Here is a 70,553-nt window from a genome sequence, read left to right on the forward strand (position 1 = left end):
CAGGGTGGGTGCCACTACCGAGAAGGCCCTCTGCCTGGTTCCCTTTAACTTGGCTTCTCACAATGAGAACCGCCAGAAGGCCCTCGGGGCTGGACCTCAGTGTCTGGGCAGAACGATGGGGGTGGAGATGCTAACATCTCCCAGGGTTGTGGTTTTGTGTGCGAGTGTGAGGGAGAATATGCTTCCCCAATTCAATTCTTGGCTGCAGCAGCAATCTTACTTGTTGACTGCCAGTCATCTTCACAGGGTACAGAAGGGTTTGTTTTGTTTTTTGCCTGAGGGACACATTCCCTTTCTGGCTACATGCCAGGGGTGGGCGGGGCCAGAGGCAAAAGTGGGTGGAACAACAAATCTGTTTTGCCTATGTCTGTAGGCTAGCTTCTGCACACATTCAGAGACCCCTCTGTCCTCCACCCACACAACAGGCACGATCAGGTTTTAAGGACACATTCCAGCCTGGCAAATGCACTCAGGGCGCAAGGCCAGGGAATGGGAGACCGCACCTTTGCAATCGTGGGGCATGTTGTTCTAAATGATTTGGCTCAAGGATGCATGAACCGAATGAACACTGGGGCCAACAGCAGCTAAGATCTTGCACTTTATTATTTCATTGTAGTGGAGACAGAAAAAGGGTGGGAGGAGTGTACAAATTTATACAAAACTTGATCTTCCCACTTAACAAAGTCAATTTAAACAATGAAACAAGCCCAACCAGAAAGCAAGGTTCGGGAGCTTGCAGGCCCTTCAGATACCACTAGACTACAATTCCCATCATCCAGGAGCGCTTGCCCTGCTGGCTTGGGGTTGGTGGGAACGAGAGTCCAACAACCAATGGAGGGCCACATGTTTTCCCCACCCCTACTTCAAAAGCCCACATTATGATCTAAACAACAACAACCACCAGGGAACTCGTTAAGCCCACTAGGAAAATAATTTTTCTCTCCTAAAAATATATATGTATACATATAGAAATATGTTCTGTAAGTCAACATGTCACGATGCGAGGAGTTCCAAAGATGTCAGCCATTTACTAACTGCTACGGGACAACACTTTAGGGAGTGAGGGGGCCATGGGGGCTTAGTCTTTGGTGGCCGCGCTCTGCAACCGCTCCTCATTGCTATAAACCTCGGGCTCGTCCCCGGACTCATTGAGGAGGACAGTCCTCACAATGGCCTCCGTAACGGCATATGGGTCGCAGTTGGCAGAGGGGCGGCGGTCCTCAAAGTACCCGCAGCCATCCTGCCCAACTTGGCGGGGGATCCTGATGCTGGCCCCACGGTTGGCAATGCCGGCCGAGAACTCGAAGATGTTGGAGGTCTCATGTTGGCCCGTCAGCCTCCGGGAGTTGTCCTGGCCCCCGCGAGGGTCATACATGCGGATGTGGTACTTGTGGCGTTTGCTCAGCTTGTCTATGGCAGCTTCAATGAACCTGAAGAAGAGAGGCAGAAAAAAAATACGCATTGAGGAACTGCAGGCACACCAAGGAAAAATAAGCAAAAAGTATTGGGGGCGACTGTGATGGCAGGGCAGAGACAGTGCATCTCTGGAGAGCAGGCCAATCACAGACTCAAGCGTCAGATGGAGCACATTAGAAAAGCAAGACAAAGAATATTTACGTTCAGGAAAACTTCTTGAAATTATGGCACAGACGGCATCACACTCTCCTCTGCAAATGTCAAAAATGTGTGTGTGTGTGTGTGTGTGTGTGTGTGTGAGACAGAGAGAGAGAGAGAGAGAGAGAGAGAGAGATTGAGATTTTGTATACAGTGGTACCTCGGGTTACAGATGCTTCAGGTTACAGACTCCGCTAACCCAGAAATAGTACCTCGGGTTAAGAACTTTGCTTCAGGATGAGAAGAGAAATCGTGCGGCGGCGGTGCACCAGCAGCAGGAGGCCCCATTAGCTAAAGTGGTACCTCAGGTTAAGAACAGTTTCAGATTAAGAATGGACCTCCGGAACAAATTAAGTTCTTAACCTGAGGTACCACTGTATATAACTTTAAGATGGGAATATGTTGGTAGATGATTTCTGGAAACCTATTCTGACAGTGACCATAAATTTACAAAAGCAAACCACTGATCACTGTCCAAAATTAGTCCTTCTGAATATTTTTGATTGTACAAATGGTAGATATTGTCAAAAGAATTGATACTATGTATGATCTTGGCAACTTGAATTGTAACTGGAACTCAACAGCAATCTTTTCTTACATTAATTTATGTATTTCCCCTGAAAGGGACAGCACCAAATCTTACACTGGAAGCTTGGTGGTACTCCCTCTGCAATATAGTTTTAATGGGGAAAATTACATACGATTTGAGGAGCAGGAGCCTCCAGACACCTTTTGCACAATTTGGCATTTGCTCATTATATAGGCGCAAGCGGAATCACCACCTCCAAGGCTGTCCTTGCTACAAGCCTGGCAAATACAGAAGCACACCTGACAGTCAAACAGCCAGAGGTGGCTTGTACCGCCTTGCCACCGGAGGCAAAATGGGAAAGCGCCACCTCCTGGGCACTCCCACTATTCCCCCACCACTTCAGCCATACTCCAGAATGCCCCCCACACCTGTTTGCCAAGAGGCCTGGCATTCTGCATGGCGTCGCCACTCATCTTCTCTGCCCAAGGTGAGCGAGAGGATGGCAGAAGTGGAAAGAATGGAGTAGGTGGGCTACAGCAAAAACACCGGGGTAATAATAATAATAATAATAATAATAATAATAATTTATTATTTATACCCCACCCATCTGGCTGGGCTTCCCCAGCCACTCTGGGTGGCTTCCAACAAAATATTAAAATACAGTAATGCATCAAACATTAAAAGCTTCCCTAAAGAGGGCTGCCTTCAGATGTCTTCTAAAAGTCTGGTAGTTGTTGTTCTCTTTGACATCTGGTGGGAGGGCGTTCCACAGGGCGGGTGCCACCACCGAGAAGGCCCTCTGCCTGGTCCCCTGTAACTTGGCTTCTCGCAGTGAGGGAACTGCCAGAAGGCAAACAACTTAAGCAAGCAAATGGAGACAACATTGCTGCAGTGTTTGAGCTCCACCCACAGACCCTCAAATGACCCACTCAAGTGCCCTATAAGGGAAAGTCCACTCACTTGATACCCCCTTTCTGCCTTGTTTCTTTCGTGCTGACATTGGTGTGGCACCCAGCGCCATTCCAGTTGCCGGTTATTGGTTTTGGATCCAAAGTGGCGATGACCCCAAAGTCTTCGCAGACCCGATGCAAAATGTATCTCGCCATCCACAGGTGGTCACCCATCTCAATACCTTCGCAAGGCCCCACCTGGAATTCCCACTGCAGGTGGAAAGAGATGCTGTTAGTGCAAAATGAAACAGGTTCCTAGTCTTCAAGGTTGCCAAACACACTCTACCAGGGCAGAGGTGCCCGTAAAAGAAAAGAGGGCTGGAGCAGGTGGTAGATCAAAGCTTCAGGCTGGGAAGTCAGAGCAATAAGGGAAAGCAATAAGCTGTAGTAAGAGCCAACAACTGGCAGGCCACATTTAGTGGGCATATACAGCTCTTGATCACTCCTCCCACCCTCTGTAAGGGGACCCAGGGAATGCACACTTCCTCATCACAGGGACGCAGGAAACTGTCTTATACTGAATCAAACAACTGGCCCATCTAGTTCAGTCTTGTCTACACTGACCAGCAGCAGCTTCCTTTCTCACCCAGCCCCACCTGGAGATGCTATTGGGGTTGAACCTGGGACTCCTGCATGCAAAACAGATGCTCCATAAGTCCTCTTTCTACATACCTGAGAAGGCATGACTTCAGCATTGGTGCCACAGATCTCCACACCAGCATAAATGCAGGCCCTGTAATGGGTCTCCACTATGTCACGTCCGTACACCTTGTCGGCCCCAACGCCACAATAATAAGGTCCTAGGAAAGAAAAAGCACATGACACATACAATTAGACTGCTGCTTTGTTAGGAGATATGTGCATATCCAACAGGAGGTGCCATCTTAGGAAAGAACTGCATAAGAAACAAAGACAGAGAGACAGGGACAAGGGAATGTCTCCCCTAAGTTGGAAAAACCGCCATTGGGATCTATCTCCTCTTCCTTACACACAGTCTTCACCTGTTAAAATGTTAGGTCCATCCTTTGCTTTTTAAAAAGAAAAAGAAAAAAAGGTGCCAGTACTCAACATGAATTTGTTATAGAAAGTGCTGTATTGAGTACTCTTGAGTACCTCCAGGAAAAAAGCATTGGGTCCCAGCACTTGCCAAGATTTATTTATGACATAGCAAGTAACACCTCCAGACTTTACCTCTGTTTATAGCTGTGGCCCTTTTGATTTTTTGGACTACAACTCCCATCATTCCTGACCATTGGCCAAGCTGGCCAGGACTGGTGGAAGAAAGTGTTTGACAATATATGGAGGGCCAGAGGGGCCCCGCCACTTATCTCTATATAATAAAAACGTAAGGTTCCCCCATTGGAGGATTTGAGGCACTGTGTCGCAATCTGGATTTGCGTGAAGTCAGGGCAGGAGGAGTGGAGCAAAAGCGAAGGCAGACTACAACAGAACAGCAGTGGCAAAAGCATGGGAGAAAGGGAGGTGCACTGAGAAGGGGGAAAGCAGTGACAGAAAAATGTTGAGGGGGCTGGCTGAGGGCAGGCTTAAGTTGGTAGGGTAGTGCCCTACTTGCCCTAACAAAGCAGCCTCCACTGGTTGCCCCAGTTTAGAGACTTGCTTGCAAGGCGCATGGCAAGGGCAGAACACTCTTTGCTGAAAGGGCCTGGCATGCACCTTTCAGTAATCCCTCACATGAAGGAGGATTTCTCAACCAAACCGGTTAGCGAGTGGAAACTTTTGTGCAATGCCAGGTCAGGCAAGCAACGTCAGGGAGGGAAAGGTCAGATGATTTGCAAGATACACAATGCACAGATGGCAACTGCAAGGCAGCATGCATATCTGTTTGTGTGTGTGCGCACACGTATATAGGTGTATTGCTTGCATCAGCAAGACAGTACGTGATCACATGATTATTCTGAGGCCCTTATCTGTGACTCAGCAGCAGGGACCCATCAATTCGTAGCAGAGTTGGGGAACATTTCTTAGACAACGCCCACATTCCCTCTTGAAGGAACCTTGTGGGAGCCACCTGCCAGTGGCAGGAACAGCCAAAAGTGGGTGAAGCAACAAGTGTTAACTGACTCACATCTCTTCCATCATCCATCCTGGCAAGCAGAAAACCAGGGAGAGGCTTGGACAGTGCATCTGGTCCCACAGGGCAGGAACATAGAAATGTGGGAAGCTGCCTCGTACAGGTTAGATCTTTGGTCCATCTAGCTTATTATTGTCTGCAGTGACTGCAAGCGGCTCTCTAGGTTTTGAGTCAGGGACGGTTTCCCACCCCTACCTGTAGATGCCAGGGACTGAACCTGAGACCTTCTGCATGCAAAGCAGGTGAACTACCACCAATGTTTTTCATCTCCGAGTTATATAGGATCTTGACAGGCAACCATCTTGACTTATGGCATAACAAACATCTACCAAAACCTTTAGGGGAAAGGGGACTATTTGTGAATTCTCCTGCTAGCAACAGGCAGAGGTTCAAAGACTGAGCTCCCCTGGCCCCCGTCAGAAAACCCCACCCTTGCTGCAATGGCATTTTATTTTCACCAAGCTTGGCAAAGCTCAGCAACATCTTTTGTCTGTTGCTCTGCCACTTCCTTTCCCCCTCCTCACCATACTAATTAAATTAGGCCAAGAAACACATGAAAGGTTCTTTTTCCTCCTCCCTCCCCATCCCTTTTTACTTTTGTGTCATGCCTTTTAGATTGTTAAGCCTGAAGGCAGGAAGGGTGAAATGAAATTTGGGAGCCTTATTTGACTGAAGAGCAGGATGCTTCAAAAAAACTAATCAAGTAGTCCAAGGGCTTCGGGTGGCGCTGTGGGTTAAACCACAGAGCCTAGGACTTGCTGATCAGAAGGTCGGTGGTTTGAATCCCCGTGAGGGGGTGAGCTCCCGTTGCTCAGTCCCTGCTCCTGCCAACCTAGCAGTTCGAAAGCACGTCAAAGTGCAAGTAGATAAGAGGTACTGCTCCGGCGGGAAGGTAAACAGCGTTTCCGTGCGCTGCTCTGGTTTGCCAGAAGCGGCTTAGTCATGCTGGCCACATGACCCGGAAGCTGTACACCGGCTCCCTTGGCCAATAAAGCGAGATGAGCGCCACAACCTCAGAGTCGGTCATGACTGGACCTAATGGTCAGGGGTCCCTTTACAGGATGCTGCTCATTCTTGCAGTATATATGTAATACAACATTAAAGCCAAAGAATTTTGCGGTATGTCTGATATGGTGCCAGCCAGAAGGCACGTCCTCTCATACCCCTACCTGCATCCATCCATTTCAGCTGAAAGCCTTATTCTTCTTACCTTGTGGGCCTGGAAAACCATTCTTGGGCCAGCCATATGGGTGCCCATCGACACCCAGCAAAGTGTATTCTTGCTCCATCCCAAACCAAGGCTGACTCTCTTTGACCATGTCCATGATTATCTTGCAGCTGCTCCTCAGATTGGTTTCTGCAAGGAAGAAAAGTTATGTCAACACGCCATTTTGCTTCAAGCTCAAGGTTTGCAGGTGTGCAAAGGCTATTATTGGTTGTCCAACTTGGAGGACATGGAACACTGAATAAGACCTCACCTGCCCGCTTCCGGTTGTATTTCAGAACCTCACATAAGACAAGCTTGTTGGGGTCAAGGGTAAAAGGGTCTCTGAATATCTTAACGGGGATCAAGAACATGTCGCTGTTGGAGCCTTCAGACTGGCCTGTGCTGGATCCGTCAAAGTTCCATTCTGGGAGATCTGCAGGAGGGATTGAAATAAAGGTGTTTTAGGTATCACTCCACTGAATCCAGACCTATTAGAGGCTGGCCGGGGGGAAATGCTTGGTGAGAATAAGGGCCATAGCTCAGAGGTAGAGCACCTGCTTTACATGCAGAAGAACCCAGGTTCAATCCCTGGCATCTCCAGGTAGGACAAGGGGAGACACCCTGCTTTTGCCCCAGCTGTGGAAATATCCTGGAGAGTCGCTTCTAGTGAGCAGCAATAATACTCAGCTACGTGAACCCATAGACCAGGCATAGGCAAACTCCGCCCTCCAGTGTTTTCGGACTACAACTCCCATCATTCCTAGCTAACAGGACCAGTGGTCAGGGATGATGGGAGCTTTAGTCCCAAAACATCTGGAGGGCTGAGTTTGCCTATGCCTGCCATAGACAGACCCTGCATTTATTTATTTATTTAACCAACTAGCTAACTAACTAACTAACTAACTAACTAACTAACTTATTAATTAATCAATCAACTCCTTGGAGTGGGGAGTTTATATATACATAAACTAAAACCCCTAAGCAGTTTGCATAGAACAAAAAGAAAATACACTTAAGGGAGTAAAAAAATATTAAAAAACAGAAAAACTATTTTCCAACAGAAAAGCAGAAACATTTATCAAAATATAAATAAAACCAGCAGTTGTTTTTGTTTTTAAACACATTTATGCCTAATAATAAATTTAGATGTCTGGGGAGCCTGACTTAAGCAAGCTGACCAGTTTTTAGTAGGTTCCAAGAACAACACATTAAAAGCACCCTGCATAATAACAAGAGGCAGGGAGTTCCAGAGAGGAGGTGCTGCTGCAGTAAAAGATGCAACACATTGCCAGTGCACAGCAAACAGTATGTGGCATTAGGTGGTATAAAGCAGCTTTTTCGCTTCAGTCCAGACCATCAGCTGGGAAAACTGGACCTGGTCAGCAAGACAGAGCCTTGTCTCCCCTACCTGCTGTGGTCCAAATCTGACGGCACAGAATAAGTCACTTTGCAAGGGGCCTGTAAAGAGCCCTGCCTTGTACTCCGGAGCCCTGAAAAATCAGCTGATCATCTGGTCTTCTAAGCATCATGCTTAGGAAGGGGCTTGAAAAGACCCACACTCTGTGACCTGAAGTTCTGATGATCAGCAGTTCAGTGCCACTTTAGGAGCCCATTTTGGGCCAACTCAGCAGCCTTTCCACACTTCAGGCACCAGAGGGAAGGGCTTCAGCTCAGAGGGAAGGTTGAACATCTGTCTTGCACACAGAAGGCCCCAGGTTCCATTCCTGGGACGTCTAGGAACGCCTGAGAATGTTCTGACGAGCTGCTGCAAATCAGTGTAAAAAAAAACTGAACTACATTAACCAGTGCCTTGATACACTACAAGTAAATCTCATATGTTCTTATGATGTCAGGTGGATGAGACCTGGCCAAATATATGAGGACTGGTAGGCCTCATTAAGTCTGCAGTCTAGAGGTTCCTCACACATGATTGAATGAATGGGTTACTCACCTTGGGGTGACATTTCCCTGTAAAAAAGCCTAACAGACAACTCCCCTTAAGATGCACAAGAGGGCATCAAAAGGAACCCAGCCCTGCTTCTTCCACTCCCTGTAATCAAAGCTGGCAGGTTCATTCATGTACCTGTCGCTAAGCATTTGCATAGGCCAAGTGGCATCCACATTAACTGCAGCCCAGCCTGCAGTTGAGAATCCCCAAAAGGAAGTAAAAAGTCGCTTCCAATTACATTGGCAAACATTTCAGGAAGCAAAAGTAGAAAATAATAATAATAATTAAGCCAGGTGTCTGGGGACCTGCCTGTTTAGAAAGGATTCTGCAAGTTTCTAGCTCCTAACACTAGATTGCTACTTGGGTGAGACTATGCTGGGAGTCGACAGATCCAAAGCTGGACTGTAAACAGGTAGAGAGAACAGAGGAAGCCACACTGCACAAGGTGTTGGAACTTTTAACCACAAGCAGAGCCACCAAAGAGAGCAGGAATAAGGGAACCTCAGGCCCAGAGGTTGAATGTGGCCCTCAAAGCCTTTCTATCTGGCCCTTGGGACTCTCCAAACCACACTTCCTACTGGCTCTGCTTTGCACCATTCCCTGAGTGTTTTTGCCTGGGTGGGATGTGTCCTTGCCCTTTGTTGTGCAGAAACTAGCCTGCACTACAGAGGTGACATGTAACACCCAAAGCTCTGCCCACTTGTGCCCCTGGCTCCTCCTGCCACTTGCATGTGGCCTCCTGGAAGGTTCTCCAGAGGGGAACTGAAAGAAAAGGTTCCTTGCCCCTGCAAGAGAGGATGAGGGCAACCGCCGCCCAGCCTTACCTTCAATGGTCTTTGGTTCCTGGCTCAGTGTTCTGGTTTTACAGCGAAGGCCTTCACCAGTTCCATCGATCCAGATGTATGTGACCAGCACCTTGTCCCCCAAGGGCAGCTTCATGTACTGGTCCCTGACCACCTTGTTCAGCTTGGAACTGTGTGACACAGACATGGTGGCAACCTAGGGAGGAGAGGAAGGAAGACGTTTTAGATTCCCTTCAAACTGTGTGTGAGTTTCAGAGCTCATCTGCTGGGGTAAATGACCAAACCTTCCTTGCGCTGCTAGGTGAACGAAGCGATAATAAGGCTTGCTTATAGTGAACAAGAGGGACGCGGGTGGCACTGTGGGTTAAACCACAGAGCCTAGGGCTTGCCGATCAGAAGGTCGGCGGTCCAAATCCCTGCAACGTGTTGAGCTCCCGTTGCTCGGTCCCAGCTCCTGCCAACCTAGCAGTTTGAAAGCACGCCAGTGCAAGTAGATAAATAGGTACTGCTCCAGTGGGAAGGTAAACGGCGTTTCCAGTGCACTGCTCTGGTTTGCCAGAAGCGGCTTAGTCATGCTGTCCACATGACCTGGAAGCTGTACGCCAGCTCCCTCGGACAATAAAACAAGATGAGCGCTGCAACCCCAGAGTCGGTTTGCCTTATAGTGGACAATACTGAGCTAGATGGACCAACGGTCTGTATGAGGCAGCTCCCTGTATTCCTAGGCAAATGAAAGCACCACCAAACTTGCACAACTGGTCTCTTCCCCTCAACATCTCTTTTCCCAGCCTCACTCCCATTAAGCAATTGGAACCTCAGCAGCTGTTCCTGAAAGAGGTGAAGGAGCTAGAAGCTTTGGAGGAGGAGGTGTTTAGTATGATTGGATTAACCACACCCCAGACATAAGAGTGGGGCTGCAGGGGCTCAGATCAGAGGTGGAATGAATAGGATTGTTATCTCAAACATCTCACAGCTGAGAAGGAGTTATCTGCTGTGAATCAACCCCACACCTACTAGCTAGCCTGCTCTAGGGCAATGCAAGATTGATTTGTGGGCAGGGGGGACAATGAAAGAGATACCAGACAGGTCCATTTTTACAGTGGTTGAAGATTGGGTTAATACAAGCTGGTAACTTTTGGAAGGAGAATTATATAACAGATTCTTCCTGGGAGGGCCCCCCCATCTCTTTCCTCCCCCCCCAAACCCCTTCCCCATTTATTCATGAAATTCCACATAGTGCTAATAAGCAGTAATATCAAAAAGTTTCCACAACTGCATTCTGCATGCACACAGAATTTTAATTTTTAAAATTAAACAATGGAAGTATCCACAGTTTCAGCTGCATGGGGGGGGGGGGGAGAGACCTCTGACCCTCCAGATCTTGGGTGCCAAATCCCGCCAGTGGCCCACCCAGCATGAACAATAGCGAGGGACAACGTGAGTTGTCTTCCAACAACCTATGGAGGGCTACAGGTTCCTTCCATCCCTGGATTGGCACCTGGAGATTGTAAAGAGGGGGGAAGCTGATGCCGGTGCATTAAAATGGATAAAAAGCTTAATCAAAACAAGAAATAAGTCTGCATCCCTGCACTAAAACGCACTGGGGGGAGGTGGCAGCTATGCTTGTTAAAGTATTGGTTTGGCTTCCTAAACAAGTTTTCAGCCTAAAGTTTTTTCTCCTTGAGCGCCAGTAGAGATCCAGCTAGCAAAGTATCAGGGGAGAAACAGGAACTTGCCAACCACACTAAGCTAACACCCAACAAGGAAGTGGGAAAACAAACACTGGAATTTGTAGGCCAGTTCAATGCTGGAGGAAGCAGCAGAGCTCACCTTAAGGTGACACTAGGCAAATATCTTTCTTTTTTTAAATCTATTTTTTTTGGGGGTTTTCAAAAATTTATAGACATACAACTTACAAAAAGACAAATCACATACATTTCTAATACTGCACACACGTCTGGCTTCCCTCCCCTCCCCTTTGTGATTTCTTTTTAGTTTTACTTTTTATACTTTTTCCATGTTAAAGGTAAACATGGAGGTAAACCGTTAGGTCCAGTCATGGCCGACTCTGGGGTTGCGGCGCTCATCTCACTTTATTGCCCGAGGGAGCCGTCATACAGCTTCCGGGTCATGTGGCCAGCGTGACTAAGCAGCTTCTGGCGAACCAGAGCAGTGCACGGAAACGCCGTTTACCTTCCCGCCATAGCGGTACCTATTTATCTACTTGCACTGTGAGGTGCTTTCGAATTGCTAGGTTGGCAGGAGCAGGGACCGAGCAACGGGAGCTCACCCCGTTGTGGGGATTCGAACCGCCGACCTTCTGAACAGCAAACCTTAGGCTCTGTGGTTTAGACCACAGCGCTACCCGCGTCCCTATTTTCCACATTACTCCATCTTTAAATTATTCTTTAGTTTCTCTTAGTAATAAGTTTAACTTGTTTTACATTAACCCTGTTAATGAACTTATTTGCATTCACAAATTTTTCCAATATTCCACAATTCCCCCCCCCCAATCTTTAATAACTCCCCCCCTTCTTGGTTTCTTATTACACCTGTTACCCTTGCCATTTCAGCACAATCCATTACAGTGGTGCCTCGCAAGACGAAATTAATCCGTTCCGCGAGTGTCTTCGTCTAGCGGTTTTTTTCGTCTTGCGAAGCAACCCTATTAGCGGCTTAGCGCTATTAGCGGTTTAGCGGCTATTAAAGGCTTATCGGCTTAGCAGATTAGCTGCTAAAAGGCTATTAGCGGCTTAGAAAAAAGGGGGGGGGGAGCGAAAAAAAATCTCAAGACTCGCAATACATTTTTGTCTTGCGAAGCAAGCCCATAGGGAAATTTGTCCTGCGAAGCAACTCAAAAACGGAAAACCCTTTCGTCTAGCGGGTTTTCCGTCTTGCGAGGCATTCGTCTTGCGGGGCACCACTGTAATTTAATTAGCCACTCTTCCTTGGTTGCTACATCTTCTTTTCACCTCTGGGCAAAATATATATCTTAGGGCCAAGTGAACTCATGTTCCAAAACAGGCAAAGAACATATTGAGACTTAACAGAATGATTCTTCAGTTTACATGTTAAGACAACGGAGGAGGTGTAAGATGAAGATTTTTTTTTTTATGGGGCATGGCAAAAAATTCATGCCCATTGTATTCTCTCCCTGCCCCCTCCTCCATCCATTAAACAGAAATGATGGGGACTTTTAAGGCTGAAAATTTGAATGGGGAAGCTGTGCCTCCCCCCTCCCCCCCGTTGGGCTCCAACTCCCGCCTCCACCAGCCAAAATGGCAAATGGTCAGGGGTGAAGAGAACTATCATCCAACTACATCCAAGATGCCATAATCCTGATGTAAATAATTTAGGACTCTTGTTACCTTAAAAACCAACTGCACCCCCACAGACTAAACCAGTGCCTTAAGGTCAGCCTTTGAGGCTTTCTGCCCTTTGCACAATCATTCCAGGGCCTTGAGGCAGATAAGGCAGTACAGTGGTGCCTCAGGTTAAGTACTTAATTCGTTCCGGAGGTCCGTACTTAACCTGAAACTGTTCTTAACCTGAAGCACCACTTTAGCTAATGGGGCCTCCTGCTGCTGCCACGCCGCCGGAGCACAATTTCTGTTCTCATCCTGAAGCAAAGTTCTTAACCTGAGGTAATATTTCTGGGTTAGTGGAGTCTGTAACCTGAAGTGTATGTAACCTGACGCATATGTAACCCCAGGTACCACTGCACAGTGGTACCTCAGGTTACAGACGCTTCAGGTTACAGACTCCACTAACCCAGAAATAATACTTTGGATTAAGAACTTTACCTCAGGATGAGAACAGAAATCGTGCAGCGGTGGCGCAGTGGCAGCAGGAGGCCCCATTAGCTAAAGTGGTACCTCAGGTTAAGAACAGTTTCAGATTAAGAACGGACCTCCAGAACAAATTAAGTTCTTAACCTGAGGTACCACTGTAGTGGAGGCTCTCTCTCTGGGCTTCTTCCAAAACTCCAAGCAACAAAGCCATTTCCCTTCTAGTGTTCTAGCATTCTGAGAAAATGTAAGAAAAGTAATATAATTCAGGGGCTACAGGTCTCTTTTCCTTGAGGGGTCCCTTGCTTCACCTGTGCAGCGGAAAACAGCAAGACTTCTTTGCACTCCTTATGTGCCTCTGTGTAGCAGCTGCTGGAAGTCACAAGTGGGGGGGGGGTTGCTGTTGGCTTGGGGCCTAATTGCAGGCTTCCTATTGGGGCATCTGAGAACAAGAAGCTGGACTAGAGGGGCCTTTTGTTCAACCCAGCAGTCAGGCTCTTCTTGATGATTAGCTATTTCAATTTATCTATCATTCACCCTGTTCTTGGGCAGCTTATACAAAGTTTTCAAAATATTTGTAATTTACCGTATTTATGGCCATGTTTTAAAGTTGTTGGCTTTGGGGTGTGTGTGTGAGAGAGGCCTTCCTTTGCAACTCTATAAAACGGGGATTGCTGGATTGTTTTTGTTTCAATTTTTATTATGTAGAGTATTTTGTGCTTTTTATATTGCAAATTAATGTTGTCAGCTGTCCCGAAATCTACAGATATAGGACTGTGTACAAAGCTAAATAAAGAAATCATAACTAAATAATAGTAACAAAAGATTCTACACTTTAAAAATTAGCAGAGATGGAGTGGTATTTAAGTTTGTTGCGTCCATTCATTTCAACAAGTCAATTCTGAATTAAGATTGACATTTTATACAATCCACAATATCATTTTCATGATGACGGTAGAATTGCTTACCACTCTCTCCAGGGAAATCAGGGGTTGATTAATTTTTACATATTTTCAAAACGGTATTTAAAGAGTAATTTATCTTTTGTATTCAATGGTTATTCATCCAGCTTTTCTCTTTCCTGGCACTTAAAACCTATTCCCAGAGGCATTCAAATAGGCTAACAGTTTGTGTTGATGACGTGGTGGAATTTAGTTTGTATATTTTTTTAAAACACTCATTTAAGTGATGATTTTATTCAAACATTGTTCTACAGTAAGTTTTAAATATGCGTCAAATACAGATTCTAGTGCAACAGAACACCTTGGCGGAAGACAGAGTGCACAGAAATGCTGTTTACCTTCCCGCCGGAGCGCTACCTATTTATCTACTTGCACTTTTTGGTGTGCTTTCGAACTGCTAGGTTGGCAGGAGCAGGGACCGGCAAGCCCCAGAGGCTCAGTGGTTTAGACCACAGTGCCACCCACGTCCCAGGTAATATTTTAAAGAAACTACAAATAAATTTCTAATAACTTTTTTTAATCAACATCCAGCCTGATAAAAGAGTCTTACTGAATTCAAAATCTCACTCACTGCTGTTATGATAAATTACATTAATTCATAGCTTTTCACAAGATGCCTGAGTGACTTACAAAACGTGCCCCTCCAACCTCTCACTACCAAGGAAATATAACAAGCAAATAGAAAAGCAACCTACCCAAGGGACAATGACACAAAACCCCACACATAACACTGAGTAAAATAATATAGGTTTTACCACCACCCTCCCCCCCTTTCTCCAACCTTATACTGCATATAACACTAATGTCTCTCCACAAATGTAATTGATCTGTAGCAAACAACTTGAAAAATGAGACAATCCATGTACAGTACTTTTGTAAACTACTAAGATCTTTTTTTAATTTTAATTTTTTTAAAAGCATGCCCCCTCATGAAACCCGCTAAAGGGCCAATACAACCACTAATAACACCAGTAAATGTAAATACGTTAAATATGTTTTGAGTTTTTCACGGTCAGCTTCCTTTTGAAAAAGGCCCCAAGGCTGGTCAATCACCAGCCGGCAGCGCCACGAAGCTGCAGAAAATGCCGGCGCGATTTTCGCCTAAATTCCCGAGAACTACAACTTCAAGCCCGAGAAGAACTTGGCTGGACACAAAAGCAAAAAGTCTTGTTGAACGGCAACCCCCTGGGTGCTTTTACGCGGGGGCGCCCCAAGCGATTTCAGTGGGGGCTACTCGGAAGAAAGCGACTTGACGCCCCCTAAACCGCGCCAAGAGCCCTCGTGGATCAGAAGTTGGGCGAAAACCGTGCATTTCCCCCCTAGGAAGTGGGTCGAGCCTGGTGCGAGAGCGCGCGCGCGCGCAACCTCGACTCAGAGATGGGTAGGCGAGAAATAGAAGAAGCCCCTCTAAAAAGGAGAACCCCGATCTCATCTCCTTTTCACCCCGATTAACCTCTCCATCCGGCGGAACGCGGCTCTGGGGCTGCGGCGCCCGCGAGGCTTTACTCGGAAACAATATACGGATTCACTTCGGGACTTGACTTCCGAGTCGCGGCGCTTTTCGCCCGCTTTCGGAAGGGGGTCGCGGGGAACGCGGCGGGAGCGCACGGGGACGCCTGCCCGATGGCGGCGTACGTACTTACCTCCAGCTGTGGGGGCGTCTCTGGCGCGCTCGGATGGTTTCAGAAGCGCGATCCCAACCCACAAGCTTCGCGGAGCAGCTGCACCTTTGCCGGCTCCTGCCGGCCTTTCTTATAGCCGCCCCCTGCGGACCAGAGGCCGGAGGCGGAGCGAGGGGCGGGGAAGAGGGCGGGCGCCCCCAAACCAGTGTGGGTGCGGCGCTGGAAATACTGTTTTCATGGGCGAAGGCTATCAGCGGCAAAGACGCAGGTTGGCTACTGCTAGTGTCAGAGCCTTTGTGCGCGCGCCTCAATGCCAGTTGGTGGGAATCGCCAGTGCTTTCTAATTATTATTATTAATATTTATTCGTTGCGGTTATCGCTCGCTTTTCCTCCAAAGGACCTCAAGGTGGCGCACGTGATTTCTCCAATTGTCCCGACAAGCCTGTAAGGCAGTGACTGGCCCCAGTTTACCCTGTGAGCCTCCTTGAGGAGGGGAGTTTGAACCCTGGTCTCTTCCAAGTCCTCAAACAACAGGCAAAGGTATATTTTTGGCCACTGTGAGAACAGGATGCTGGAAGAGTGAAGCCTTTTGCCTGATCCAGCCTGACTCTTCCCCCAAGCTGTAGCCAGTGCTAGTCCTGCACAGAGTAGGCCCACCGACTAACCTAGGTACATTGATTTCAATAGGCTGACTGAGTAAAACTTAGTTGGATACAGCCGTATGTTTTTAAACAAATCCTTAGGACAGTGAGGGGAAAACATATTGTAGGGTTGGAAAAGATTCAGGAAATGGGCAGCCGAAATGAAGAAAGGCTGCAGTGTTTGAGCCCTTTTAGTTTAGAGATAGGGCAAGAAAGAGTTAGACATTATAGGAGTCTGCAAAGTAATCCATGGCAGTGGTTGCTGATTGGTGGTCCGTGGATCCCAGAGGGTCCACATAATCCACCCAGGGGTTCCATTCACGTAACAAAAACTACCATAGAGATAATCAAAATTTTCAAATTTTCAAAACCATGTGTCCATGGTTTGGCTTTTGAAAAACAGAGGGTTCACAGTACTTAGCTAATTGGGAAGCACTGATGTACGGCATGGAGAGAGTAGGTAAAGGTAAAGGGACCCCTGACCATTAGGTCCAGTCGTGACCGACTCTGGGGTTGCGGCGCTCATCTCGCTTTATTGGTCGAGGGAGCTGGCGTACAGCTTCCGGGGTCATGTGGCCAGCATGACTAAACCACTTCTAGCGACCCAGAGCAGCGCATGGAAACGCCGTTTACCTTCCTGCTGGAGCAGTACCTGTTCATCTACTTGCACTGGCGTGCTTTCGAACTGCTAGGTTGGCAGGAGCTGGGACCGAGCAACAGGAGCTCACCCCGTCGTGGGGATTCGAACCGCTGACCTTCGGATCAGCAACTCCTAGGCTCTGTGGTTTAGACCACAGCGCCACTCGCATCCCGAGAGAGGGGATAGAGAAAAGTTTTTATGCCTCTCTCATAATAGTATGTGAACATCCAATGACGCTGAGTGTTGGAAGACTCTTGCCCAAAGAGGAAAAAGTACTTTTTCATGTGGCGGCCACCAAACTTAGGGGGTTGGACATACTCATGGAGGACAAGTCTATATTCTAGCTTCACTGTCAGTAGCATTATACCTCCAAATACCAGTTTCTGGGGGTCACAGGTGGGCAGAGTGCCGTTGAGCTCACTACCAGCTTGCAGGCTTCCAATAGGCACCTGGTTGGCCACCATGATAACAGCATGCCAGACTAGATGGATCATTGGCCTGATCCACTAGGGCTCTTCTTATGTTCTTGTGACAAGAGAACAGAACCAAAATGAATAGAGGTGCTCATCCAAAATGAATATAAAGTACGAATCCTACTCTCCACCCCACCTGCACCCCAGTAAAAGATGAGCACCACAAATGGCATAAATCACCCTGCAGTGTGATCTAAGTTAAATACCAAAGTGGAATATATTAGTCTTGTGTCTAAATACTAACTAAAGTTGGACTCTGGGGAGAGTGTACTGCAGATAGGAAGACCCCACGGAAAAGGCCTCTTCTTCTCTTCCATTGCCACCCTCTGCACCTCCTTCTGAAGATGTATATGGAAAAGGGCCTTAGATGATGATGGCAGGGCCTAGGTAGCTTAATGAAAGAGCAGGTAAATAAGTTTGGCCACCTGACATCAAAGGCAAAAATCTCCCCCTCCCACAAAACACCGTAATGGTATGGAAGCCAATGGGCCATGGGCCAGAATTATCCACTCCACCTGAAAGTAGCTGGTTAGTTGAGGATGTGCTGAGGAGTGTACACACCTGACAAGCAGCATCAGCCAATCCTGACTCCCTGATGTGTGTGTACTTAGAGCAGAAATCATAGAACGGGCAACTTGTGGCCTGATGTCATGCAGCTGGTTGTGGTGAGGAGAATGGGGGAAAGGGGTGGCAGAAAGAGACAGGAGGGGGTGCCCTGGCTATTTCTGTTCTTGGCTCCACCCTGTTCTGTTTCTGGGTCCATGCACTTTGTGCTCTGGTTATGGCCTCCAAAGGAGTCTATAAGGGGAGTTTGGCCCTTATCAGAAAAAAAAGGTTCCCCTCTCCTGACCTATAGGACACACAATTTCGGCTCATTCATACATTATGTTATAAAAACCCAGCAGCTTGGATGTACAGTCTTCTACTGTAGGAACTAGTCCCCAGGGACTGCATTACTCTACTGACCTGATTTCATTGTGTCTGATGAAAGAGGTGGTTCCCTGCTTAACAAGTAAGTCAATCAACCAGGATTTGATCAGCTTCCCTCATGATGGCTGTTGGGTGGCACTAGGGTGCCCAGGTGAGTTTCCTTCTCCAGGTGTGTGGTTCAGATGGAGACAGAGTGGGGGAAACTAGAGGGAGGAGAGCAGGAAAGCCATGATGTCATAAAAGGTTTGCTTCCTGGCTCTGGGGTCTAGAGGCAGCCTGGGAAGTAACAATCTGATCCCTTTAACAGCTGGAGCTGAGACACCAGGAGTAATAATGACCATAATAAATAAAAAGGTCTGGAGAACTAACGGGAGGCATGCTATGTTCTCTGCCACCACTGTCCAGGCCACTTCCTGCTTCCTAGAAACACTGTCATGGTTAGGGGAAGCCAACTTTGCCCCAATCCATTAGCCAGAGATGGAGCAGCTACTCTTGATGCTTGTGTTTCCTCTCCTCTCCTCTCCCCAATCCTTTTTCTTTTTGTATTGTATGTAATAGATCATTGGTCTTCAACTGCTGGTTCAGGATTCATGGCTGGGTTGTGGCCCGATCCAAAATGAGTTACCATTGCAGCACTATCACCGTCAAGAAAAGCGGGCAGGATTAAGAAATGGGATCTCAAATATATATTTGGGTTAAAGATCGACCTCAGGCCTGAAAAAGTTGAAGACAACTGCAATTTATTTACATTTACTTACTTACTTAATTTGTATCCTATCTTTTCCTGCAAGCAGCTCAAAGTGGCACACAGAGTTCCTTTTATCCTAACAACAATCTTGTGAGCAGTGTTAGAAACAGAGATATGAAAGCTAGGAGCTACATGGCACCTTAAACCTAGGGCACGGGCACAACAACAGAATGTCTAGGTGCGCTTTTTTGTAACAAGAACACAAAGCTGAAAATGAATGAACTGTAGCCAAAATATTAAGTTCATTTTTCACATGGTCTAGTCCTTCTCCTGCCTACCCCCCTAGTATTCTCAGGAGGGTCTCTTCTCCAGTCTTCAGAGAGCAGCTGGAAGTGGGGAGGCAGAAAAGGGTCCTCTTTTCCTTCCACGCTGCAGTTTTAATCTGAAATCTTAAGCGCAGTACTGTGCCCAGAGCTCAGAAACTGCTCGCACTAATTAAATTCCCTGTCGCAAAATGCGCCTAGAACAATGGGAGTTTCGAACACTGCGTGTTAGGTAACCACTACACCAGCAGCAGCTAGATTGTGAGTGTGGGGGAAGGGGCTGTGTTAATCTTTAACTATAGGCATGGTGTTTGACCAAACTGCGGGAGGCAGTGGAAGTCAGGAGTGCCTGGCGTGCTCTGGTCCATGGAGTCACGAAGAGTCGGACACAACAGCAAAGACCTGATGAAGAGAGCACAGCAGAGGTTATATTTTCTGAGAATCCTCCGGAAAAACAATCTCTCAAAGGACCTGTTGATGGCGTTTTACCATTGCACTGTGGAGAGCGTATTAACTTATGGTCTGTGTGTATGGTTTGGGAGCTGCACGGCCAGGGAAAAAACAATGCTATCCAGGGTTGTAAAGACTGCAGAGAGAATAATTGGGTGCACTCTTCCCACCTTGGATCAAATCTATGCTGCCAGGTGCCATAAGAAAGCGGCAGAGATAGTGCAGGATAGTATGCACCCCGGGAATGATCTCTTTCAGCTTCTGCCTTCTGGAAGAAGGTATAGGGTTATAAAGGCCAGGACTAGCCGCCTGAGAAACAGTTTCTACGCAAATGCAATTCTGGTTCTAAACACAGCATAAGGGGTCTCTATAGTATAGTGTATTTTATAGTATAGTATAGTGTATTTTAAAATGGGGTTTCAGAGTTTTTAGGGGTTTTTATAGTATAGTATAGTGTATTTTAAAATGGGGTTTCAGAGTTTTTGGGGGTTTTGAATGTTTTATGTAGTTTTTCAATTTCATTGTGCTGTATGGGGCAATGACAATAAAGATATCGTATATATCGTATATAACTAAACGACTAAACAACAACAATAGGCACGGTACTTAGGAAATATTTGGTGTTCTATCAGTGCTGCTGCTGCTGTTTTGTATCATTAGAACCAAAATCTTTTTCAGAGGGGGATGGAGGATAAAATGCCCAAAGTTCTGTTTTCACCTCTGTAACTTCAGAGGCCTAAAATAAAAATCAAACCACAAAGGACAGCCTCATACTGTTCAGAGCCCATTGGTCCTTAGCTCACCTGGAGTCCCAGCACATGCATTTTATCTCTGTGGTTGAACACAACATGGAAACCACTGAACCAGAAACATTGCTATCTTGACTTGTCTGTTTCCCTGCATCTCCCTGCCTTAGTCACTGAAGCACATATGTACTGAAACAGGCAAACAACCACACATACACATACACCACAGAAAGTAAAGGGTGATAAGGACAGGGCTTTTTTTCAGCCGGAACTCACCAGAACTCAGTTCTGGCATCTCTCAGGTGTGCGCCATTGCCTTATAAGAGAACAAGGGAAGCATTCATGGTGAGTTCAGGCACCTATTTATTCAACAAGGCATAAGGCAACCAGCTGTTTGAAATCATCTGCTATAATTAGAGAAATCATGGTTCTGTAAATGTGGCTCCACACCATGCAGTTAAAGCCCATGGTTTTCCCTAAAAAATATTGGGGACTGTAGTTCATCTGCTCACAAAGCTACAATTCCCAGCACCCACAACAAAATATAATTTCCCAGTTTTAAATGTGCTTTAAATGTGTGGTGTGGACATGGTTTAAGGCTATACATATTTACTGGTGGTTAAGTCCCCTTGGATGGGATGCGGGTGGTGCTGTGGTCTAAACCACTGAGCTTCTTGGGCTTGCTGATCAGAAGGTTGGCAGTTCGAATCCCCACGACGGGGTTAGCTCCCATTGCTTGGTCCCAACTCCTGCCAACCTAGCAGTTTGAAAGCACACCAGTGCAAGTAGATAAATAGGTACCGATCCGGCGGGAAGGGAAACGGCGTTTCTGTGCGCTGCTCTGGTTTCGCCAGAAGCAGCTTAGTCATGCTGGCCACATGACCCGGAAAAACTGTCTGTGGACAAACGGCGGCTCCCTCGACCTGTAAAGCGAGATGAGTGCCGCAACCCCAGAGTCGTCCATGACTGGACCTAACTGTAAGGGGTCCCTTTACCTTTATCTTTAAGTCCCCTTGAGCTCACTGAGTCTTACTTCTACAGTGGTACCTCAGGTTAAGAACTTAATTCGTTCCGGAGGTCCGTTCTTAACCTGAAACTGTTCTTAACCTGAAGCACCACTTTAGCTAATGGGCCTCTTGCTGCCGCCGCGCCGCCGCTGCACAATTTCTGTTCTCATCCTGAAGCAAAGTTCTTAACCCGAGGTAATATTTTTGGGTTAGAGGAGTCTGTAACCTGAAGCGTATGTAACCTGAAGCATATGTAACCTGAAGCGTATGTAACCCGAGGTACCACTGTACTGAGGATTTGTGCTGCAAAAGGGGAAAAGCAGAGAGGATAAGCAGGTAAAAGAAATTGCCTTGCCCAGCGATCTCAACATGGAATGAATTGAGCTCAGTGGTGCTGTGGCCAGGCAGGTACAGCAAATATTACACTTGAAAGCGGAGCAAGTGAGCAAAGTGTGGCTCAAGGCACTGGTCCCAAGGTCGCATGGAGAGACATGCTGGTGGAGCCAGAACTGAAACAAATGTGTTCCCTCCTCTTGGCAAAAGGTCAGACAGATTAAATCTTGGAAAAGGACCTTGTCAGAGGAAAGACAACCTCGCTTCCCCCCTCCCCCTTTGCAAAAGGCCCAGTTGTCCTAGGCTTCTCCTTTTTAGGAGAAAGGATTTCAGAACTGGGTGAGGGTGTGTGTGTGCATGTGTGTCTGTGTGCTCATGCTGTTCAGATCAAATATGAAAATGAATTGGTTTGTTTGCTTGGCAGTTAATGACTGGTCTGGTTTGCAGAGATTGATAAGAAGCCAAAGGGGGCTTCGTATCGAGGGGTGTTCTTGAAAGCCCTTTGTTGTGTCTTTGCGAGGAGGTTGCAGAGAGTGACCTCAGTCCGGAGACAACTAGTCGCCAACTTCAGCCTCATTTAGGAACACCAGGACCTGCCTTCTGCTGAGTCAGACCATCTAGCTCAGTATTGTTGACACAGAGTGACAGCAAGTTTTCTCAGATTTCAGGCATAGAGGCTCTCCTGGACCTACCTGAAGATGCCAGGGATTGAACCAGGGACCTTCTGCATGCAACGCAGATGCCCTGCCACTGAGCCCTTCCCATTTGTTTTCTTTGAAGCTGCTCAACTCTTCTCCCAGGTTTATGGTGGTCCTCTATATGTTGCTAGACTCCAGATCCCACCATTGCTGGCTGTCAGCCCTGCTGGCCTCTGGGGCTGCTGGGAGTTGGAGTCCCCATCCTTGCTCTGTTTGAAGCCTGGTCCTAGTCTAGTTTAAATGTTCTTAGAAAACCAACAGTAGGGAAGTTGCCCATTGTTCATGAGCACCTCAACAGCAAACTGAGCAGTCACACATATTACCTGTTCAGACGTCTTTCCCGTTAGCTTGAGATGTATTTCAATTGTAGTAATAATTTCTAAATGTTCTTCTATCAGATCCACACCATACACTTAAAGCACATCTAAGGCACATTACTTCCCCCAAAGCTTCCTGGGAAATGCAGTTTTCCCCTCAGAGCTACAGTGCACTACAGGCTTAACAAACTACAGTTCCCAGGATTTTTGGGGGGGGGGGGCAGCCTTAAATGTGTGATCACTATACTTTAAATGTGTGGTGTGGACCTGACCTTAATTAGCGTATGAATATTTTATGCAAATGAATGCCCTCCTTTTTGGCCATGCATCAGTGGCCTTATTGATGCAGTTGGTCACTCATGTTAGACTTCCTTTTTCTGTTCGTATGGGGTGACTCATACAGTCCTGTTTATCACTCATCATACTGAATTTGCATCAAGGCTGAATAAGGAATTGCAGTCACAAGTCCAGATGTTGCACTTACTCTTTTTTAAACGGAGTTCGTTCACACATTCAGCTGCAGGCCTTTATACAATGAAGCATTGCTCATCCGAGATAAGAATGTGAATAGCACCAACATTTATCAGACTAACGAGTATAGTGGCATTGCTTGAGGCTCTCTGCAACTGAAAGAGGAGGAAGGCCATTGTATCATTAGGTCATTGTAGACCAGGGACGGTGATCCTGAGGCTTGGGTCTTGTGGTCCAGCTGTCAGTAATCTCCCTGGGCAACACCCCTTCTTTCCAGGCCACAGCTGTCTCTGGGCCTGCTCCATGCCTTACTTGAGTGAGCGCAGAGTGCTGTTGTGTTCAGGTTCTGTTTACAGACTTCCAAAAAAGGTAAAGGTAAAAGACCCCTGACAGTTAAGTCCAGTTGCGAACAACTCTGGGGTTGTGGTGCTCATCTTGCTTTACTGGCCGAGGGAGCCAACATTTGTCCATAGACAGTTTTTTCAGGTCATGTGGCCAGCATGACTAAGCCACTTCTGTTGAAACCAAAGCGGCACATAAAAACGTCATTTACCCTCAACAAAGGAAACTGATTTGTAAAAATGTTACATGGAAAAAATATGAGAGACATGACACATACTTCTGTAAAACAAGAAAATCTTTAATAAAAAAATTAAAAAGAAAGAAAGAAAGAAATGTTGTTTACCTTCCCGCCGGAGCGGTACCTATTTATCTACTTGCACTTTGACGTGCTTTCAAACTGCTAGGTTGGCTGGAGCTGGGACCGAGCAACGGGAGCTCACCCCGTCGTGGGGATTCGAACCGCCAACCTTCTGATCGACAAGTCCTAGGCTCTGTGGTTTAGACCACAGCGCCGCCCGCATCCCTGCAGACTTCCAAAGAGGCATCTAGTTGATCTCTGAGATAACAGGATGCTGGCCTACATGGGCCACTGGCCTGATCCAGCAGGACTCTTCTTATGTTGTTATGATCAGGTGGCAGGTGATGAGAAATACTCCCATATTCTTGAGACCCTGGAGGGCCTTTGGACCACCTCCAGCTGATATTTAGGCCAGGCTTCCTCAACCTCGGCCCTCCAGATGGCCTACAACTCCCATGATCCCTAGCTAGCAGGACCAGTGGTCAGGGATGCTGGGAATTGTAGTTCCAAAACATCTGGAGGGCCGAGGTTGAGGAAGCCTGATTTAGGCTTTCAGCACTTTTTCCCCTTCGCAGAGCCGGGTAACTTTTGAGGGCAATCTTACCTTGGAGGCTGGTGGACTTCTCTAGGGGATTTTCTGGCTGATATAGCTGGCACTCCTGTCAAAGCCCTGGTTGACCTCTGGAACATCGGAAATGGCTTGGGCCGTTGACATGATGGCCCCAGAACCCTCTTCCTGCTTCATGGAGCCTGTTTGGCTCCTTGATATACTCCAGAGTTTAGGCAAGAAACAAGCTGGGAGATTGCTTGAACATAAGTGGAGGAAAACTCCAGTTGAATGCAGTTGAACACTAGTGAGGGTTCATCATTGAGCCTACCTAGCGGCAGTGAAAGTATGCCTTCTTTGCTGCTTCCATTGCATCCTCATTGTGCTGTCCATCACAGCTATTTTGGGTAGAGCAGGGACTTTTGCAGTCTGAAGGAGGTCACAGAACAAATGGTAGTTCAATGTCACTTATTTGCAAAGCATTTTAAGGATAAAATCACTTGCATTCACCAGGATCTTGACTCCTCTGTTATAGCAGATGAATCTCATGGGGTGTCCAGAGCACTGTCTGGTCCTGTTGTGTTGGATGAGTTGCAGTCGGTAAGGCTTGAGGTCAAGGTGCTTGGATTGGCCAAGGTGACCACTTGCACTTTGGACCCTTGCCCCTCATGGCTGATTAAAAAACTAGCAGGGAGTGGACAGCTGGCTGGGCCAGGAAGATGATTAATGGCTTCTTGTGAGAAGGGGTGGTCCCTACCTGCCTGAAGGAGGCAGAGATAAAACCACTCCTCAAGAGACCCTCCCTGGATTCAGAAAATCTAAGTAATTACTGGCCAGTTGCTAATCTCCCCTTCTTGGGCAAAGTTTCTGAGCAGCTGGTCACGGGCCAGATCCAGGTGCTCTTGGAGGATGCTGATTTTCTAGATCCATTTCAATTGGGGGTTTAACCTAGTTTTGGCACAGAAACTGCTTTGGTCTCCCTGTATGATAGCTTCTGTTGGGAGAGAGAGAGGAGAAATGTATCCCTGTTATTTCTCCTCAACTCCTCAGTGGTTTTCGATACCATTGACCATGGTAGCTTTCTGGATCAGCTGTCCAAATCAGCAGTGGGTAGCACCACTTTGCGATGGTTCTGGTTCTACGTGGATCATCATTTCCAAAGGGTGATGCTTGTGGAGTGTTGTTCTGCCCCATAGAGCCTTCAATGCAGGGTTCCTTTGTGCTCAATTTTATCTCCCAGATTGTTTAACATCTACATGAAACCACTGGGTGGGGTCATTCCAAGTTATGGAGTACGTTGTCACCAATATGCTGATGACACTCAGCTCTATTTCTCCTTTACATCTGCAGGTGAGGCAGTGGAAGTGCTGGACAGGTGTCTTGCCTTGGTAATGGACTGGATGAGAGCCCACAAACTGAAGCTCAATCCAGATAAGACTGAGGCACTGTTAGTGGGTGGTTCCCTAGACCAGTTGGGTGGGAGATTGCCTGCTCTTGATGGGGCTACACTTCCTCTGAAGGAGAGGGTACGTAGCTTGGGGGTACTCCTCGATCCTTTGCTGTTGCTTGAGGCTCAGGTGGCCTCAGTGGCCCGGAGTGCTTTCCATCAGCTTCGACTGGTGACCCAGCTACGCTCCTATCTGGACAGGGATAGCCTAACTACTGTTGTCTGTGCTCTGGTAACCTCAAGGTTAGATTACTGCAGTGCGTTATAAGTGGGGCTGTGAAATGACCTGTGATCCTCAGATGAAAGGCAGTATAGAAATAATAATAATAATAATAATAATAATAATAATAATAATAATAATAATTGTCAGGGGTTCAGGGACAGAGGCACAGGGTAGGCAGGAGATGGAGAGCGATGGGGATGAATCCCAGGACAGCGAGGAAGAGGATGACAATGACTCAAGAGATTCCATGAGTCTTTCCAGCGAATCAGAGGATTCCCAGAAGGGGGCGCCGGTGGTCAAGGCCAGGGGAGCCCCAGGGGGGACGTGTCAGGAGCAGGGGGCCAGCGGGGGATCCCAAAGTGGCAACTGGGCGTCAGGACCAGCCTCCCCGCCAGAGTGCAGCGAAGGGGGTGGAGGTTTCAGTGTATCAGGGGAAGCAGCTCCGGCAGCAGAGAAGGGAGGGAGGTCGGAGCAAGCCACCCTCCCGGAAGGGGAGGGGAGTAGTGAAGGGAGTAGTGTAGCTGTTAAAAGGAAGGTTAGAGGTTGGGCGCGCGCGCCAAGTTCAAATGTAGAGGTGCGCGGAAGTACAGGGAGCCCGGAGGAGGGGCCAGGTCCCAAAGCCCGCAGGAGGGGGCAAGAGCAGTCTGGGGATTCCGCGTCAGAGGAATCCAGGAGGGGCGAAACCCCAGCGGGCAGGAAGACCCTGCGGAAAAGGAAAGAGAGAAAGAGGTGGAGCAGCGCAAGCCTCTTAAACTGGTGCAGGGGAGGGACTGATTCAGAGGGGACTTCAGCGGTCTAAGCGTAACAGACGTAGGGCTGCGCGCCTCGGATGTGAAGCAAACAATGAACTGCAATAAACACTTTTGTATATAAGAAGAGATAGGCGTTGGTCTTTTGTGAGCTAAGACTTGAGGCAGCCCTGACAATAATAATAATAATAATAGATGAATAGTCTGGTCTGGTAAATATTTTCTGTGCTTGGTTTCTGTGCATCATTCTGCTGTTAAAGGCAGAGGAGCAGGAGCAGAATAAAAAGGTGGCAACAGTCACTGGGCATCTATTTCTGGCAAGCTTCTCCATTTGTTGAGCTCATCATCAAAAGCCCTTCTCTGGGCATCTTTGCTGACAGATGTTAAGGGGCTCCTGGCTGAAGGATAGAAGGTGCAACAAATAGACTTCTCCCCAGGAAAACTTGCCTGATGGTTCCTTAACGCAGTGCTCTTCAACCTTGGGTCTCCATATGTTGTTGGACTACAGCTTTCATTATCCCTGACCATTGGCTAAACTTTCTGTTGATAATGGGGGTTGTAGTCCAGCAACATCTTGGGGTCTCAGGAGTCAAAAAACCAAATGACACTGAACCAAATGAATCAGGTGTATCGTTCTGCTGATGCTGCCATGGAACTTGAAGTTTTATCTGTGAGTCTGAATTCCTGTAATTTTGCTTTTATTATTGCTGGTGTTTATTTTGTGTCTTTCCAGCCATGTAGCATCAGTTGCCAACCACCTCTCCGCACTAGAGTAAAGCAGGGCTGCGGTGCTGAGCCACCAATCCACCTGCTGACCCAGCCAATGTGGCCCTTGACAGGCTGAAAGGAGCACTGGGCCTCACTGCACTGGGGTGCCTGCATGGAGTCGTCTGGTTTGCGCCCACTCAAAAACTGTGCTCCCGGGCCACGGCCCCCCTGGCACCCACCACACTATGCCCATGGGTTTTCCCAGATGATATTTTGTAGGAGGGGGCCAAATGCACTGTGCATTTGCACTGGGACACTTTTATTGTTTTAAACAAAAGAAGTCCCATGGTCGCATCACTTCCTGGTGCAACTGGACTTCTCTGCGACCCTTCCCCTCTGCAGGGAGGTGGGACCGATTTGGATACTCCCCCGGTCCTGAAGGGGGTAACTGTGCCCCTGAAGGACCAGGCGCACAACCTGGGAGTCATTTTGGACTCACAGCTGTCCATGGAGGCACAGGCCAATTCTGTGTCCAGGGCAGCTGTCTACCAGCTCCACCTGGTACGCAGGCTGAGACCCTACCTGCCCGTGGACTGTCCTGCCAGAGTGGTGCATGCTCTAGTTATCTCCTGCTTGGACTACTGCAGTGCACTCTACGTGGGGCTACCTTTGAAGGTGACTGGGAAACTACAACTACGTAATCCAGAATGCGGAGGCTAGACTGGTGACTGGGAGTGACTGCCGAGACCATATAACACTGGTCGTGAAAGACCTACATTGGCTCCCAGTATGTTTCTGAGCACAATTCAAAGTGTGGGTGCTGACCTTTGAGAGCCAGTGTGGTGTAGTGGTTAAGAGCGGTAGTCTCGTAATCTGGGGAACCGGGTTCGCGTCTCCGCTCCTCCACATTCAGCTGCTGGGTGACCTTGGGCCAGTCACACTTCTTTGAAGTCTCTCAGCCCCACTCACCTCACAGAGTGTTTGTTGTGGGGGAGGAAGGGAAAGGAGAATGTTAGCCGCTTTGAGACTTCTTAAAGGGAGTGAAAGGCGGGATATCAAATCCAAACTCTTCTTCGTCTTCTTTAGAGCCCTAAACGGCTTCGGCCCAGTATACCTGAAGAAACGTCTCTACCCCCATTTTTCTGCCCAGACACTGAGGTCTAGCACTGAGGGCCTTCTGGCAGTTCCCTCACTACAAGAAGTGAGGTTGCAAGGAGCCAGGCAGAGTGCCTTCTCGGTAGTGGTGCCCTCCCTGTGGAACGCCCTCCCATCAGATGTCAAGGAAATAAACAACTATCTGACTTTTGGAAGACATCTGAAGGCAACTCTGTTTAGGGAAGTTTTTAATTTTTGATGTTTTATTGTGTTTTTAGTATTCTGTTGGGAGCCACCCAGAGTGTCTGGGGAAACCCAGCCAGATGGGTGGGGTAGTAGTAGTAGTAGTAGTAGTAGTAGTAGCAGTAGTAATAGCTCTCTTCTAAGTATTGTTCCAAAATGCTTGTGATTTTATTATGTAGGTTGCAAAGTCACCTTGAACATGTTGGAAGGATGACGCAGTCTGTGAGGCCTCAAAGAAGTATATATGTAAACAAATAATTCCTCCAGACAGTTTATTGATTAAAATTCATCCTGATTTTCTTGCACAGAGCTTTCGCAGAGGTCAGACTATGTCCAGTCATTGCTAAGCATTTGTTCTAACTTGTCTATGGGAGGTAACATGATGATGAGCCATTGTCCTGCATTCATCCTGATTTACTTGCTGGGTGTTTATACATCTTCTTTTTAGCCATCCGTCCACTCCACACCTTTCAATGCATTTCTGCAACACTTTCCACTCCCCGCAAAAAACCAGTGTTCTCAGTGTATTTGTTGCACAAGAGCACCAGAGTGCTTTAATCCACTATAAATGCACAAAACCTCAAGTTCCAGTTATTGACAGTCTGGACTGGAGGCACCCGAAGATGCTTGCTGCAAAACAAAAGGCACTAAGTTCATTGAGTTCCTAGTAGATATGCTGATGTTTGTGGCTTGAATGAGTAACCTCACGTGAATCAGCCTCTTTGCTGACAAGCCTACTCTAGAAGCATCATCACTAAGAAACTGGTCAGGACTGGCTATCAGTTCCTGTTGATGAAAGGGAAAGATCTATTCAGTTTCTGAGCTTATCAGTCAGGCCTAATGCTTGGTTGTTAGTCCTGGACAGTTTCTGTCAGTGATCTGTGATCCTCTTCTTCTGAGCCGCTGAATAGTGTTTCTTGAGCCATTATCTGGGAAAAGGCTGGAGCTTTTTCAACCCAAGACCTGTACTGTGTTCTTGGCAACCTTCTGGGGGCCACATGCTAGAGGTAGGAGGGGCCAGAGGCAATGATCAGGGCCAGCCCAATACATTTTAGCACCTGAGGCAAACCACAAAATGGTGCCTTGCTTCCTTCCAGGGAAGAAGCTGAGAGCGAAGATCTACAGCAGGAGAAAGGAGGAAATAAAGATCTACACTGGGATCTGCTGCTTCTGTGGATCATCCTTCCTGAGGCAATCACCCAACCTTGCCTCATGGGTGGGCTGGCCCTGGCAGCTATTGAAAATTGTAACTTTATACGGTAAGCTAATTTCTGCACTAAATTTTCTTGGGAGAAAAGCAGTGACAAACCTAGACAGCATCTTAAAAAGCAGAGACATCACCTTGCCAACAAAGGTCCGTATTGTTAAAGCTGAGGTTTTCCCAGTAGTGATGTATGGAAGTGAGAGCTGGACCATAAAGAAAGCTGATCGCCGAAGAATTGATGCTTTGAGTCTGACCAAACTGCAGGAGGCAGGGGAAGACAGGAGTGCCTGGCGTGCTCTGGTCCATGGGGTCACAAAGAGTCGGACACGACTAAACGACTAAACAACAACAATTTCTGCACACAGCCTCCTACTTAATGCCTCTTCCTTGCCTGGAGGATAATCAAAGACACATCCAAGCCAGGCAAAAACACTCACTGAGGGTGCAAAGCTGGGTTGGGCTTGGGGCAGAGTCCTGAGGGTCAGAAAGAAGGAACTGGAGGGCCCTATTTGGCCTCTGGGTCTGAGGTTCCCTACCATATAATAACATTTCATAATCTGTCCTGGGATCTCTTGGGATGAAGGGCACTAAGAAAACAACAACTAAAGAGACAAATTGAAATATAAAAACTAAAAGCCTGATCCTGTGATCTGGTGTGGAAGGGAAGAAGTCAGGGGAAAGCTCCAGCTCAGGGATACAGCAAATGCTTTGGGTGCAGAAGGTTCCAGTTCAATTCCTAGCATCTCCATGTAAGTCTGGGGAAGTCCCTTGTGTCAGGGCTGGGCTCTGAGGGCCACAATCCAGGGTCAGGAGCTGGGAACCAGAAACTGTGGATGAGTCAGTGTGGGGCAGTGGTTACAATGCTAGACCATGGGCCAGGAGGCCCAGTTTTGAACCAAGGGTGGCCTTGGCCTTAAGGATGCAGGAACATCCCACATGGAGGCTGCCACATTGACCCACCCACCACCACTGCTTCTCTTACCTCGCCTGGGCGGTAGCACCCATAAAACAGCAACAGTGGGTTCCAGTGAGATCTTGCAGAGCTCTTGTGAGATCTCATGAGATTTCAGCAAGATCTCACCATAAACCACCAACATCAGAGGTGCTTCAGTTGCCCAAGGCAGCTGCCTTAGCCCACCTCATGGGCAGGCTGGCCCTGATCCCACAACTCTCAGGCCATGGCTGCTGGTTGGGAAAGAGAGACCTTTATACTCCTTCCTGCCCAAAGGAACCCAGAAATCAGCTTGCGTGGGCAGAATCCTTCAGGAAGACTCCGTTGGAAAAGGCTGCTGCCTGCAGCTCCCCAATTGCTCACTCAAGTCAGTTACACCCAGAGAGATCCCAGCACCTCCTTGACACTCTGGGTTCTATTTTGTGGGTGGGAGTCAGCTACAATCTTGTGTAACAAGCCTGCTTCCCTCTGCCCCCCACAAATAATCTGGGGAGGGCTGCAGCTTGCTGGCAGAGCATCTTCCTTGCATGTGGAATGTCCCAGGTATCTTAAGCCCCGCAATGTTGGTATGATAGGGCTTGGGAGACAGGTGGATGAGGAAGAAGTGAGGGGTTGAATTGTAGAAACTTGTGTTGGAGGCAGGGAGGTCTCCCTTTTTCCATCCTGATTTCAGTTGCTTTAGAAGAAGAAACAGGGATGCCAGGTGGAAAAATCAAAATTGGAAACAGAATTGCTAGATTCCAAAATTAAGAATTTGTCAAAAATGTACAACTTGCTGTTGAAATGGAACACTCAGGATGAAACGGTGAAATCAGCTATGATTAAATGGGCACAAGATGTTGGACATAATATAATGATGGCTGACTGGGAACAGTTATGGACCACAGGTATGAAATTTACGGCATGTAATGCCCTAAGAGAAAATTTAATGAAAATGATTTATAGGTGGTACATGACACCAGTCAAGCTTGCAAAAATTTACCATTTGTCCGAAAATAAATGTTGGAAATGTAATGAGACTGAAGGCACATTCTTTCATCTTTGGTGGACATGCCCAAGGATTAAGACATTCTGGGAGATGATTTATAATGAAATGAAAAAGGTATTTAAATATACCTTCCTGAAGAAACCAGAGGCCTTTCTCCTGGGCATGGTCGGCCAATTGGTGTTAAAGAAGGATAGAACTTTTTTTATGTATGCAACAACAGCAGCAAGAATACTCATCGCGAAGTATTGGAAGACACAAGATTTGCCCACCCGGGAAGAATGGCAGATGAAGTTGATGGACTACATGGAACTGGCGGAAATGACTGGCAGAATCCGAGACCAGGGAGAAGAGTCGGTGGAAGAAGATTGGAAAAAGTTTAAAGACTATCTACAGAAATATTGTAAAATTAATGAATGTTAGAAAAATGTTGGAATGAAGTTATATGGCTTTAGTAGAAATATTATAAGGAATTAAGTACAGATAGGTTAATAGAGCATTAAAGGAAAAAATAAGGTTAGAATGAGTTAAGATAATTATAGGATAGAAAACAGAGGAAGATGGAAAGGAATTGCTGAAATAATTAACAGAAGTGGAATACGAAAAGGGAGGTGTGAGGAGGTCGTGGAAATAAGTGAATGAAAGATGGGATAATGAAATTGTTTGATTTATTTTATTGTCTTTGTCTTGTTTTGTTAATTTGATGTGTTGTATTGTATTTTTTTTTCTTTTTAGTGTTTAAGTTTTTGGAAAAATAATAAATACTATTTTTAAAAAAAAAGAAGAAGAAGAAACAGGGATGCCAGTTCACCCCACTACAATCTTCCTGAATAGTGGGAGGCTAGGGATATCTTTAATCAGTCAAGAGAGGAGGCTGAACAGAAGCCTGAGCAGGGAAGGGGGGATGCAGTCTTGTCACCTGCAACCAAGTCTCTGCCTTCTCAGGTGGGAGCAGAACCGGCCCATCCCAATGGGACCCCATGCTTGCAATCCTGACATTCCCACAGGTCAAAAGAGTCTTGCGAGCGAGCGTGCCATGCCTTATCTTTAAAAGCTTGGCAGGAAGGATGGGGAAATTTGTTGGGACATCTTGGGAAAGTGGGTGGGGCAGAAGCCAATGACAAACAGAGGCAGGGCCAACGGCAGGCTGAGCAAACCCATTCTAGTTTTCTCCCCAGCCTGCTCCCTGCTGAGTTCTGTGAGAGGCGGAGTTGAGACTAAGAAGGAGGAATCTGGTATCCAGTGCTACTTCTTGGACTGACTGTAAGCAAATGGTGAGCAGGTGGGGTCTGGCTGAAGACAGACTGAGCTTGGTGGGGCAATGTCCCATTCACCCTAATGTACCAGCCTCCACTGATTTTATGCATACTGACTCAGCTTGATTTACCTTCCAGGTAAACATGCGTAGGATGGAGCTGAGGGTACCATCATCCTGAGTCCTTTCTGAGAAGGTTATCTCACCCTCTGATCCTTTTATGATGTTTATGCTGGTCAAGTCTTCCCCTTTGCCTGCCCTTTGACTTTTCCCCTTATCCTTTTCGAAAAAAATGTTTATTTTGAGTTGTAGGAGGAAGTTAGCCAAAGAGCAAAAATCCTTTCTTCTTTCTCCCACACTGGGGAAACTGAGGCTCACTTTGCAGATCATGAAATTCTTCGTCTTTTGCTTCAGAGTCAGCACCCGTGGCCTAGCCACAGGAGCTCACTCTCCTCCTTCCGTCCTTTGACCATAACCCCTATATCAAACTCCAGATGTGACGGGAGATTAACTGGAAAACCAGCAGATGCCCTCGAGACAGCCTGAGATTTTGTTGAAGCAAGCCTGATACACACACTCAGAACAGAAAGTGCCTTTTTAGAGAACTGTGGGTGTCAGCAACCTGGGAGCAGTTTCCGCTTATCAGGTTGCCAACTTATCCTATTCCCAGCAGGGCTTGGAACAAGAACTAATGACTCCTCTGGACAATTGTTTATTGAGCATTCATCCTGATTTGTTTGCATGATTATCCCAGCAGCGGAGCATATGCCCACGCTACCCAGGGCGGGTGCGCTCCTGATGGGGGCGTAGCATAGAGGGTTCCCTCCCAGGCGCGGGATAGCTGCTCGGGTGCCCAGAGCGGCACGCGCGCCCTGCAGCCAGGGGCGCACCGAGCTGCCCATGGGGGTGGAGCAAGCGACCCATGGCAAACATTCAGCATGCTGCGATTCCCAAGCTGCCTCCAAGCTGTCAAAGGAAGTTGCAGGGCAATGAGCACTGGTCTGCTCCCACAAAGCTGATGCAGAAGGATGTTACATGGCAGGTAAGTGTGGCTTGGCTACATAGGCATCAAGGGCCAAATGTGGAATTTTGGCAGGCCTGATTTAGCCCAAGGCCATACGTTCCCCAGTGTTGCATTCACAGCTACAAACATTACAAACTGGCAAGAGCACTAGACTGAAGTATGCTGTCCGATTTCCTTGTAACCACCAGCTACATATTGCTAAAGTTTCTAGTCCATCTGCTATATTCTTTTTTCATTATCTGCAAAAGCCTAGGTGAAAATGTATGTCTCGGTTGTGTTGTCAGAATGTGTACAATGTAGGCACCAGGTGCAATCTAGGGGCAAGAAATTTCAGAGGTTGGGGGTCCACTACTGAGAAGCAGATGCCACCACACCTTGAACCTCCAGTGTGCCATATGCTCAAAAGAACATAGGAATGCCTCTTTAAACTGTCATGGCTTCCCTCAATGAATCATGGGAACTGTAGCTTTATCTAGGTGCTGAAAAATGTTAGGAGACCCCCTGTTCCTCCCACAGAGCTACAATTCCCAGAGTTCCTTGGGAAGAGGGATTGACTCCTTAGAACTCTCAATACACTTAACAAACTTCAGTTCCCATAAGTTTTTAAGGTAGCATGTTTTGTTGTGTTTGGAAGCTGCCCAGAGTGGCTGGGGCAACCCAGTCAGGTGGGTGGGGTACAAGAGGAGAAGAAGAAGAAGAAGAAGAAGAAGAAGAAGAAGAAGAAGAAGAAGAAGAAGAAGAAGAAGAAGAAGAAGAAGGCCATTCCTATACAAAGTGGTATGACAAAGCTTGAAATGTATAGTGCAGATGGGGCTTCTACACTGTCTACACCAGGCTTCCTCAACCTCGGCCCTCCAGATGTTTTGAGACTACGATTCCCATCATCCCTGACCACTGGTCCTGCTAGCTAGGGATCATGGGAGTTGTAGGCCAAAAACATCTGGAGGGCCGAGGCTGAGGAAGCCTGGTCTACAGTGACTGGCAGTGACTCTCCCAGGTTTCAGACATTGAGCCTCCCTTGCCCCCCACCAGCCACAGCTGGAATCACTGGGAATTGAACTGGGAAACTTTCACATGTGCTAATGCTTGCTGACCCACAGCCCTTTGATTGTGCTCTGAGGTGAGTTACATAAACCTTGCTTAATATTAGCCGTGGATAAGATGAGTGTAAGTTAATCTGCATGAAAGAGGACAGTTTTGCTTTTGTTCTCCGGTTTTCTTTGAGAAGGGAAACACCCAGGCTTTGCACAGAGGCGTTCTTTGTTAAGCCTGTTTTAAAGAGAGAGAGAAAGAAAGAAATGCAGCAAAACAGAGAGGTGCTGACCTTGCCTTTGAGGTTGCTTAAGGGCAACACTTTTTATCTTACTCAGAAGAAAAGGGTGCTTAGGAACATGTGGCAACATAACCCTCATTATGCATTGCAGAGATGGTAAGAGGCCAGCATGTATCAGGGACCCCCTGAGGGGCACAAAGCATTTCAGCAGTGCATTCCACCGTCTTCCAATAGAGCCCCAGGTGAGGGACATAGGAAGGTGCCTCGTATGGAGTCAGAACAGTAGTCCACCTAGCTCAGTACTGTCAACACTGACTGGTACTGGTTCCCTGGGATTTCAGACAGGGATCCTTTCCCAGTGTGTCTGGAGATGCTGGGGATTGAATCTGTGAGCTTCTGCCTGCAGAGTAGATGCTCCACCACTGAACTCCAGCCCTTCCTCAATGTAGGAGCATAGGAAGCTGCCTTATACTGGATCAGACCAGTGGTCCATTTAACTTAGCACTGTCAACACTGACTGGCAGTGGCTTGCCAACATTTTTATAATGAAAAAAGGGATGTCAATCATCATCTCCATCATCATCATCATCATCATCATCATCATCATCATATTTATACCCCACTCCACTCTGAGTGGCTTCCAACATCTATAGAAATAGAAAGGGAAAGGGAAAGGGACCCCTGACCATTAGCCAGCGTTTGTCCGCAGACAGTTTTTCTGGGTCATGTGGCCAGCATGTCTAAGCCGCTTCTGGCGAACCAGAGCAGCGCATGGAAACGCCGTTTACCTTCCCGTCAGAGCGGTACCTATTTATTTACTTGCATTTTGATGTGCTTTCGAACTGCTAGGTTGGCAGGAGCAGGGACCGAGCAACAGGAGCTCACCTCGACGCGGGGACTTGAACCGCCGACCTTCTGATCGGCAAGCCCAAGAGGCTCAGTGGTTTAGACCACAGTGCCACCCGCGTCCCATTATATAGAAATATAACAAAACATTAAACATTAAAAAACTTCCCTATACAGGGCTGCCTTAAGATGTCTTCTAAAGGTTGTATAGTTACTTATCTCCTTGGCTCGGGGGTCACATAACTCTATACCCGCTGATGTTCTACCATACTTTCCAACATTTCTCTGGTGAAAATAGGGACGTCCTAAGGAAAAGCGGGACATTCTGGGATCAAATCGGAAACCATTAAGTTTCTGCTTAATCTGCTGCTAACCAGATTAAGAGGCCTCTGGGTACAGGGTGGTATATAAATTCAATTATTATTAACAACAACAACAACAATAGCAATAACAACAACAACCATTCAATCCATCTCTTTATTATGGTCAATGCCCAATATTCAATCTGCTGTTAATGAGACAGGCTGGTATCTCCCAGTTCATGGGTGACTTGAGCTTCAGGAACAATTTCCAGATATATGACACTCCTCTCTAAATCAATACTTCTCCCTTCAGTTTGCATCAGTGCTTAAGTGTTTTTTTCCATCTCCCACAGATATTGTGTTACTGTTCAAAACACATTTGTATCTGTCATATCATTGCATGAGTTTCACACCCTGCTGGAGAAAACTTCCCTTTTCCAATTTCCACATTGCCTTCTATGCAGAAAACTGCTGATCATCTCAACCCCCTCCTCCTTCTCCATCTGAAGCAACTTGGGGATCACCATGGAAACGGTTACCAATTAACTGCAACTGAGTATGTAACGGCTGTCTTTGGAAATGAGGAATGGGAGAACCAGAGCTGGTGGCAGCAGTGCCCTTTTGCCAGGTGCCTAAGCATACTTCAGCTCCATTTATACCTTTCCTTTGAAATGTTTTAGATCTTTTGTTTGATTAAAGGCCTCTCTGCTGAATGATTTTATGAGTTTGTTTGATTAATCATCTTATCCTATATAATTTTGCATACACAGAAATAACTCTCGGTGATTCTGGAATGACCTCCCTGAGAATTCAGTCATGTACTGGCTCTTGCTTTCTTTCAGGCACCCTATCAGTACAAATGTAGTTCATTCAGAGAGAGAAATATACATATTAGTCTATGTTTCACTGAAATAATTATGGAACTGATTTCTTTTTTTGCTGCTGCAGAAATTAAAGATATGAAGAACTGTAATAGATTAACAGGAAATGTCTCAGATTGTGCATCTTTGAAATGGATTATTAGCGGTGCTGTTTTTATAGAAAAAGAGGTACCTTGTTCTCTTAGAATAGCAATGGTGCCCACCTGAGAGGTGCCAAAACTAAGTTTCAGTGAGTTCCGACTGAAAAAAGCCCTAATTATTAGTATGGTGAGTTTCCCTATGGAGGGGCTCAGTGGGCTATCACTGGATCAGTTCATGCCAATTCAACCTGAAGCCCCTGTTGCTGGCGAGTCTCCGCCTACAAAAATGTCTGATGCCAAGTCTAGCTCTGAGCTGGCTGAGTCTCTACCTCTGTCACGTAGGACATGGAGATGTCAAACAGACTGCTCAGGCCTAGTCTGCTAGAATGAATTCTCATCTGCTTACCCAGGCCAAAGATGCAGCCCACTTGCCACGCTAAAGTCATGCCCACCCCACCTTTACATAAGGAGAGTCCATGGAGTGTGTTAGCTGTTGGATCAATGCCTTAACTTGCCTAGACATGCGTTGCATCTGTTGTGCCTTTGACTTTTGCCCTGCTTTTGCATTATACTGATTTGAACATTAGTGCTGTGGGCAGAAAACGTAATCTAGTATCGAGTTCTTCGTCCAAGGGGGAGCCTGGACATCGTGGTTAAATGGGTGCCCAACTGTATCCAGATATAGACAGAAACCTGTTATTTCACCTCAGGAACCATCATGCAAAATTTGGTCAGGAGGTAAAGGCGGAGCTGCTCCGGCACCCGGAGCGGCGCACATGGTGTGCACCCCAGGCAGGACTAGCCGCCTGCAGTGAGCGGCGAGCATCCCAGGGTGGGGGGGCGCCGTCTGTGGAAAGTGTTCCAGGGGGGTGGCGTGGCGATATCACCCCCCCAGGGATGACACCCGGGGTGGACTGCACCCACCGCATCCCCCTTCCTCCGCCACTGTCAGGAGGTGCCCAAATGCAGACCATTCATAGAAAGCAGAGAGCTTTCCCTAGGAGGAGAAAAGAGAGGATCCCCTGGGAAGAGAAATTTGTTGTCAACGCACTCTGTGAATTGTGGATCTGTGAAGAGAATAGGGGTTGCCTAACAACTCCGCGACGGGGTGAGCTCCCGTTGCTCGGTCCCTGCTCCTGCCAACCTAGCACGTCAAAGTGCAAGCAGATAAATAGGTACCGCTCCAGAGGGAAGGTAAATGGCGTTTCCGTGCGCTGCTCTGGTTTGCCAGAAGCGGCTTAGTCATGCTGGCCACATGACCCGGAAGCTGTACGCTGGCTCCCTCGGCCAGTAAAGCGAGATGAGCGCCGCAACCCCAGAGTCGGCCACGACTGGACCTAATGGTCAGGGGTCCCTTTACCTTTACCTTAACAACTCTCAGCACCTTGACAAACTACAGTTCCCATGATTCTTTGGGAGAATCTATTGCTGCTTAAGGGATGCGGGTGGTACTGTGGGTTAAACCACAGAGCCTAGGACTTGCCGATCAGAAGGTTGGCGGTTCGAATCCCCGCAACGGGGTGAGCTCCCGTTGCTCAGTCCCTGCTCCTGCCAACCTAGCAGTTTGAAAGCACGTCAAAGTGCTAGTAGATAAATAGGTACTGCTCCGGTGGGAAGGTAAACGGCGTTTCCATGCGCTGCTCTGGTTCGCCAGAAGCAGCTTAGTCATGCTGGCCACATGACCCGGAAGCTGTGCGCCGTCTCCCTCGGCCAATAAAGCTAGATGAGCGCCGCAACCCCAGAGTCGGTCACGACTGAACCTGATGGTCAGGGGTCCCTTTACATTTACCTTATTGCTGCTTAAAGTGGTATGGTGCTGCTTTAAATGCCTTAAGTGCAGATGGGACCTTGAGTCCAGCACTTCTCCAGACTACACAGGAGATGTAGGAAGCAGTTCCTGGTAAACACCGGCAACTGGTATAATTAATACAGAGTATAAATAATAATGTGCCCTTATTCTGCTGTCACAAGAGTTGCTTGTTGTTTGTCAGAGGACAGTTTGCCTCAAGGAGTTTCCATCCTTGTTATCTGTCTTGTCTGACGTTAAGATCAAGCAAACAAGTAATGCAACCTCTTGCCAAAACTTAGAAAGTCCCTTTGCAGCTGCTTTTACATGTTCCCAAAAGAAGAAATGAAAGTCTGTGGGTTTTTGTTTTGCTAGACTTTGTCTCCAGTTTTTCTTTGTCTCTCTCCCCATCCCACCCCACCCTGCAAGTCTGGTCAACTGGCAAGCCAGGTCATATCCCCCCTTGTGCCATACATTTAAAGCATATTTACCCAACAAAAAATATTGGGAATTGCAGCTCAGTGATTCTTATTGCAGGGAAGGGGTAAGGTGTTTTAAATGAAAACAGCTTGTTGAGGATGAGTACGAAGTATTCTGGATTGATAAAAGCTGCTTTGTTGTGCTATGAACAGGTTAGTGTGTGTGCAGCCTTAGTGTTGATGTGCGCACTTTAACCTAAAAGTCTGTATGCTTCATAGTGTTCATATCCACCTGGCTGCTTATGGGCTGCTGGTTCATGTTTACCAGGCAGGCTCTCTACTGTATTAGTAAAGTATTTAAATTTAAAATCTCTTTATCACGGTCAATGACCAGTATTTGTGTTAGTATTAACAGGCTGCGAACTACATCAGTGTTCATATGCATGATCTTCCCTTACATGCGCATTCAGCCACCCACAGATTTACCTTCTAAACACCCTGGAGGGAGAAACTGAATCCCGAAGCTTAGCAATATTAGCAACTCAAAGATTCCTAGCAACCCCAGATGGCTAGAATACAATAAATAGGAACCATGATTTATCCAGGACAGAGCCCCTCTAAATAGGGAGTGTCCCTGGTAAGCAGGGAGAAGTATTAAAATGCATTAGAATGTTGCGGAGTTAAGCTTTCCTGATCAGGGTAACAGATCGCTGTGCATTTTTCCAGGAAACAGCCAGATGCCATAAGGATTGGCACCCATCCCTCCAAACAGCTTAAGTGAATCTGTCACCCCTACTTTCATGCACCCATCCCCATGTTCTTCTGCAATGGATGAGGCCAGAAGATGCCTCTGCTCAAAGGTGGGGCCAACATCTCACAGGACTGTTAAACTTGTTCACCCTGTTGCTCCAGGGAGGAGTGTGTGTGTGTTATGCCCACAGGTGAGCATGTTTCCGTGTTTCAGCCCAGATTGTCTAACGAGGAAGCAGGAAGCATGAAGAGATCACTGAGAGGATGGAGCAAAACACAGAGGCAAATGTCCCCCCATTCATTGTCTTTAAGGGGCTTGGACTGATGCTTATGTTGTCTTAACATGATGGGGAGGGGCTGTTGTTTTTTGAGGGACAGAGGATCTGATCAAATCCACTCCATACATGGAAATCACATTTTAAACACATGGCTCCCACCAAAGAATCTTGGAAATGTCGTTTGTTAAGGGTGCTGAAAATTAAATTATTGTTGTTGTTGTTATTATTATTCATTGCATTATACAGTGGTACCTCGGGTTACATACGCTTCAGGTTACAGACTCCGCTAACCCAGAAATAGTACCTCGGGTTAAGAACTTTGCTTCAGGATGAGAACAGAAATCGTGCTCCAGCGGCGCGGCAGCAGCAGGAGGCCCCATTAGCTAAAGTGGTGCTTCAGGTTAAGAACAGTTTCAGGTTAAGTATGGACCTCCAGAACGAATTAAGTACTTAACCCGAGGTACCACTGTATTCCACCCTTTTTTCCAAGGAGCTCAATATGGCATACATAGTTCTCCTACTTTTCATTTAATCCCCACAACAACCTTGTGAGGTAGGTTTGGGTGTGTTGAAAATGGCTATCCTATCTCTTCTCAGTCCCCTCTTTTCCATGCTAAACATACCAAGCTCCCTCAACTGTTCCTCATAAGGCTTGGTTTCCAGACCTTTGATCATCATGGTCCATGGGCGTAGCCAGGATTTTTTTAGGGGGGGGGCAGGAGCTCAGATTTGTATTGATTGGGGGGCAGCTGCCCCCTGCCCCCCTTTGGCCACACCCATGTTGCGGTCATCCTTCTCTGCAGATGCCCCAGCTTGTCAAGATCCTTCTTAAATTGATCCTAAATGATTAAATGATGCAGACATATGCATGCATTTCTGCACATCAGTGCTTGTTGAAGACCTGTGAGCAGAGCAGATCAGTTTCTCCCCCAGTCAGTTGATAAACCTCAGCAGGTAATGCAGAGCAAATGTTTGCAAAAGGAACCAGTGATGCTTAGTCTGATGAGCAGCATCTGTGATGCCCACGCAGAACCTCCTACAACCGTGCAGGTCCTGACAGTGCACCCTGTGGGAGCATGAAAGCACCTTGGGAGCCTCAGGCTGCACAACAAGTGTCTCCTGATGGCAGCTTTTCCTGGAGAGGGCTAATCAGGGGGAAATACAGTGGAATAAGCATGCAGTTGAAGTGTGACTGAGTTCCAGCGAGCCAGTCATGTTTTTCCAGGGTTTACCCTTCCTGTTTGCTTTGAATCCTTGGCCTCGCTCCTGAACGGTGCTGTTTCATGCCTCTGCATAGCCATAGATTTGAAGTTAAAATACATGATGTTAGGATCTTTAGGCACCAGGCAGACCATGAACCACCAGGCAGACCATGTACGTACAGACTATACATTTGAAACACACATTAAATCACCTCCCCAACTCCAGAAACTACTAATTTTTTAAGGTTGCTTGGAATTGTAGTTCTGAGGGTGGGTGTTCTTTAGTTCTTTAGGGGTTTTTGAATGGTTTATGTAGTTTTATAGTAGTTTTGTGTAGTTTTTATTTAGTTTTATAGTAGTTTTTATGTAGTTTTATGTAGTTTTTCAGTTTCATTGTTCTGCATGGGACAATGACAATAAAGATATCGTATATCGTATCGTATATTGTATATCGGGTGGTGCTGTGGTTTAAACCACAGAGCCTAGGGCTTGCTGATCTGAAGGTTGGCGGTTCAAATCCCCACGATGGGGTGAGCTCCCGTTGCTTGGTCCCGGCTCCTGCAACCTAGCAGTTCGAAAGCACGTCAAAGTGAAAGTAGATAAATAGGCACCGCTTCAGCGGGAAGGTAAACGGCGTTTCCATGCGCTGCTCTGGTTCGCCAGAAGTGGCTTAGTCATACTGGCCACATGACCCGGAAGCTGTACGCCGGCTCCCTCGGCCAATAAAGTGAAATAAGCACCGCAACCCCAGAGTCAGTCACGACTGGACCTAATGGTCAGGGGTCCACAAATTATTGGGCATATGTGTGTGTGTGTGTGTGTGTGTGTGTGTGTGTGTACACTCTTTAACTGTGTTTTAAATGTGTGGTGCTGAGGCAGACAAATTCTGCCTCCTCTCCCCCCCGCCCCGAAGCTTGCAGTAGTATCCATGGGAAAGGTTGCCGTTGTGTGATGGTTTAATGCTGTAAATGCAATCAAGGTTGCATTCCAAACACAGAGAAGATTAGCCAGAAAATCACTTCTTGGCCTAGAGGTAGAACAAGAATGATAGGAGTTAAAAGGTTTCAACTACTAAACCTTTGCAGATGGGCTACTGCTGTAAAGGTGCAGGAGCAAAGGTTGGGGTGGGGGCTGCCAGCCTGACTCACTCCATGGATTTTAAAGAGTGTTAGGGGTTTTTTTTCGGGGGGGGGGGAGCGGGACATGTTAGGCTGAGTGCTTGAGTCCTCTTTTTATTCCTGGATCCAGCAAGGATTCAATTGCTGGAATAGCCAGGCCAGCCTGTGTGATGAGTCCTTAAGAGAACAAAGGAAAGATTTTCCCAATCTTAAATTCAATTCTCCTCCTGAACATTCAACACCCATTTTCCTATACTGTTTTCACTAAGAGAATTTTTTTTTAAGGCAGTTTCTTCTAATTTAATGCATTTTTGCTATGTTGCTTTCAACAATATCTTCATCTGTAGACACACTTTTACCTGATATATGCATTTTTGTTAACACTGGTTGGATGGAGAACTGCACTGCAAAATTCAGGTAAGTGCATATTTCAGAGCATGGCTCTGTTTCAGTTTGTATATTATTTCAGAACGTGCAATATCAGCAGATTCGCCTTTACAGTGGTACTTCGGGTTACAGACACTTCAGGTTACAGACTCCGCTAACCCAGAAATAGTGCTTCAGGTTAAGAACTTTGCTTCAGGATGAGAACAGAAATCGTGCAGCGGCGGCGCGGAGGCAGCAGGAGGCCCCATTAGCTAAAGTGGTGCTTCAGGTTAAGAACAGTTTCAGGTTAAGAACGGAGCTCCAGAACAAATTAAGTTCTTAACCCGAGGGGCCACTGTAAATGCAAACTGCATCACATTCCTCCACTATCCATACTAGAAACATTAAAAACAAGTTAACTTTGTGCAGTTAAAATATGGTGTATTTACCGCAGCATGAACTAAAGATAGCAGAGGAACTGTGGGGGAGCCTAGCATTGTGCAATACTGTAAATTCCTTTGACAACATTATCTTAGGGCTCTTTAATAAGTCTTCACTGCCACAAGGCACAACGTCGCCTCTTAACATTGTCCACAGGCTGCCCTGCCCCACAAAGGATAGTGTTATGAGTTTTTTGGGGTGGGTGGGTAAGGTTGATTCTGAGACCTTTCTAATGCCTGGGCCCCCATCTAATTTCTGGAATAGCCAGGCTAGCTTCCTGGTGAGGTAATGGACCTGATGAAGTAAAGGGAGTAGCTCTGTGCCAGACAGCAAATGCCTCCCTCAACCTGCAGGTAGCTAGAAAGACAAAGGCCAGAGATAAGAGTTGAATGATGGGAGCTAGAAGTTGGAAGAAAAGTTGCAGGCTTAGAAGCAGTTGGATTTCTGTTTGAATCCAAGGCTGCAGCTAGGAGGGAAGCAAGTCTCTATTGGAGTGTTAATGCTGCGAACTGCTCCATTGCAGGCTCAGGTTCTTTAATGTGTAAATGAACCATATATCCGAAAGACACCACCGTCTCTGCTGTCCCTAATTCCAAAGGAAACACGAGCCCTGGAAGTGCCCAGAACCCCTGGAATCTCACGACGCTCAGAGATTGGGGTGACACGCATATTGCGGAGAAGGAAAAAATAAAAAAGGAGGCACCCAATTTTATTTTATTTTACTGCTGAATTTATGTTGTTACTGTTAATTTCTTAATATGTTTACAATATGTCTCTAAATACTCCATAAAATATTTCCAGTCTTCCTCAAATAGTTTTTTTTAATCCTGATCTCTTATTCTGTTTGTCAGCCTTGCCATTTCTATATACAGTGGTACCTCGGGTTAAGTACTTAATTCATTCCGGAGGTCCGTTCTTAACCTGAAACTGTTCTTATCCCGAGGTACCACTTTAGCTAATGGGGCCTCCCGCTGCCGCCGCGCTGCCGGAGCACGATTTCTGTTCTCATCCTGAAGCAAAATTCTTAACCTGAAGCACTATTTCTGGGTTAGCGGAGTCTGTAACCTGAAGCGTATGTAACCTGAAGCGTATGTAACCCGAGGTACTACTGTATTCTATTCACTTTGTCTGCCACTCTTCTTCCCTCCATCTCTGAGCATACACTATTTGTGCATCTATAGTTGCATACATAAAAAGAGATTTGTGTTCCCTGGGTATATTTACATCTGTTATACCTAAAAGAAAAGCTTCTGGGGTTTTGACAAATGGCTTCTTATACATTTTTTTTCAACTTATTATACATCATTTCACATAATTTTTTAAAACCCTTTTGCATGTCCACCACAAATGATAAAATGTACCTTCTTTTTTCTTTACATTTCCAACAAGCATCAGTTTCAGTCTTGTAGGTCTTAGCTAATTTAATTGGTTTTAAATGCTACCTATAGATCATTTTAATATATTTTTCCTTCAATGTGTAACATGCAGTAAATTTTAATCCGCCCCCCCCCCTAAATTCTCCCAGACACTTATTTCAGCCTTTGGCCTAATCTATAAGGGTTCTTAGACTCTTCTCAAAATAACATTGTGCTGTTGTTGCTGTTGTTTTACAAGACTAGCATCGGTCTCCTTCTCTTGTTTTCCCAGGCCAAGTAGGTTATATTCAGGACACACCTATTGCAGACGTAGAAAGCTCAAGGGAGGTGTCCATCATCTATGTTTTTCAGAAGAATTAAGCAGCCAACAAGTTTTGAGACATTGTCAGGTCAACACCCCAGCTGGCAGATGGGGAGATCAGCTTTGGGTGGGGCTGTTTCATAGGCCGCCAGGTGAGCTGTTATTACTATTGCTATTGCTATTATATTTTTAATGATTTGTTGGACTTGATACAACGCAGGCACCCTGATTAGAGTTTTCATTTCTGCTCTGAATAGCGTCAGGTTCTACAGGTGTCATCAATTGCCTAACATTTCACTGCTGAGGGAAGGCTGTGGCTCAGTGGAAGATCATCTGCTTGGGAATGGGTGAATCTGTCAGCAGGTTTCCTTGCTTCTCATTCTTCTAATCTTCTGTTCTCCACCTTTCTGCATCAGTCTGCAAATTCTTTTTTTTTTTTTTTAATGCCCTAGTGAAAAATCACCAGTGTTTCATGGATGAATTTATCCCAGCAGACACACTTCTGTGTGTGAATTATTACACATTACTTGGCTGGAGAACTGCAATGCAATGTTTGGAAAAGTCTGTATTCCGAAGGATGGCTGTGTTTTGGTTCATGTATTGTTTCAGAAAGTGCAGATTAGGTAGGTTTGCCTCTAAATGTGCATGGAATCTAAGCCACCCACCCTGCCTCAATCTTTATCATAAAGCACCAGACATGGGGCTGACAACAACCCCTGTGGTATGGTTTCCAAGAAGGAACCCCAGAAAAGGGAATTTGACAGATGAGTAGCCCTGCCCACCTGTCAAATTATGTCACATCACAGTGATGTCGTGTGACTGAAAAGTAGGTGGCTCCCTGCCCATTATCCAGTTTTGACCCACAAGGCTGATTCTGAAAAGGAGCAGATCCGTGGAGCCAAAAGGGAACCCAATCTCTTCTTTGGAGCTGTGGTCCACCTATCTTGAGCTGCTGTTCCCTCAGCAGCTGATATTCAGAGTCAAATTGTCTCTGGACCTGGACAGTATCATATAGCCATCACAATTAGTAGCATACGTTGATAGCGACATCTTCCACAGATTTGTCCAGGAGTAAGGAACTGGATCCATAAAGAAGGCTGATCACCGAAGAATTGATGCTTTTGAATTATGGGGCTGGAGGAGACTCTTGAGAGTCCATGGACTGCAAGAAGATCAGACCTATCCATTCTGAAGGAAATCAGCCCTGAGGGCTCACTGGAAGGACAGATCCTGAAGCTGAGGCTCCAGTACTTTGGTCACCTCATGAGAAGAGAAGACTCCCTGGAAAAGACCCTTATGCTGGGAAAGGTGGAGGGCACAAGGAGAAGGGGACGACAGAGGACGAGATGGTTGGACAGTGTTCTCAAAGCTACCAGCATGAGTTTGACCAAACTGTGGGAGGCAGGGGAAGACAGGAGTGCCTGGCGTGCTCTGGTCCATGGGGTCACAAAGAGTCGGACACAACTAAACGACTAAACAACAACAACAAGGAACTGGATCTAGTTGGCCAGGACCTTATCTTCCCACATCATTTGTGGGCCTGTCAGTCACCTGTCAGTCACCTAATGTCACAGTTGTGTCAGGTTTTGGCTGTATGATCTGAAAACAAACTGCCTGGGCAAGGCACTGCACTAGGCAAGTTCTACCAATCAGATGAGTGTGGCTTGGACTCAAAGGTCTTGTGGGCTGAATTTGGCCCATTGGCCAGAGATTCTGCACCCCTGCATTAGGCTCTGTCAACACTATAAAGCTGCATCATACCACTTTAAACTAAAGTGTCTAGGATTATTTGGGGGAAGCCAGAACTGGGGGAAGTGGTATGGTACTGCTTTAAATGTATAGTGCAGATGGGGCCAGAGCCCCCTTCCTTTAAAAGCCATTGAACTTGGTGTCTGCAAGCTGGCAGGGTCTTTAATCAGAAATGCAAGGAATCAGACTCAATGCACAACCCTCTCCTGCCCATACACCAGTAGTAGAAATCCTGCTTCACCAGTGAAGCTGAAGCTATGGTTGCAGAATTGATACTCAAATCATTATTACTGCAGGCTCACATTTCCTTCTGTGCCTTCCTCTAACTACAAGAATATAACACAAGGTGTATGCTGCGTGGTGTCTCCCATTATAAACTTTCTTCTCTGTCTTTGGCACAAAGAGAAAAATAAAAATGCTACGACCCTGCCCAGGACACGGAGCAGATATCTCGGACCTGGTAAACTCTTTTGGCTGAGGAGTTTATGAGCAAATCAGGCTGCAATGGAATCAGGTAATGGTTTAGTGTAACTACCATTTACCCTGGAGGAGAGGGAAGTTAATTGCTCCCAATTGCCTCTGAGGAAGGAAGAAGTAGGTTAAATATTAGCAAGAAGCAGCCATGTAAAAACAGCTCAGCAACAAAGAAGGATCCCAGGAGATACGGTAATGCTTCTAGTTTCAGAAGCCTGGGATCAGCTGAACTGAATAACCACAGGTACATCTAGGCATTTGATGCCGACTTTGTTGAACTGTAAAATTCATTGGTGTCTGGCTGTTCTGCTTGGGTGTTTGGGTCTTAAATATCTGATGCTTGCATCTGACAATTGCTTAAGCATCCCCTGTGTTTTTGTAAAGGAGGAGGATGGGGGAGAAAAAACAGAATAAGAGGACTCCACCTCCAGTGAACCACCTGTCTCTAGCTCCTATTAGCTACTCTGCTCACTGCCCCATTCATTTCTAACCACCACTGACAGCAGGGTGCTGTCCCAGTGTCTGTAGATGTGGGTTTATGCACAACTCCCCTTCCAGCAGGTGGTTCACAAAGATACCTATCTATGTACTTTTATATATATATATATATAGCACTGGAGCCATGAGCTGTGGGTCTGACCCACTTTCCCCTCATTTTTCCTTACTCAAGCAGGAAGGAACACTTGTGGTTTCTTTGCATCCACAGAGACCCTAATTAGAATGCTCTGCAATCATTAAGAAAGAGCCTTTAATTGCTGCTTGGTGCAAATGGGGCAATTATCATGGCTGGACGGGGTGAGCTGGGCTTTGCTTTGACTCTGAGACAAACTAGATGAGATTGTGAAATTGTGTGACTGCAGTTAGCACACACTTTTTTTTTTGTTATGTCAATTTGCAACTCTGGTAGGGGCGTGGGTGTGGACTTGATTCAAGGACCCCTCCTTCCCCCCTCTGTGAGGGCTCCTCTAGATGACACATCCCTCGAGCATTCCCCCAGATTTCCCTTTCCAAAGCTTACATGGAGCTTAGACAATTTCTGCTCTTTATTGAGCATTTGTTTTTATTTGTTTTCAGGAAGGTTATAGGTCATTGAGCTTTCATCTCACATTAATCCTGATTTGCTTGGATTTGTCTCGCCCCATTTGGCACAATGGATCAGATCTCATTGCATTTAGGTGTGTCTGTAGATCAGGAATTGGGAACCTCCATTGCAGGTTTAGACCTATCTGTTTGGTCAGACTCTTTGACTTCATAGCATTAGTTTCTGCTGTTGGAAGTACTGGGTTTGGGTCCAGTATATATATGTATACGTATGTGTGTGTGTATTCTTCAGTTTGCTTTAGGTTTATTGTTTGTTTTTCTAACTGCTTCCTAACCTGCCCTGAGATACGATGACGAAGGGTGGGATTAAAATACAAAAAATTAAGAAATAACAATGCAAAATAAAACCATGGTCCTCCAAGTGGCACTGAGTTCCATTCCCCATCAGGCCTGGCCAGTATTGCTAGTGATCAAGGATGATGGGACCTGTGGTCCAACAACATCTCATCCAAACACCTGTAAGGCCCTAGAGCAGGCATCCCCAACCTCCAAATGTTTTGGACTACAATTCCCACCATCCCTGACCACTGGTCCTGTTAGCTAGGGATCATGGGAGTTGTAGGCCAAAACATATGGAGGGCCAAAGTCGGGGATGCCTGCCCTAGAGTCACCATTGCCTAGACAGGTGGAGCCTATGCTGTGTGTCAGTCAATTGCAGTCAGGGGGTTGGGCCAGAAGATGCAACCCTGGGCTTCCCAACCTAATCCTCCACATATATAATACATGTGCTTGTATCCAGGAGCAGAGTTGACCCAAGACCAGTGAAGGCTGATGCACCAGGGTGAATGGGGCACTCCCCAACCAGCCTTAGCCTGCTCTTAGCTTGTCTCCACTTGCCTGCCTTCTTTCTTACAGACAACCCAGGGGGTGGCCCTGACTGTCAGTTTCCTCCTTCTTAGTCTCAGTGCTGCCCTTGTACAAAGCAGCAAGGAAGAGGAGTGTGGTGCAGTGGTTAGAGTGTTGGACTAGGACCTGGGAGAACAGGATTCAAATCTCCACTCAGGCATGTAGGTCACTAGGTGACCTTGGGCCAGGCACTGCCTCTCAGCCTAACCTGTCTCCCAAGATTGTTGTGAGGATATAATTGGAAAGGGGGGCAAAACTAAATGGGCCGCCTTGAGCTTTTTGGAGGAAAGGTGTAAAAGGAATGCAATAGTAAATAAAATATAAAAAACAACAACCCTAGAATGAGTTGGCTGTGCCTGTCCTTGGCTCTGGCTCCACCTACTGTTGGGCTCCCTGTCCTCTCTCTGACGTCTTCATTAGCTGCCTAAATGTTTTGACTCTGGGTGCCTGTCTAATTTCAGCTGGCAATTGATTCTAGAAGGCTGGAGCTGCCACACTAAAAGCCTGGTTGCTAGCACAAGCAAGGTGCACCTCTGGGGTATATGATACTCTCAGCGGTGAAGCCCAATAGATGCCCCACATATAGTGTCCTGTGGTAATCCATTTCTGGGGTTAGCAATGCCAAGAACACAGCATCCAAACCATCTCAGTCCAGGAATGGTCCTAGCAGTCTTAACCAGCCAAAGCTGGCAGAAGGCATTCCTAACCATCAAGGCCTCCTGTGCCTCGAGTGACAAAGGTTTTCATTAATACAGTGGTACCTCGGGTTAAGTACTTAATTCATTCCGGAGGTCTGTTCTTAACCTGAAACTGTTCTTAACCTGAAGCACCACTTTAGCTAATGGGGCCTCCTGCTGCCGTCGTGCTGCCGGAGCACAATTTCTGTTCTCATCCTGAAGCAAAATTCTTAACCTGAGGTACTATTTCTGGGTTAGCAGAGTCTGTAACCTGAAGCGTATGTAACCTGAAGTACCACTGTATGTGCATTTTTATATTGCTTGACTGGAGAATGGCACTGCATAATTTGGAGTGAACTTTGGATGGCTGTGTTCTGGTTTACATGTGAACTGAATTAAATGTCTCCCTTATCCCTCCTAACAATAGCAACTGAAGAAATAAAAATGCCATGAAACACAGCAAAAAGTGTTGGTTGATTATGGAGATCAGAACCATATAATTTTTTAACAAATGGGAGGACATAATTACCCTAAACGGTAAAAAATAATGGAGTAAAATAACCCACAGAGAGAGAGCATACTTCTTGTACACATCCATTTCAAAGTGTGCGTGGAGGTATTCAGGGAAACACACAGAGAGAGGGAGAGAGAGGAGGAGGAGGAGAGAGGGCAAGGTTGGGCCCAGGTTACCTGAAAGATCAAACTCCCTATATGAAACTGCCTGGGTGCTAAGATCCTTGGATGAGCAGCTCATCTTGGTCACATCAACATAGGAACCAACTCCTAGGGACTGTGAGGGCTTTGGCCCCCACAGTAGATTATTTGAGGGGGCCAGGCCCCCACAAAGTTGATGGTCATTCCCATTCAAATGGTGTGTGTGCACTGCGTCATGCGATCGATTATGCCCCACAATATTTTCTTCAAGTTGGCACCCCGCCCATCAACATCAGAAGCTTAGTTGGTGGCGGGATGAGAAAGAGGCTATTCCGTGCTGTCCCTCCGTATTGTGAGATTTCCTCCCAAGAGTATGGCTCCCTCTTTGTTATTCTTCTGACGGCAGGCTCAGACCTTCCTCTTCAAGACACACTTTTGACAGTAAAGGTGCAGGTGATGCTGACAACCAGGCTGCCATTATAATTGTTGCTTTTAACTAGTCTGTTTTTATAACATTAGATTTTGTAAGGTTGGGAGATGTTGAGAGCCATCTTGGATCCCAGCTTGGGAGAGAGGTGGGATATACATACATTAAATAAATAACAACGAGACTGGGGTGGGAGGAACTGTGCCCCTCCAGGCGTTTCTGGACTACAAATCCCTTCACCCTTGGCCACCAGTCATGCTGGCTTGGGGCTAATGGGAGCTGGAGACCAGAAACATTGTTTGGAAAACCACAGGTGTTCCCTTCCCCCTACAATAAACTTTAGTCCCTGTAGCTCCCCACAACTCCAGTTCAAGACATTATTTAACCTTGAGCAACACCTCGTGGCCAAGTTCATATTTACAACTAACCCAGAAAGCTTTTTTGAGATTGTTGCTCATTTCTGGAGGAAAAGGGAGATCTCTGGCTTTGAAGGAGACATTGCGTTTTCCCCAGCTGCTGCTGAGAAAATATTTTCGCTCTCATACCTGTCTCCTGTTGTTGCACCGTGTTATGAATTTTCAATTGTATGCTCCCCAGGGCAGGAAACTGTCCTTATATCCTGAAGCGTGTCATGCACACTAAAAGCATTATACAAAGAAGGAGAAGACACCATTGTAACTGCTTTGTTTCTGCTTTATTGTCTCTTAGCAGCAAACCGCCCCAAGATGCAAACTTAGATGAGCAGTTTGCATCAAAGACCACATGTGACAGACAACAAAACCAGCATGGATTGCATCCCATGATTAGTCCTACTGAGAGTATATCCATTGAACTAAATAGACAGGACAGGAATTATAGTATACACTTTGATAGACTAAATGTGAAGAGATGTAAAAACTGTAAAAAAAAAAAAAAAAGTGTGTGTGAAAGGCTATTAGGAGAATCAGCTTTCTCAAACCATATTAAGAATATTAGATATAAGAATACAGCAGTGTTCAAAACTTCCATTGTTCTAGGCGCATTTTGCTACAGGGGATTTCATTAGCGTGAGCTCTGGGTGCAGTACTGCGCCTAAGATTTCAGATTAAAACTGCAGAGTGGAAGGAAAGGAGGACCTTTTTCTGCCTTCCCACTTCTAGCTAGTCTCTGAAGACTGGAGAAGAGACCATTTAAAAAATGTTAGGGGAGTGGGGAGACATTCCGTTGTTGTGCCCGTAACCTCGGTTTAAGGTGCCATTTAGCTCCTAGCTTTCATATCTCAGTTTCTAACACTGGAATACAGATATTAAGAATCTGTAAAGAATGTTTATGCAGGTCAAACCCCGCCTTGAGTGATAGAGAGCAGGCACCCTGTTCTTGCTGAATCTGGCACCCAGCTCAGATAACACAGGCATGCTTTTCCTCTGAGAAGGTGACCTCATTCTGGCATCTCCAAGTAGGGCTGGGAGAGATTACTGAGAACCAGGAGAGCTGTTATACAGTACATCATACTGTTTTATTAGTCGTTCTGTGATGCTTCTGCACTGTTACCACAGAGAGGAACTACCGTATTTTTTGCTGTATAAGACACACTTTTCCCCCTCCAAAAATTAAGGGGAAATGTGTGTGCGTCTTATGGAGCGAATACAGGCTCCATGGCTTCAGGGATAGCTGCCTGAAGCCTCTGGAGCGCAGCAGGAGCTCCTGCCACACTCCGGAGGCTTCGCATTGCTTTCGCTGAAGCCTGGAGAGGTGCTGCACAGCTTTCCCTCTCTGCGCAGTGCCCCTTCAGCGAAGTGGGAGGAGAAATTGAAGGGGCTCCGTTTCTCCTGCCGCTTCGCTGCACAGCGCTGCACAGAGAGGGAGAGAATTTTTTTTACTTGTTCTCCCCCTCTAAAACTAGGTGCGTCCTATGGTCGGGTGCATCCTATAGAGCGAAAAATACGGTATTGTGTTAGAACATGAGCAGACAGATAACAAAAAGCCCTGACCATTTGTGGCACAAAAGGTTCCAGGATTTCAGCAAGAAGTTGCAGCACATGTTGAAACTGGAAAAGAAGCAGAATGTCCTCTGATATTTTCCCAGGTACACACAGTACCGAAAGCAGGAACATGTGTGACAGCTTTGATATCATCATCGACACACGGTGTCATGAATGCTCAATTAAAAAAACAACCATTCACCTTGAAGGAAAGCTTGTGCTCTAATCCTGGGCAACCCTACTCAGGAGAAAGCCTCACTGTGTTCAACGGAGTTTAATCCCTTGCAAGTTTGTTTAGGATTCCACCCTCAATATAGAATCCAGTTTCCATGGTTTTGCACCAGAGGGTGGCAGAAATTCCTCTTGGTTGTAATGCCGGTGTGTGCTGTAATTCTATGGAAATGTGAATAAAAGGGAGAGAAAGAAGGAAGAGAAAATGAGAGAGGACTGCAATTTTGCACACATAATCTCAATCCCTGAGAATCTCAGTTTTTGAGTTTTTTGTTTTTTTTTGAGAAGCGGCTTTGTATGCCATCATGACTGTGAATATCTGCTTGGAATTGTGTGTGTGGGGGGGTGTCATATACCTAATGATATTTTGCAGCATTTGCGTCTTCTTAGTTTAGAGAAGTGATGTATGGAAGTGAGAGCTGGACCACAAAAAAGGCTGATCGCCAAAGAATTGATGCTTTTGAATTATGGTGCTGGAGGAGACTCTTGAGAGTCCCATGGACTGCAAGAAGATCAAACCTCTCCATTCTGAAGGAAATCAGCCCTGAGGGCTCACTGGAAGGACAGATCCTGAAGCTGAGGCTCCAGTACTTTGGCCACCTCATGAGAAGAGAAGACTCCCTGGAAAAGACCCTGATGTTAGGAAAGATTGGGGGCACAAGGAGAAGGGGACGACAAAGGACGAGATGGTTGGACAGTGTTCTCGAAGCTACCAGCATGAGTTTGACCAAACTGCAGGAGGCAGGGGAAGACAGGAGTGCCTGGCGTGCTCTGGTCCATGGGGTCACGAAGAGTCGGCACGACTAAACAACAACAGTTTAGAGAAAAGATGAGCAAGAGGGGACACGACAGAAGTTTATTAAATTACACATGGCATGGAGAAATTGGATAGAGAAAAGTTTTGCTCAGTCTCTCATAATTCTGGATAGAACTCATGGACAGGTGGTGAAACTGAATGTCAGAGGATTCAGGAGAGAGAAAAAGACAGTACTTATTCATGCAGTCACCTGTCAGTGGCAGAGCTTCATGCTCCGGCACTGGGGGCGGAGAGCAGGCGGGGCGGGGCGCGTCCTGGGGGCAGGGTGTGCTGCCTGCGCGGGCGTGGCACCCAGCGTGGGCGGGGTGTGTGGCTGCGATGGAACCCCACCGGGATCGTGCTTCCGGGGGCAGTGTGCTCCCCTTGCCCTCCTCTTCCTCCGCCAGTGGCTGCAGTTATTATTATAATATATTTATTCATGCAGCACCTTTTCCCCTGACAGGGACCCAAGGCAGCTTACAGGTAAAATAAGAACAGATAAACACATTAGTTAAACTATGGGACCCCATAGTTAAACTGTGGAACTCCTTCCTTCAAGAGCCAGTGATAGCCATCAGCTTGTATGGCTTTAGATAAGAAGGTTATATAAAGATACAGTGGTACCTCGCAAGACGAATGCCTCACAAGACAAAAAACTCGCTAGACGAAAGGGTTTTTTGTTTTTTGAGCTGCTTCACAAGACGATTTCCGCTATGGGCTTGCTTCGCAAGACGGAAACGTCTTGCAAGTTTGTTTCCTTTTTCTTAACACCGTTAATACAGTTGCAACTTGACTTCGAGGAGCAACTCATAGCACGCGGTGTGGTAGCCTTTTTTGAGGTTTTTAAAGACTTTGGTGATTTGTCGCAAGACGACAAAACTCGCGGAACGAATTAATTTCGTCTTGCGAGGCACCACTGTAAGGCTATCAATGGCTGCTAGCCATGGTGGCTGTGTGGTGCAGTGGCTAGAGTGTTGGACTAGGTTCTGGGAGACTAGAGTTCAAAGCCCCACCTGGTCATAAAGCTCACTGAGTGACTTTGGGCCAGTCACTCTCACTCTCAGCCTAACCCACCTCACAAGGTTGTTGTGGAGATTAAATGAGGAGGGAGAGAACCACGTAGACTACATTGAGCTTTTTGGAGAAAAGGTAGGGTAAAATGCAAATAACACTGCTGCTGCTACTACTACTACATCTGAACAACAGTTGCTGGAAATTGTATGTGGGGAGAGTGATTTAGCACTCAGGCCCTGCTTTCATAGGCATGTGGGCAGCCCCTGTGAGAGCAGAAGGCAGGACTAGATGGGCCTTTTAGCTTGATCCAGCTGGTTCTCATTATGCTCTTATCTTGGAAACCAAATATTGTTTTTAGACAGTAATCACTGGTCCTAAATAACTTTAAAAATTGAGTTTAAAGACTTACAAAGAAATCATCTCACTACTGTTACGGAAATTATGGAAGGGAGGGCACATCTTTAAAGTTGTTAACAGTTACAAATATTATGCCTGAATGCATCCTTTCAACTTGACAGCTCAGGGAATATACCTAGCTTTATGAATCATATAAAATCAACACCTCCATTCCAACACCATTTTGCCCTTGGAAAAAGGACTTTCCCCCCTGCCACCTCCCCAAGCTTGAAGACATGTATAAACACCTCCTACCCCAGGAAATGCCCAGAGGTGACAATTGCTGGGCTCATTGTTCTCCAAGCGAAGCCAAATCTCATCACCAGACTTGTCTTAGGCTCCAGACATGCAAAGGAAGTTCTATTGTACTTTGGGTGGGTGTTTGCCTATGCTAATCTTATAGCTGGGTCTTGCACTGACATGTCTGCTTATGCTAATCTTGTACGAAGGACTTGCATGGACATGTTTGCCAAGGTTAAACTAGTGAAACCCCTGTCTACCCCTCCCCTTTTGTGACATGTCAGTGATGTAGCAATGATGTAGCAATGATGCTGTACGAACTGTATTCTGGGATATGGTGGGAAAGTTTTAAAAGTCCTTGTCACCCCATCCTCGGGGTTCAAAATTCCTCTTTGAACCTGTTGCGTAATAAACTTTGGTCTACAGCTGTTTGCTCCAGTTGGTGGCTGGACTCCTTCCTTTATTCCGCAGGGACCCACGGTCTCTGCCCGATGAGCTGGGTGACTGAGCAGCCTCGCACCTAGATTTTCCCGTAACACTTCTAATGTATTTATTTTACAACAGATGCACTATCTGATTCTGTAACCTTCTTTCACTTGCTACTAGTTTCCCCATGATATTTGTATTTTTGTTAAACTACAGAATTTCCCAATAAAACCCCCTTTTTTAAGGATGTGTGTGCTGGCCACCTCCCACTCACACTGGGTCCCATGCCATCCAAGGGAAGGGTGTTCGTGGCTAACACAGAGTGCACCCCTTTGCTCGGTCCACTCCGCCCCTTTAAAGTTCTCAGCTGCCTGGTGGAAGAAGACTGGAAAAAGTTTAAAGACTATTTACAGAAATATTGTAAAATTAATGAATGTTAGAAAAATGTTGGAATGAAACTATATGGCTTTAGTAGAAATGTTATAAGGAAATAAGTATAAATAGATAAATAGAGTATTAAAGGAAAAATAAGGTTAGAATGTGTTAAGATAATTATAGGATAGAAAACAGAGGAAGATGGAAAGGAATTGCTGAAACAATTAACAGAAGTGGAATACAAAAAGGGAGGTGTGAGGAGGTCGTGGAAATAAGTGAATGAAAGATAGGATATTGAAATTGTTTGATTTATTTTAAACTGCTTTTGTTTTGTTTTGTTAGTTTAATGTATTTAATGTGTCAATGTTATGTAGTGTTTTTGTATTGTATTGTATTGTATTGTATTGTACTGTTTTTGTAGTGTTTAAATCGTTGGAAAATCAATAAATATTAATTTTTTAAAAAAAAAAAAGTTCTCAGCTGCCAACAGGCAAGGGGCTCAAATATTCCCACAAGTCTGCCCCTTATCTACCAGCCTCCAAATTCCCCTAAGCCCAGGGCATCTCGAGGTAGTGAGGTATATAGCGTCCAAGTGTGTTGATGTTAAAACAAGAAGCCATTAGAACAGGTTTATGAAACAAGTTCTGAAGTTTATTAAAACAGAAAGAAGGACTTTTAAGACAAAGATATGCAATGCTGAAGTTACAGAAAACCACGATATTCTCTTTGGAGCAAAAAAAACCAAAAGAAAGCAGATTAAAATGCAATCTACCCTCACTGGGCTTCCACAATCCATAACATATCAGACTCTCAGAAGAATCTTACTCCCGAGTAACAACCCTTTATTTCCTTTGTTCCTTGTCACATTGAGTTCCTCCAGGATGGCTTCCTGTTTAACATGGGCTCCCCTTGTCAACCTCATGCTCCGCCCCTTGCCTTCCAGGTTCCTGGAAGTTTGGAGCGGGATATTCCACCCCTCACATACTTTTCACCAGGGCTGGCCCAATGCATTTTGGCACCTAAGGCAAACCACAAAATGACACCCCCCCCCTCCACCAGGAAAGAAGGGGTGAGTCAGGAACAAGGCAAGGTGTGTGGAATCAAATCAGCCTTAACTGATGGTTGAAGTGGAATCAAAGGGTGTCAGGGGGGTAGGGGAAGGGAACCACTTAGAATCATGCCAGGTAGATGCAGAGCTCAGGAGACCTCAGAGGGCAGACCCACCATTTCCTTCTGGGTGGGGGGTGGGGTGGAGAAGACCATCAGAGGCCACTGGAGAAGGCTGCCGAGGAGGCAGTAAACCCAGCCCCCAAGTAGCACACCACAGCTGTGGCCGCTATGTATCCTTGAAGGTCAGATCTGTTGCCCCTGTACATTGTGTCGCCTGAAGCAGTTGCCTCACCTTGCCTCATGGGTGAACTGGCCCCGCTTGAGATGCCTCCCTTGACATCTGAGCCTCAGGGCATTCAGTAGCTTTCCAAGATATCCCTGTAATTCCCAATGCACAAGCAAGAAAGACATGTTTGTATGACATGCAAGTCCATGCATGCACAATATGCATCTGCCCATGCAAAGAGTACAGTTAAGTCCAATTCCTTCATGGCTGCTGGGGCTTGGGGAGAGAAATATTGCAAAGCAGGAAAAAAAGCTGAACAAGCAATTTCTGTCGTTAGCCAGTCTGCAGAAGCAAAATGTAAGGTAGGGCAGCTGCAGAGCACATTATGCAAGCAAGAGTAGGGCAAGGGAAGAGGTGGGAGAGAACATCTGCTTTGCATGCAGAGGCTCCCTGGTCCAATCCCCAACATTGGTTGGGAAAGGCTCCTATCTGAAACTCCAGAGAGCAGTTGCAATAGATGGACCACTAGACGCACCTGGTTTAATAAACCAAACAAACAACCATTTGCCAAAATTAATGAAGATTGCAGGATTGTTTCCCAGGACAAAGATTACCTAGAAAAATATTTTTGTGGTTGTACCACAATATGGACATATATTTCTTTCCTAATCCAAACGAGCTCCACAAAGAAACAAAATGTGAGGATTCACCCTCCAGAGATTCTTGCTTCAATCTCAGCCCTCCCTTGATGCTTGACTGAACATTGCTTCTCATCATGTCTAATCTCTACTCTGAGGGACTTCTTTCTTACACTTGGCAAAGAAGAATCTTTGCAGGGAGACAGAAAAAGACTTGTAAAATTTCTCATTGGAAAAGTTGTAGATGAAGGGATCCAAGCAACAGTTGACCATGCTGAAGACTAAGGAGACATAATAAGCTATTTCTACACGGTACCGAAGCCCACAGGATGTCCAGTAATATCTCACAATCAAACCCACTGTCTGGCAGATGTGGAGGGGCGTGAAGCAGATGCCAAAGATGACCAAAGTGATGGTGATCATCTGCTTGGACTTGGTCTTAATCACCTTGCCTCGAAGATTGGCTTGACTGATTTTAGCAACGTAGGCTCCCAACATCACATAGGACACCAGAGAGATGCCAAAGGGAATGAGGAAGCAGAAGATCCCCAGGAAGATTCTGTATGTTAGATAGAGGTAAGCGAGCTCTGACCGGTAGATGCTCAGGCACTTGACCGAGCTGCCGATGACTGAAGTCTTGAGGAAGAAGAAGAGTGGAAGCCCCTGCAGGAAGAGGAAAGCCCAGAAGACCAAGATCAGCTTTTTCAAGGCAGACTTCTTCCTCCAGAGGGTCTTGGCATTGTAGTGGACAATGGCTTGGTACCTGTGGATGCTGATGAGCATGAGGAAGTAGATGCTTCCATACAGGTGAGTGCTGAGCAGGAAAACTTGAAGCTGGCAGACAAACTGCCCAAAGGGCCAGTGGTTTCCCAAGCTGAAATAGGCCACCATCAGTGGCATGACCGGAAGGACAATGATGTCCACCAAGGCCAGGTTGAACTGAAGCATGGTGCCAGAATTCCAGCGCTTGATGGCAAACCAGTAGATCCAGAGGCTGATGCTGTTGAAGATCAGCCCACCCACTGAGAGGATGCCCCAAAGGATTGGGATGGAAAAGTGGAGCTCCCACGGCAGGCATTGTGTCACGTTGGTGGCGTTCATTATGTGACAGAGGCAGGTGGCTCCAGATGCTTTGGAAGAGATGTCCACACGACTGCTCATCCAGGAAGAAAAGAGGAGAAACAAAAGACAGGTTTTCAGTTCCCTGCCACTTCCTAGAAGATAAGGTTCAACTGTGTCCTTTCTGTTGTGTAGTTGTGTTGTGTTGTGCTGTGTGTCACCCACCCCCTTTTGTATGTTGTAGGTGAAGGTACATTGCCTTTTAAGGTCTTCTAATATGTCCTCAGACAACAGGAAACAACCCCAAAAGGTGGAACCTGTTGTTCATTTCATGACCTTTGCGGTGTGCTCAGAAATTATCTGGTCCTTCAAATGCTGGAGAAATCTGAGAGTGTCTTTAAAACTAGGGCACTTCAATTAGAACACTTGAGCATTCATCCTGATTTGTGTGCAGAAAAATCTAAGAAGAGCCCTGCTGGATCAGGCCAGTGGCCCAGCTAGCCCAACAACCTCTTCTCACAGTGGCTAGCCAGATGTCCCAGTGCCAAGCCTGCAAAGCAGGACCTGTGTGCAACAGCTCAGATCTGATGACAATTGCCATTTTTGGAGCGTGCATTCACATTTGTTTGCACGGAGGCTAGATGAAGCTGTGTCAAAGCAAATGTTATCCCAGACTTTGCAGTGCATTTTCTAATTTCGAAGGGGAGTGGGTTTGCCATGTGAGAGCTCCCAATGGGCTCTAAATGTGCAACATACTAGTCATGATGGCTATGCTCTGCCTGCACAGCAAGAAGCAGCAGTGCTTCCAATTGCCGATCGCAAGAGACCACAGGAGGAAAGAAGGCTCTTGTGCTCAGGTCCTGCATGTGAGTTTCCTATAGAGGCTTTTAAAAGGTTCAGGCTTTAGGGTGCAGGGTGGGATGATGATGATGATGAACCATTGTTCTGCCTGGACACTGAGGTTCAGTGCAGAGGGCCTTCTGGTGGTTCCCTTGCTGTGAGTAGCCAAGTGACAAGGAACCAGGCAGAGGGCCTTCTCGGTAGTGGCACCTGCCCTGTCGAACACCCTCCCTTCAGATCTCAAGGAAATAAATATTTGACTTTTAGAAGACATCTGAAGGCAGTCCTGTTTCAGGAAGTTTTTAAAGGATTGATGTTTTTAGATATGCTGTAAGCTGCCCAGAATGGCTGAGGAAACCCATTACCCTAAATGGCCTCGGTCCAGTATACCTGATGGAGTGTCTCCACCCCCATCGTTCTGCCCGGACACTGAGGTCCAGCTCCGATGGCCTTCTGGCAATGCCCAACACATTTCCCTAGTTCTCTACTGTTATGTACTGAGCTGAATCCTAGGATCCAGAATGCAGCAGTCTGATTGGTCCGCAGGAGCCACCCAATCCAGCTCCAGGTGGTGGAAGTGAATCAGCAACCTGATTGGCCTGCAGGAGCAGCCAATCAGGCTTCTGGAGGAAGTGAATCCACAACCTGATTGGCTTACAGGAGCAGCCCAGATTTAGTCAATCACACGGGGCCCATTGTGTAAATAATGTATATATAGCAAGACTTTGGGGGAAAGTTTCATTCATTGCTATTACGAGCTGAATAAAGAGCATGAAATTCACACTCAACTCCGAGTATATTTCATCTACAGTGCTGCTATTTTTTTTCCTGCTGGGGGTAGGGAGAAAGAGAAGGAACAGATGTGTGTGAAACATGTTTGGTACAAGACTTTCTACATGTGTTTTTTTTAACTCCATTGCAGTCAGTGGCACCATCAGGACTGGACTTTAGGGCAGATGCCCAGGGGACCCACTTAGCATAACAAGTAGAAGCCCCCCCCCCTCACAATGCAGCTGGGCTGGCTTGCCATATTTTGAAGTACACAAAGCAACACACATTACCATAAAGAGTCTCCTTGCTGCTCCCTGTAAGAGCGTTGAGTCCAGACTCAAATATTGCCTACACACACCACTGATTTCAGTTCCCTAATTCTGACCACCCGGGTTCCCTATATCCAAAATCCATTTCCTCTGTGACATATTCCCCTGCAAGCCAGAACAGAAGCAGGAAATCAAAAAGAGGTATGTACTTCCTGAAATCCATGCCCACCTCTGAGCCAAAACAAAACTGGGCTATTGGCAACTTGCATGGAAGTGGGCAGCCTTTGGCCCTATGGATGTTGCTGAACCACAACTCCCATCAGCCCCAGCAAGAATGGCCAATGGTCAGGGCTGATGCAGGTTGTAGTTCAGCAACAACTAGAGGGCAAAATATTCCCCATATTGGAATTACGGTAGATCTTCGCTTTTTGCTTTCAGACCTCTATCTAATTATCTGTGCCTAAGGGAAGGTTGAGGGACGTGGGTGGCGCTGTGGGTTAAACCACAAAGCCTAGGACTTGCCGATCAGAAGGTCGGCGGTTCGAATCCCCGTGATGGGGTGAGCTCCCGCTGCTCAGTCCCTGCTCCTGCCAACCTAGCAGTTCGAAAGCACGTCAAAGTGCAAGTAGATCAACCGGTGGGAAGGTAAACGGCGTTTCCATGCGCTGCTCTGGTTCGCCAGAAGCGGCTTAGTCATGCTGGCCACATGACCCGGAAGCTGTACGCCGGCTCCCTCGGCCCATAAAGCAAGATGAGCGCCGCATCCCCAGAGTCGGCCACGACTGGACCTAATAGTCAGGGGTCCCTTTACCTTTAAGGGAAGGTTGGGGGGCTACTTTTGCCTCTGGCCCAGCCCATCACTGGTATGCAGCCCCTAACATTTGTTCAGAAGGGAATGTGACACTCCTGGATTGAAAAATGTTCTCCACTCCAAGATAAACCATTGCTTCCCATTGCATCCAAATGCAAGAAGCATCGGTTTGGTGCAACCCAGAAGCAGAACCTTCAAATTTCCTCCATTCATGCATAGAGGCAGGAGCAGAAGGAACTTGCAAGATAAGGGCTTGTGCCATTGCTTGTGATCTAGGCCAGTAAGTCACAAACTGGTGTGACTGTGAAGCAAATCTAATGGCCTTAAAACAGGACTGGGGAAACAGCTGTCCTCTTGATGTCGTCCTCCAGCTCCCAGCAGTCAACATCTGAGGGGCCACCCGTTGCCCACCATTCCATTTGAAGAGCTGATCAACAAGATTTAGTGTTTGTAAATTAAAAAAACACATATCTAGGGCTTCCCAAATGTTCTGCAAAAACAGCATTTTAAAAAGCCAGGGCTGTGACAATGAAAAAAACCCAAAAGAGTCCTGTGGCAATGTAACAACTAAGTGGTGTTCAGCCCAACCTGACTTGTTTAGTTAGAAGCCAGTCCTGTTGTGCTCAGTGAGGCTTGCTGCTGAGTAAGCATGCATAATACCACATCTTAATGGCACAAGAGACATAGCAAGCTGCAGTGAATATATATATATATATATTTGCAGGGGAACAGTTAGGACTAGAGGTGCCAGCTTGTGAGGGCGATTGGTGGGGGTGTTGTTGCACATGTGACATTGCGATATCCTGGCATTGTGCACATGGGCATCATGCCTCCCTCTCTAACCCAGGCAGAAGCTTCCCTGGTTTTGGGAAGGAGGCACCAAGTACTGAGTATACCTGCCAGAATGCTATTTGCAGAAATAAATGGGTCCCACGGTAGCTTTCCTGTGGTTTGACAAGCCACAGCCCTAGAAATTTCTCACCGTTATTTCCTCTACTGGGCTTGGTTTCTTGAGAACAATCAAGCATCGTCAGTCACAGGAAAATAAGGCTGAGGCAGAATGCCAGCAGCCCATGATGCTCACACGAGGCCCCTGCAAGGAGGGAGGTACTTGTGGGCGTGATGAGCATGGGTGCTTCCTTGGTGCGCATTGGGGTTCTTGGGGTCCATTGCTTCATGTCTGGGGACAAGTGGGGCCTTTGCACCTCCCTTGGGATTTGGCCTGGCCGCCTCTGGTTTTTGTCCCTCTCTCATGCCATCCTAGGTAAGCCAGTAAAAGGTAAAGGTAAAGGGACCCCTGGCCATTAGGTCCAGTTGTGACCGACTCTGGGGTTGCGGCGCTCATCTCGCTTTATTGGCCGAGGGAGCCGGCGTACAGCTTCCGGGTCATGTGGCCAGCATGACTAAGCCACTTCTGGCAAACCACAGCAGCGCACGGAAATGCCGTTTACCTTCCCGCCGGAGCGGTACCTATTTATCTACTTGCACTTGATGTGCTTTCGAACTGCTAGGTTGGCAGGAGCAGGGACCGAGCAACGGGAGCTCACCCCGTTGCGGGGATTTGAACCGCCGACCTTCTGATCGGCAAGTCCTAGGCTCTGTGGTTTAACCCACAGCTCCAGTGGTGGCTGACAAAAACTGGAGTGATTCATTCAGGGTTGGGGTGGGACAGGAACTACTGAATTAAAAAAAAAAAATAAAAAATTTTGCAACAAGAGCAATAATCAGAGCCCTGCTGAATCAGCCCAAGGGAGACCCATCTAGTCTACTATCCGGCCTGTCAGGATGCTACAGGTAAGAGCTCTGTGCAGGGTGTTGACCAAAGGTGGACAAACTAGCCCAGATGGAGAATGACTGCTCCCCCACCAGAGGTACTACTCCTCCCCTAACAGCCAAATGATGAATAGTTACCTGAAAAGGCATGGTCATAACGAAAAGTTAAGCCAGAGGTCAAATCAAAGCCAGTTACTAACTGGGTCGAAATGAATCTGTGTGTGTTTGTTTATTTCACAACATTTATACACAGCTTGATTGTAATAAAACCTCTAAGACGGTTTACAGGAAAAAACAAAATATATTAAAAAACAGGTAATTAGAAACATTTTAAAAACAATTAAGATCCGCATTAAACTAAAAAGAGACTAAAACATGTCAGCTCATCCTCTATGCATCTGGGTAGGCTCGCTTGCTTAAATAAAATTGTTTTAAGCAAGCACTGAAAAGAGAACAGTGAAAATGTGTGTCTAATGCCAACAGGTAAGGAGTTCCAAAGTGTAGGTTCTGCTACACTAAAAGAAGAATTCCTTAGAAGTGCACAATGGGTATTACGGTATGTGGCACCTGTAATAGTGCCCGTTCTCTGCAGATCGGAGTTTTCGAGTGGTGTAAGGTGATCCCACAAATAAACTGACCCCAGGCTGTTAATGGCTTCTCGCACGAATAATAACACCTGAACTTGGCCCAGTGGCAAGTGAGCAACTGTTGCAGGTGTCTGAGCAGAGGTGTTATAGGCAGACAGAAGCAGTTCACATTCTGACAGCAACTGCGCTGCAGCATTCTGCACCAACTGCAGCTTCTGGATCAAGTACTGTACAAGGGAAGCTGTATGTAGAGTGTGTTGCAGACCTGGCCCCATAACAGAGCCAGGTCTGCAGACCAAAGTGGGATTTCTTTGTGGGAAGCAGATTGCTGTTTCCCTTTCCCTCTCCTTCTGTACAACCAGATTGCAAACTGGTTTCTCTATGTACCCTACTGAGTAAAGATAAAGATGTTCTGCTTCCCCCTTTCACAATATTTGCCAATATAGGAGATAGTCAAACAGTGCTCCAGAGCCTGCTGTTTCCTCTTAACTGTGCACAATGAATCAAACAGCCAGGAGCCATGAACGTGAAGAGCATTCTGCTTATTTGCCAACCACCTGGCAAGTCTTAAAACTTAATAGGTATGCTGCTGATGCCTCACTTTTTAAAGAAAATATACCTGTGGTTAAAACTGGAGGTCACATTCATGTGGCAGTTTATTCCATTTCCCTTACTTAATTTTCACATTATATTTGAGCTTTCACGCAATGCCATTTCTGGGAAACAAATGGACTGTAGTTCATGTTTAGTGCTCACGTCTATGTTACCTGATTGCAGAAAGTATCTCTATGCAGCCCTCTTAAAACAGAAAACTCAGAAGTGAGGAAATTTGGGACAGCTTACCAGTTCCTTCCTGCCATTTTCATGGGAGAGTCACAGGGGAGCAGAAGCAAGTTTGTGCAGACAGGGTGGGGGAGCAGCAATGTTGACCACCAATGTTCATTGGTGTGAATGAAATTTAGCATGACATGTCAGCATATTGCTCTAATGCAACGGGTGCCACAGTGTGAAAGGAGTATTAGAAAACACGAGAGAGGAGCTAGCATTATAAGGAAGACTAATGCAATATTCCCCACTCCCCTAAGTCTCTTTACCCTCCAACTCAGAAACAGAAACTCTCATGAGTCTGAGTGTGCATATTATTAAGGATTTCACATTGAAAGCTGATTTCTGTTCCTTTTCCTTTGCTTATTTGTATCCTCTGATTTTATTTAGTTCAGCCTCGATGGTAGCAGATGGGCAGCTTTAAATTTCCACATATTTCAATAAATGTCTGTATACAGATTAAAAAAACCCAAAAGGAAACAAGCTTACGTTACTCTGATTCCTAAACAGGGTCAGGATAGATCCAATGTTAAAAACTACAGACCAATCTCCCTACTTAATGTGGATTATAAAATTTTTGCAAATATACTGGCTAATAGGCTAAAAAAGGTTTTATCTGAGTATATTCATAAAGACCAGGCAGGATTTCTGCCTGGAAGACATATGAAAGACAATATTAGAAATGTTGTGGATATTTTGGAAAAGTTAGAAGCAAAAAAGAGTTGTAAAGCAATGTTAAAGCCTCTGGCAATGTTTCTTGGAGTTTTATGTTACATAACTTAGAAAGTATGGCGATAGGTCATGATTTTATAAAGAGTATTAAAGCGATCTATCAAGAACAAAAAGCTAAAATTATTGTAAATAATGTGGTTTCAGAGGAAATTAGAATTGAGAAGGGAACCAGGCAAGGGTGTCCACTGTCCCCTCTGCTGTTCATCTCAGTTCTGGAGGTCTTGCTAAGTATGATTAGAAAGATGAACAAGTTAAAGGTATTACAGTAGGTTCGAAACAATACAAATAAAAAGCCTTTGCTGTTGATTTAGTTCTGACATTACAAGATCCAGACTCCAGTGCAGTTAAAGCACTGGAGCTAATACATGAGTTTGGTCAGGTAGCAGGATTTAAATTAAACAAGAGCAAGACCAAAGTAATAGAGAAAAACCTGGATGATGAAGAAAGGAAAATATTACAAGAAAAAACGGGCCTAGATTTTGTGAAAAAAGTTAAATATTTGGGGGTGAACCTGTATGGGAAAAATTTGAATCTATATAAGGATAACTATGAGAAAATATGGAATGAAACTAAAAAAGATTTAGAGATATGGTCTAACTTAAAGTTGTCATTAATGGGCCGGATTTCTGTGATTAAGATGAATGTGCTGCCAAAGATGCTTTTTTTGTTTCAAGCCCTCCCAATTATAGACAATGTGAAATGTTTTAAAGAATGGCAAAAAGTTCTTTCTAGATTTATCTGGCAGGGGAGGAAACCTAGAATTAAATATAAATTACTTACGGATTCTAAAGAAAGAGGGGGATTCTCTCTGCCAGACTTAAAAATCTATTTTGAAGCTGCTGCACTTTGTTGGATTAAAGAATGGATGAAATTAGAAGAGACAGATTTACTAGATTTGGAGGGATTTGATAATGTGTTTGGTTGGCATGCATATTTGTGGTATGATAAAGTAAAAGCCCACAAAGCATTTAAAAACCATATAATTAGGAAATCGTTGTATAATGTTTGGATAAAATACAAAGACCTTTTAGAAAGGAAGACGCCCAGATGGCTTTCACCAATGGAGGCAAAGGCCCAGAAAAAATTAAATATGGATACCAAATGGTTGAGATATTATGACTTATTAATAGAGGGAGAGGAAGGTTATAAATTAATTTGAGCAAATTAAAGATAAGCTAAACTGGCTACATTATCACCAGATTAACGAATTGTATAAATTGGATAAGAAAAATGGTTTTGCCTTGGAAAAATCTAAGTTGGCAGCAAGAATACTAATCGCAAAGTATTGGAAGACACAAGATCTACCCACTTTGGAAGAATGGCAGATGAAGGTGATAGACTACATGGAATTGGCAGAAATGACTGGCAGAATCCGAGACCAGGGAGAAGAGTCGGTGGAAGAAGATTGGAAAAAGTTCAAAGACTATTTACAGAAATATTGTAAAATTAATGAATGTTAGAATGATGTTGGATAGAAATTAAGTGGTTTTTAGCTGTAATGTTATAAGGGAATATGAAAAAATGGATTATTATCAGGCAATCTAAGGTTATAATATTTTAAGATTGAAGATTAGGATTAACAAAGAAGGGAGGGATTTGCTGAACTAACAAACTGAATTGGAATACAGAAAAGGGAGGCGTGAGGAGGTCCGGGAAATAAGCAAATGAAAGATAAGTGATTGAAAGACTGAATTGTTTTTAACTACTTTTATTTTGTATCTTTCTTTTATATTTTTCTTTTTTTTTTTTCTATGTTGTAATATTTTGAAAATCTTAATAAATATCTTATAAAAAAAAGGAAAAATCTAAGTTGGAGATGGAGTTGTTAGATACTGAAGGTAAAAACTTATCTAAAAGATACAAGCTTTTGCTGGAGTGGCATACGAAAGATGAACAAGTTAAATCGGTGTTGATAGATTGGGCAAGAGATTTAGGACATAATATAATGTTTGAGGACTGGGAAAGATTGTGGAAGAAAGGGGTTAAGTTCACCGCATGTACTTTGTTAAAGGAAAATATTATGAAGATGATGTATAGATGGTATTTGACTCCTGTAAAATTAGCAAAGATGTATCATAATTGTGATAATACATGTTGGAAATGTAAAGAAAAAGAAGGAACATTCTTTCATATGTGGTGGACCTGCCCCAAGGTGAAAGACTTCTGGGAAAATATTTATAATGAATTGAAAAAAATGTTGAAATATACATTTATAAAGAAACCAGAGGCCTTTCTTCTTGGAATAACAGGTTCAGAATTGCCCAAGAAAGATGTTAATTTATTTTTGTATGCCACAACTGTGGCTCGTATTTTGTTAGCTAAAAAGTGGAAAACTCAAGAATTACCAACAGTAGAAGAATGGCAGATGAAGATGATGGATTTTATGGAGCTAGCCGATCTAACCGGAAGAGTCCACGACCAGAAGGAGGAGGAACACCACGAAGAATGGAAGAAATTTAATGATTATTTAGCTCAATTTGTTAAGCTAAAATAATTGGAAATAGCTTCCAGATACTTAATGGGCTTAGGATTGTATTTATGTTAACTGATAAAATAATATGTCTAATACAAGAAGGAGAAGATTTAAAGATGTTAATGTTTAATTTAAAGGGTATTAAAATTGGGATTTGGAAAACCGTTATAAGGATATGCAATGAGATTCAACTAAGGGGAAACGAGGAAGTCGTTTTACAAAGTAAATAACTGTTATTTTCAATAAGGTTATGATTTATGTTTGTTATGTTTTGTTTGTTTTGTGTTTTTGTTTGTTGTTGATATTATAAAAACTAATAAATTTTTTGCAAAAAACAAAACAAAACCCAAAAGGCAACGAATACAACCATAAAACCATAAAACACTATGCAGCTCCAGCAAGTTAAGATTCCTATCAACTATACTTTAACACAGGATATATTTTTTGTTTATCAAGGCTGGGAGGGGGGTTGTTTGTGTTTTGCTAAGAGATCCAAAACTGCACACACTTAGAGGATGTGTTGCTTGCTGCATGTTTGTGCCTTGCTTTTCCTCCCAGGAACTCAGGGCTGTGGATCTTGTCTTCCCCTCCCCACTTTTTATGGTCACAGCAGCCCTGTGAGGTAGGCTAGGCTGAGAGTTGGTAATTCAGTCCCCAAAACTGTGAAACTGCTTTGCTTGTGGTTATTTATCAGGCAATTTGGGGTCTGGTAGTTTGCTGTAAATATCACATGTTGCATTTAAGCTGCTTTTCTGGCTTTGTGCGTGTTTATTTTCCTTTTCATGATCTGTGAATGGCGCTATATCTTTGTAACTTGCTTTCCCCCCCAGATGCTGATAGTTGTGTACATTATCCTCCCCACCTTCATATTTGCAACAGCCCTGTGAGGTAGGCTAGGCATACATATGTATATAAGCAGCAGTTCTTGTCAATAGATTGCTGGCACACTCCACATACAGTTTATGTGGCTCAGATCCGGTCAGCATCCCTGCACCTGACAATGTCTAACATTGCTTACAACCCCATAGTGTTTTATCTTTTACCTTTCCTTTTCCGAAGGACATTTTCTCACTTGGACACCAATAATCCTCTTAGGGAATTGGAAAAGAGCCTGTGAAATTTCTCGTTGGCAAAGTTGTAGATGAAGGGATCCAGGCAACAGTTGACCATGCTGAAGACCAAAGAAATGTAATAGGTGACTTCTATGTGGTACAGAACCTTGCAGGACACACCATAATATCTCACAATGGAAGCCATGGACCCACAGATGTGGAGGGGTGTGAAGCAGGTGGCAAAGATGACCAGGGCAATGGTGATCATCTGCTTCGACTTGGTCTTCATTACTTGGC

The 70,553-nt window shown here is 45.9% G+C and overlaps 3 protein-coding genes and 1 long non-coding RNA gene across 7 annotated transcripts in view; 1 reads left to right on the top strand and 3 right to left on the bottom strand.

Annotated features, from left to right (window-relative positions):
• Positions 1 to 585: 585 nt before the first annotated feature.
• LOC308468588 (glutamine synthetase-like) lies at positions 586 to 18,371 on the bottom strand. Of its 3 annotated transcripts, none has more exons than XM_080990977.1 (7): positions 18,236 to 18,371; positions 9,165 to 9,339; positions 6,664 to 6,825; positions 6,396 to 6,542; positions 3,766 to 3,893; positions 3,104 to 3,303; positions 586 to 1,430 (listed from the first exon to the last, which is right to left on the bottom strand). In XM_080990977.1, the coding sequence occupies exons 2-7, from the start codon at positions 9,328 to 9,330 to the stop codon at positions 1,079 to 1,081; spliced, it is 1,155 nt and encodes a 384-aa protein (XP_080847103.1). In that variant the 5' UTR covers positions 9,331 to 9,339; positions 18,236 to 18,371; the 3' UTR covers positions 586 to 1,078. The 3 variants fall into 3 exon arrangements, with proteins under 3 accessions (XP_080847103.1, XP_080847102.1, XP_080847104.1); XM_080990976.1 differs by lacking the exon at positions 18,236 to 18,371 and adding an exon at positions 15,537 to 15,690; XM_080990978.1 differs by lacking the exon at positions 18,236 to 18,371 and adding an exon at positions 13,243 to 13,264.
• Positions 18,372 to 18,486: 115 nt separating this feature from the next.
• LOC308468662 lies at positions 18,487 to 41,134 on the top strand. The gene is made up of 6 exons (XR_013981787.1): positions 18,487 to 18,636; positions 25,770 to 25,866; positions 29,987 to 30,143; positions 33,204 to 33,299; positions 37,190 to 37,353; positions 40,618 to 41,134. It is a non-coding gene; the product is annotated as an uncharacterized lncRNA (long non-coding RNA).
• A 16,587-nt stretch (positions 41,135 to 57,721) lies between these two features.
• Positions 57,722 to 70,358, bottom strand: LOC308468598 (P2Y purinoceptor 2-like). 2 transcript variants are annotated; one of them, XM_080990994.1, is made up of 2 exons: positions 70,248 to 70,358; positions 57,722 to 60,217 (listed from the first exon to the last, which is right to left on the bottom strand). In XM_080990994.1, exon 2 carries the CDS (start codon positions 60,163 to 60,165, stop codon positions 59,206 to 59,208), a length of 960 nt encoding a protein of 319 aa, XP_080847120.1. In that variant the 5' UTR covers positions 60,166 to 60,217; positions 70,248 to 70,358; the 3' UTR covers positions 57,722 to 59,205. The 2 variants fall into 2 exon arrangements, with proteins under 2 accessions (XP_080847120.1, XP_080847121.1); XM_080990995.1 differs by having other exon boundaries at positions 57,722 to 60,220; positions 70,248 to 70,341.
• The window catches only part of LOC308468604 (P2Y purinoceptor 2-like), a 1,383-nt gene continuing 740 nt past the window's right edge, over positions 69,911 to 70,553 (bottom strand). Inside the window, exon 1 of the mRNA XM_080991002.1 lies at positions 69,911 to 70,553. This exon is cut by the window's right edge and continues 740 nt beyond it. Within this exon, the coding sequence (XP_080847128.1) occupies positions 70,273 to 70,553 (281 nt within the window). The 3' untranslated portion in view covers positions 69,911 to 70,272.

This window comes from Podarcis pityusensis, assembly GCF_964106645.2.
Source record: "Podarcis pityusensis genome assembly, chromosome: Z".
In the NCBI taxonomy this organism is placed as follows: domain Eukaryota; kingdom Metazoa; phylum Chordata; class Lepidosauria; order Squamata; family Lacertidae; genus Podarcis; species Podarcis pityusensis.

Excerpts from the sequence above, each read along its gene's own strand:
- LOC308468588 (XM_080990977.1), bottom strand. The coding sequence starts at position 9,330 with ATGTCTGTGTCACACAGTTCCAAGCTGAACAAGGTGGTCAGGGACCAG. Across the intron at positions 6,826-9,164 it reads GGAACCAAAGACCATTGAAG|ATCTCCCAGAATGGAACTTT; the intron begins GTAAGGCTGGGC and ends TCCCTCCTGCAG. Across the intron at positions 1,431-3,103 it reads AGGCAGAAAGGGGGTATCAA|GTTCATTGAAGCTGCCATAG; the intron begins GTGAGTGGACTT and ends TCTCTTCTTCAG.
- LOC308468598 (XM_080990994.1), bottom strand. The coding sequence starts at position 60,165 with ATGAACGCCACCAACGTGACACAATGCCTGCCGTGGGAGCTCCACTTT.